Source organism: Nicotiana tabacum, chromosome 19 (genome assembly GCF_000715075.1).
Source record: "Nicotiana tabacum cultivar K326 chromosome 19, ASM71507v2, whole genome shotgun sequence".
Lineage (NCBI taxonomy): Eukaryota > Viridiplantae > Streptophyta > Magnoliopsida > Solanales > Solanaceae > Nicotiana > Nicotiana tabacum.
The window spans coordinates 51,772,477-51,844,565 of record NC_134098.1 but is presented as its reverse complement, the minus strand read 5'-3'; the positions used below and the strand labels follow the sequence as shown (position 1 = coordinate 51,844,565).

General features: G+C 39.3%; 3 protein-coding genes across 3 annotated transcripts; 1 reads left to right on the top strand and 2 right to left on the bottom strand.

Moving 5' to 3' along the window:
- Positions 1–57,688: 57,688 nt before the first annotated feature.
- Positions 57,689–60,812, top strand: LOC107779704 (inorganic phosphate transporter 1-4-like). Its single transcript, XM_075237748.1, has 2 exons — positions 57,689–57,846; positions 58,884–60,812. The coding sequence occupies exon 2, from the start codon at positions 58,930–58,932 to the stop codon at positions 60,556–60,558; it is 1,629 nt and encodes a 542-aa protein (XP_075093849.1). The 5' UTR covers positions 57,689–57,846; positions 58,884–58,929; the 3' UTR covers positions 60,559–60,812.
- Positions 60,813–61,269: 457 nt separating this feature from the next.
- Positions 61,270–64,367, bottom strand: LOC107779791 (actin-depolymerizing factor-like). The gene is made up of 3 exons (XM_016600307.2): positions 64,181–64,367; positions 63,326–63,591; positions 61,270–62,012 (listed from the first exon to the last, which is right to left on the bottom strand). Exons 1-3 carry the CDS (start codon positions 64,199–64,201, stop codon positions 61,862–61,864), a joined length of 438 nt encoding a protein of 145 aa, XP_016455793.1. The 5' UTR covers positions 64,202–64,367; the 3' UTR covers positions 61,270–61,861.
- A 698-nt stretch (positions 64,368–65,065) lies between these two features.
- Positions 65,066–69,312, bottom strand: LOC107779624 (uncharacterized). Its single transcript, XM_016600109.2, has 6 exons — positions 69,129–69,312; positions 68,941–69,035; positions 68,767–68,867; positions 66,741–66,810; positions 65,556–65,608; positions 65,066–65,412 (listed from the first exon to the last, which is right to left on the bottom strand). The coding sequence occupies exons 1-6, from the start codon at positions 69,139–69,141 to the stop codon at positions 65,310–65,312; spliced, it is 435 nt and encodes a 144-aa protein (XP_016455595.1). The 5' UTR covers positions 69,142–69,312; the 3' UTR covers positions 65,066–65,309.
- Between the last annotated feature and the right edge of the window lie 2,777 nt (positions 69,313–72,089).

The window sequence follows — 72,089 nt, the reverse complement described above, 5'->3', positions numbered from 1 at the left end:
TAGTACTATAAATTTTCGGACTAGAAAACCAGTCAAGAGGCTCTGATACCAATGAAGAAACACGATAAATCTAAACACATTAGATTAGCTCGTAAATTTTAAAATGAGAACTTACTTGTTCGCATAGCGGAAGCGGAAGGAAAGGATATACCGAGGCAAAAATCACTGGTAGGTGGTGGTTATCACGGTGTGTTGGAACAACTCATATTCCACAATCTAAGTTCTAGTCTAATTTTAGGAGAAAACTAAGCGTAGGAAAATACTGCTTATTCTATATTTTTGTTGTACACTGTATGTGTACTTATATAAGACAAACTAGGGTTACAGTACCAATAAAAGTTATTGAATTTTTATCCTAGTGGGCCTTTAGAGCACCCTTATGGGTGGACTCTATTTCCTACAAGTTCAATCACCATAAATTTGGTAACTCTTTTCTCATAACGCCAGCTGAAATTAGTTCCAGCTGCAGCTTCAGTCTTGTATATTTGGATTTTGTTTTTGGGCTAACCAATTGAGGCCTAGCAGCAAAGACTAGAAAGTTAAAAACAATCATGGATGTGGCATGAACCAGCTCATTAAAGGCTCGAGCCAAACAAAATTAGGGGGCTAGGGCTAGGTAGGCTACCCTAATGGATTGTGCCTGAGCTAGTTGGTTTTGGGTCAGATGCAGCCCGACGGATATCTCTGCCTCCTAGGCGGCCCAGCCCGTAATTAAAAAAAATAAAAAATTTTAATAAGAATTTGATCGTGATAACTGAAATTTTTATCCTTCTACTTTTAAAATTATATTTTTACCCCTCATGTATCAACTATAAGTACCATGCAACCCTAAATTTTTCACCAATCAAACTTTTAGTTCTCTTTTCTCTCTCGCTTAATAATCTATCAAAGCTCTCAATTATTTATTGTCAAATTATTTCTCAATGTTTGAAGTTAACAAAGAGCTAGCTTGAAGCTTTTAAGTTCAAGTTCACGTTCAAATTTTAATTTACAGTCTAACCCTCCCACAACTTTAATGTATCATGAGTTGTACAGTTGTACCGAGCACACTAATTTTAAAATAAATTTGCACATAACTCAACCCCTAAGCCTGACTTATACCGACAAGCCAAGGTTTAAGTGGCCAGGCTCCCGCGGGCTTCAAAAGGCTTAGGTTTTTCCAGAGGAATGAAGGAACAAATCAGTCTGTGCATTGGATTCCATTGTGATAGTGGATGAAGCTCTTGATTTATCTTTTATGTGACCACACCCTTTTTTTAAAAAAAATTATGTTGAATGGGTGTATTTAGAGCCACCGTTTAAATATTGATCCCGCTCGAAAAAAAGCCTTCGGCCAAAATTTTGAAGCACGCTCATCTAAATTTTGAAAATAAATTCCAGCAATCGCTAGAATTTTGAAGCACCAGGATTTGAGTCAAAACTGCTGAAAAGTTCTAGTGATCGGCTGAATATTTTGATCAACGGTCATGATTTGTGGCAAAATCATGACAGATCACCTAATTTTTCAGAGCTGAATCAAATAACTTGCTGAAATTTCTGGCGAGCGTACTTTAAAATAGCATGAGCTATTTTCCCAACACTTCTGTTACCAAGATACAAAAAAAAAAAAAATCAACAGTGACAAAGTATCCTATTGTTGTTATTCTCCCCTTCTTTTCCCTGATCTTAAGATTAGAAAATTATAAAGTTTTTCTTGTTTCTATCCTAGTGTATGTATGCGAGAGGTTGAGGACTAGCTCTAGATTCAAAAATTCTAGAAAGTGTTGTAGATGGACATGAATAATTAACCGAAGTCATCCGATGAACGAAGTTAACATACAACAAAGTGCTTAAGAAGAGGAAGCACTATATAAAAAATAAATTTATTTCTCATTTTAAGTTGGTAAATTTCATGTCACCCCACTTCGGTAGTGGGACTGAAACAATAAAATAGAATCAGACTCAATACTTTTGTTAGAACTTCCCATCTTCATTATTATCAGATCACTTTCGAGCATCATCAGACATACATATAAATAAATAAAAAACTTATACATAGTCAGTAGTCACTATTCACACTTAATTTTTCAACCACATAAGTTTCAGGCACTCAGATAGACGTAAACTTTCGCTTTTTATTCAAAAAATTGAAGAAAAAAGTAGAATTATTTAACCGGCTAGGCATAATAATGTTGTGCATGTTAATATCTAAAGTCATCAAATCTTTAATTGTAGATCAAGATAATATATATAAGGTTATAGTCAAATATATACTTAATTAGAATAAAACTTAAACTGAAAATGTTTCTTGGCGTATTAGTCGAACATTCTGAGGAGTAAAACATACATGGGGATGAATGCTCTAAACTTTAGACTGTCTCCTATGATCCCAGTGAATTTAGTGATTGTTTCGTCACGAACGGCTCTAAACTTTACCTTTTCAAAAAAAAGCTAAAATACTTGAAGTCAACAAAATTAGTACTAATATAAGAGTTAAATTTTTTTTAATACCTTCAATCATATTGAAAGTTAAGTTCTTTATAACAGGCAAATAGAAAAAGTATATAATAGAAATTAGAAAGGTCTAGGAAGCTCTGGACTTTAAATAAGGGCCCTTGAGAATGGAAGTGATTAGTAACTGAGTACTTGTCAAAGCACATGGACGACATTCAAATATCATATATAGTGGAAGGAATGTTGGGAGGAAGCTGATAATTATTTAAAAAGCAATTCACTAATTACACTTTAGAATGAGAGGACCTTCTTAATTTCAACATCCACTAATAATACAAACTCTACAATCCTATATATAAACCCTAATTAATAAAAATATCATCTTCCATTCACATATGAACCATGAATCACTACATCCTTTTTTCTTTTACTTGATTACCTTTTAATTTAATAATGTTTCTTTATCTTCACATTTGAAGTCAAAAAGGTCACTCACGTCGCCAACTTTGGCTAACCACCAATAATAGGACTTTGAGAAATATATTTTGAGATAACACTTTTTACTCGTGAATACATCTTTAGGAAAAAGTTGTCTCTATATATTTCTCGAAGTCCTATTACCCGTGAATACATCATTGTCTCTAGAGTTTGATAATTTTTACTGCTTTAATCACAATTTTTATAATTCTGAAGTTGTTGAACCTGATATAAGAAAAATTAAATTATGGTGGATGTCTACTCTTCTTCCATGATCTTTTCAAATGTTTAATGATATATTCAATGACATATTCAATGACATATTTCTATGCTTAATGACATATTCAATGACTTATTTTTCTTCACTTTTCATGCTTATATAAAGGCCTTGTAATAGATAGGAAAATACACACAATTGAAGAAGAAATAAGAATCTCTCATCTCTTTCTCTTTATATCTCTTAGCTTGTTTTTTCCTTGTTCTATATTGTTACTTTGAGCTATATTTTATAACACGTTATCAGCACGAAGTCTCTAACCTCAAGGTTGAATTCCACTTCTGGTAAGGTATATCTCGATAATTTATCGTCAAAATTATCTAGATTTTATTCAGAAAGGTATGTAGTGTTACAGACAGGTCTTTCTGCTATAGCAATAAGTCCGAGTTTTAAACCAGATAAGTTCGTACCACTATTTAGAATAAGCAATGGCCTAGTTATTAGAAAATTAGTATTTATATGGCAACTAAGGATGTCACCTTGTTAAATTTTCATGAACTAAATAATAGGTGGCATGCGGTATACTAAATAATCTACAAAATTAAAATTATACTTTATTATGTATGCTTATAATTTTACCTTATAATACGATTTTAGTATGCCTAGTATAATGATTATACCTTAGTTTACTGTCAAATATAATAATAATAATATTCGTAACTATTTTATTTTGATAAAATAAAATATTAGTACAAGAAGTATGTATTACACCAAATTTTTCATTGATGATAGTTCTTATCAAATTTATATACTACACCAAATTTTTCATTGATGATAGTTCTTATCAAATTAACATGTTGAATCATTTCTATATGGAAAGGATATAGTAGTAGATGGTAGACAGAGATTTGTCTACTATGTTTTTGATTCCCTGATTGACTTAAAGGTTCTGCTCTATCTTTTTATTTTTCTAGAGAGTATAATACTTAGTTTCCACAAAAGTGCATGGTAAATAGTAGTACTATTATTCTAATTGATACATAATTTTTTCTTAATGTTCTGGTCATATCACTTTCACCTTGAAGTAAGCTTATTGCAGCAAAGACCACATGTGAATTTTTAATATTATTTTATATTTTCATATATCTGTTTGACACTAATTACTTAGCTGATTTGAGTAAACGAAAGTCTATTGTTGAGAATTATATCCAAATGATATTATGAAGAGTTTAACTCAAGAGGTAAGCATTTTCTTCGTATTTGAAATTATTTTTATCCTTTGCTATTAATGATATCAACTTCAATGAGTTCAAGTCGCAATGCACCATGAGGGTAAGACATCAGGATCAAGTTCTGATACTCCATGATGATAAAAGTTGGGTTTGAATCCCAATTCATTATGGCCTAACATGCCTTTATATTGGTAAGACATTTGGTTTGAGTCTCACTATACCATATTGATAATATAGTAATAACTAAAGAAAAATAATATATTTTTCATGAAAAGGCATTAATATTGTCCCACTTGATTTGCTCCATTCTTGAAGTGAATGTGGTAGCGGCGCATAATAAGTCAAAATGAAGACAAGTGATTGAACAATGAACGTGGGCGTTCCAAAGATCAAAATAATAATAATCATCACTATGATTATAAAAGGAGAACAATAAGAGTTCTCAAAATAGTCATTCAAAATGTGAAGGCAATGTTTACCATCAAATTGGTTTGAAAAATAATAAAGTACGCCACTGATTATGATCCATTCCTTGAAGAGAATGTGACTTGTGATAAGCATTGAAAATGCAGACCCATTCCTAAAGGTGAATGTGGCAATATATGATAAAAGTAATGAATAAAGACATGAAGTGCTTGATTAGATGAATACCACACAACTCACCTCTAAGGAAGGTTTGAGTGAAATAAAGAAAATAAAAATTATTGTGTGATTACATGAATATGTCATTGATCGCGTACATGTGATACGCCAAAAAAAAATTATTGTGCCTTATAAAAGGTTATTAAAGGCAAAATTAAAGCAAGAAATAATTTTGCTTATGATAATTTTGACTATGATAATTTATTATGATATAATTTTCTCCGTGAAGGAGACATTTACCATATGAATGGTGTGACAAAAGATCTTGTAGTACAAAAGTTATTAAGAGCTCCGAAAAAATTAATTTGTTACTACCCGGATGAATAAAATTATTCACGACATTAATATTGTAAAGTTTCAAAAGAAATTTTTTGAGTTTCAAATGTATAAGTCACAGTGGTTGGCATATTGAGATTATAAATGAAAGGAATATTGAATATCTTCATATTTCTATAATCATAACGGGTAAATATGAAAGGTTACCCGATTTTTTTCTATTTGTACTACACAAATATAAGCATGATGATGGAATCATATGTCATAAGTAAACTAGAGATTTACTGAAATAAATATTAGTTGGCATGACCGGTTGACCATCCCGGTTCAATTATAATGCGAAAAATTAATTGAGAATTACATTGACGTATATTGAAGAAATAGAAGATTCTTCAAGAATTTTCTTGTGCTGCTTATTCTCATGATATACCAGTTAAGGTTGGGATTGAATCCCTTGATTTCTGAAACAAATAAAAGGTGATAAATATATGGGCCCAGTCACCTGCCATGTGGACCGTTTACTATTATATGATATTAATAGATGCATCTATTCTATGGTCACATGTGCATTTGTTATCAACTTGCAGTTTGGCTTTTGCAAGATTGATAGCTCAAATTATTAGAGCACAGTTCCAGAATATAAATTATGATGATTTATTGTCACGTCCCAATTTTACCTATAGATCGTGATGGTGCCCAACACTACAGCTAGGCAAGCCAACTAATAAATTAAACATATATCGATAAAATTTAAATCCAAGAAAAATAATAAGACAACAAATTCTACCAATGTGTGTGCCAAGACCTGGTGTCACAAGTGTATGAGCATCTAGTAGATTATGCAAAACTCCTAATACTGTCCGAAATAAAAATAGACAGAATAAAAATAATATAAGAAGAGGCACTGGTAGCTGCAGGACGGCTCAGAAAGGCAACTCACCACTACGCCCCTAGATAACGAGGATGTGCGATGATAGGTCCTCCACTAGTATAAGTCTCAGATCCTACACAAAAAGTGCAACAAGTGTAGCATGAATACGTAAACAACGTGTACCCAGTAAGTATCAAGTCTAATCTCGAAGTGGTAGAGACGAGATGGCCGACTTTGACACTCACTAAGGGTCAACAATAATAAATGGAATAAATTATAATTATTCAAGTTAGCATGATTCACTAAATTAACAATAATTTATTTAACCATCAGAAATAATTAAATTCCTTCAAATGCAACAATTCTCAATATATTAATAAAATTCTTTCAATTCAAATAATTTCCAATTTATAAATTTGTCTCATTTACAAGAATAACAAATAATTCCTTAACAAGCAGGAATAATAATTTCTTCAATATTCGAAAGATCTCCAATTTATCAATTAGTTTCGCAAGCTGAAATAAACCATCAAAGTATCGTGTAATTATTATTATTAAACATGATTTCTGCCGAGGTCGTACGACCCGATCCAGAGTTTCGTGTACACTGCCTAGGACGAGCGGCACGATCCATAGATTCATCTATCCGGCCGAGGCGTTCGGCCCGCTCCACAAGAAAGGAGAACATTTTCTTATGTACCTCCGGAATGAGGGTATATTTATTATAAGATAAATTCAGGAGGAAGAACAATTTCTCTTAACAATTAATTAATTTAAACAGAAATTCAAGCATATGAGATTTCCATCCTTTAATATTTTTATCTAACAATTCACAACATATATATAAATATATCAAATAATTTAATTAAGTAAAGACTACCATTTACACAAGTAATTCATGCTTTTGAGTCCTAAACTACCCGGACTTTAGCATTAATAGTAGCTACGCACGGACTCTCGTCACCTCGTGCGTACGTAGCCCCCACAATTAGCAACAATTATTTAATTTAATCACCTATGGGGTAATTTCCCCCTCACAAGATTAGACAAGAGACTTACCTCGTCTTGCTCCAATTTAATCCACTAGTAGGCCTTTTCACCTCAATTCGATGCCGAAAAATTCGAAACTATCCAAAAATTATATAAAATAATTAATACATGTTCAAAAATTCAAAATTTATCTATTAAATAAATTACCCTATCCAAAATGGTAAAATTTTTAAAATTTACCCCGGGCCCACGTGTCCAGATTCCGGATATTTTTCGGATGAAAGCGTTACCCATAATCTCAAAAACTCAAATATATAATTTCTATCCAATTCTATAACTATTTTCGTGGTTAAAATCTTATTTTTATAAAAATCTAGGTTTTTCATTTAAGCCTTTGATTTTTAAGATTTACTAGTTATAATCTACCCATAATATATGTATTTAACTCAAGGGGTATAGAATTAACTTACCTTCCTATTGCTAGTTGAAATCCCCCTCTCAAAAGCTTTGAAATCGCCCGGAAATGGAGGAAAAATGGGCTCAAAATGTCTGAGCCTCGATTTTAACACATTCTACCAAGCAGGGGTTTCGCACCTGCGGAAGGTGTACCGCACCTGCGGCTTTCGCACCTACGGAAAAGCCTTGCAGGTGCGAGCTTAACTTGACTGTCCAACTCCGCATCTGCGCTCTTCATCTCGCACCTGCGCGTTCGCAGGTGCGCCCGAGATTCCGCACCTGCGATGGCAGGCCTCCCCTTCCCTCTTCACTTCTGCGAATAAGCCTCGCATCTGCGAGTGTCATTCCTGCGAGCTTCTGATGCACCTGCGAATGTCGCACATGCGGCTGGCCAAGCGCAGGTGCGATTTTGACAGTAGCTGGGAGCTTCAGTTCTGGCTCCCAATTTCCAACTTGGTCCGAGCCTCGTCCGATTGATACTCGGGGTCCCTGGGACCCCTTCCGAACATACTAACAAGTTTAAAATCGTAAAACAGACTCACTCGAACTCACAGAATGTGTAAAACAACATCAAATCTATGAATCATACCCCAAACCAAATTGATTCAAACTCAAGAATTTCAAGTTCTTCAATTTACTTCCAATGCGCCGAAATATACTTAAACTACTCGGAATGACACAAAAGTTTGCGTGCAAGTCTTAAATCACCATACGGAACTATTCCCAAACTCGGAATTCCAAACTGACTTCAATTACTTAAAAACTTACTCCAAACCAAATTTAAAGAATTTTAAACCTTCAAATAGTTGATTTTTACTATTAAGCGTCAAAACGCTTCCGGGTTATCCAAAACCCGATTCGGATATACGCCCAAGTCCAAAAATCATCATACGAACCTATTGGAACCGTCAAATCCCGATTCCGGGGTCGTTTTTCTAAAATATTGACCGAAGTCAAACTTGGCCATTTAATGCCAACTTAAGGAACCAAGTGTTCCGATTTCAACCCAAACACTTTTAAATCCCGAACCAACCATCCCCATGAGTCATAAATTAATAAAAGTATATTCGGGAAGTTTAATTTTAGAGAACGGGTTTCTAAAAGTTAAAATGACCGGTTGGGGGTGATCCCAACAAAAAGGGGAGAAAATGGGCTGCTAAAAATGTAATGCATATAATGAATTATTATGAGTACATCTAGATCCTCGTACGAGAAAATGTGAATTTAAAGTTCAAGTGATAATTCATTTGCAAAATATTGCGAGGCGTATTTGCTGACCCAAAACTAAATGTCATATTCAGATGCTAATGCTCCAAATAAAATAAAGTTCATAATGAAAAGAGTCTATGGCATGCATGAAGCATAATAGACTAATCGGTTCCAAAGATAAAACTTCTTGAAGAAGGAGAGGAGCAAATGTTCAAGATGGTCATAATAAGGAGGCAAGTGCTCTAGAAGAGCACCACGACATAACACTTCATAAGACCTCATGGGAGAGGCTCAAGTACCTGAAAATAATAAGATAAAGAGATCTCAATAAGTTAACTCTTTATTGGGTAATAGTAGAACCGATATAAAATGATCGTCGACGATAAAGTTAATATAATGTAGCGCTCAATATTATTAATATTGACGAGGATCTTGAGCTCAAATCTATCATGAAATTTGGACAGATAAATGATTGACCAAATGAAAAATATGCAATGAAAATTGATTTCACCTGAAAAATATGAAGTTGGACGGATAGTCCCAATACCTAGAAGTATAAAGCCAGTGGAGGTATAAATGTGTTCTTGTGCGAAAAAAAAAGGTCAAGCCGATAGACATAAAGACGACTTGTCACAAGAAGATTTGTAAATATTCTGGCATTGATTATATAGATACATGTGGATGTCGTCATTTCAGGTTTTAATATGGCAATACAAGAAAAACGTGATATGCGTATAATGGAAATCATTGAAGGATTTAAATTGTTTTGAAGCATATTAAGATTTCCAAAAAATTTATAAAATAAAGCTTCAAAAATTCTTATACGGATTGAAATAATCAGGGCACATGTGGTATAATCGCCTGAGTGAGTACCTGTTGAAAGAAGGGTACAAGAATGATTCAATTTATCCTTGTGTCTTTATAAAAAGATATGGATCTAAATTTGTTATAATCGCCATGTATGTTGATGATTTAAATATCATTGGAACTCCTAGGGAGCTTCCTAAAGCAGTAGACTATTTAAAGAAAGAATTTGAAATGAAAGATCTTGGAAAGACAAAATTTCGTTTTGGTCTACAAATTGAGTATATGATAGATAGAATTTTTGTCCATTAATCTATATACACTAAAAAAAATTTTAAAGCGATTCTATATGGATAAAGCACATCCATTGAGTACCCCGATAGTTGTGAGATCACTCGATATAAATAAATATCAATTCCAACCCCATGAAAATAATGAAGAGCTTCTTGGTCCCAAAGTACCATATCTTAGTACAATTGGTGCACTAATGTATCTTTCTAACATTAGAAGGTCTAACATAACTTTTTCAGTTAATGTCTTAACAAGATATAGCTCTGATCCTACAAGGAGACATTAGAATGGAATCAAACACATATTATGGTATTTAAAAGGGACTACCGATATGGGATTATTTTATGAAAATGATTGCAGTCCCGATCTTGTTGGCTATGCCGATGCTGGGTATTTATCTGACCCACACAAGGCTCGATCTCAAACAGGCTATGTGTTTACATATGGAGGCACTGTCATATCTTGGCGATCGACTAAGCAATCAGTCGTGGCTATTTCATCTAATTATGCTAAGATAATTTCTATTCATGAAGCAAGTCGAGAATGTGTATGGTTGAGGTCTATAATACACCTTATTCAAGACAAATGTAGTTTGAAGTGATACACACAATTGAAGAAAAAATAAGAATTTCTCCTCTCTTTCTCTCTATATCTCTTAGCTTGTTTTTCCTTATTCTATATTGTTACTTTTAGTTATATTTTATAAGAGAAACTATTTTTTAGTGATATTGAATATTTATAGCTCAACGTTACTTAGACTTTTAACCAAAAAAAATTTTTAGAGCGCAGTTGGGTGTGATCACTCTCTCACATTAATAATTCAATGTGCTCATGATCAGCGAACGATCTCTTAATTTAATTACTATAGTGGACTAAGTACAAAATCTATACGTCATCTAGCTATGCGTTCTCTATTGCTCCATTCTCCTCTAAGGTTAGTACGATATCTGACTTTCTTCTGCTTATGTTTTCCATGATATTTCATTTGAAATAGCTTCTAAATTTTAAAGAGTATTGAATAGTAAATAAAGTTTTTTTGAACAATATATTTCGAGATGACACATTTTTGGAAAATATTTTCAGCCCAACCAACACGGCAACACCCTATGTTCCACTCAAGTATCTTGTCATGAAAATGATGGATTTAATTTGAGCATCGGGACGAGTAATATAGAAAGTGACACTTCTTGTTCCCTATAATATTGTTGTGGACAACTCTTGGATTTCCTTTTGTCACGGATGCTTGATGTCACTTGGCGTTGGATCAGCCAGTAGTCAACGAGCTTAGAGTACAGTCTATGAATTTACTAACTCCATTAATTAGCTGCTCACAAGGGCCGAGTATAAAAAATTTCATTATATATTTAAAAATATTTGACCCTAAACTAGATTATTATTATTGCATATTGACTAAAGATTATTGTAGAAACCCATAAAATTTAAATCCTAAATTCGTCTATAACAGCCGCAATGATCTTAAACTTGTAAAGTGATAGAATAGGGTGAGGGCTCCTAAGCATATTATTTGACTCAAGTTTGGAAGACAATTAGAGAAAACTCACCATTATGCCCTTTTCTTCTTTCTAGTGACATATCAAAAGAAAGGAAACAATAAACCGATTTAATTTAGTGATATCAATGGTAGTAGGATTTATTTTCAATGTTTATTTCTCCTTTTTCATTTCCAATACAATTTGCCAATGTAATAGTGTATACGATCAAAATCGAGTATGCCTTTCTTGTGATAAATCGATATTAGAACATAATAGTCCGAGGTTCATCATTGTAATATCGAGCCATGATGCGAAGTTAAGTTGTCGAGCTCAGGCCCCAGAGACCGATCAATATCGAGTTCGACCAAGATCGAACTCGAGACCAAGAGACCGATCAAGATTGAGATCGGCCAAAGATCGAGACCGAGCCGAGAAACAAAAAAACCGTTATAGCCATAAGTGGGGAGAGAATCTCGGCGAAAATCACGGCTTGAATCAAGGAAAAACTAATTAATTAATCTATCATGGGATCTTCACTATGTATTTTTAATTATATCCAAAATAGGATTCCCACACTATATTAAGAGTTGTTATCATTTGTAGACATTCATTGATTCACACATTATTCTTTCTGAGATATATAGAAAAGAGAGCAAATATTATCCTTTTTGGCTTTTGATACATAGTCATATTATTTTTTCTATCAATCGTTCTTCACTCAATTTGGATGTGCTAAAACTTGAAGGCTTAGGCCAACTAGTTCATTCGGTTTGTATTCATTTCTTTTATAACTAATTTCGATATTTATTTACATATCTTTTGCGATTTGTATCAATTTATATCACGTATCCTTAGAACTACGTATAAATTCAACTCTATCCGTTTTTCGGGTAAACAATTTGGCGCCCACTGTGGGGCTAAAGATAATAGTGGTTATTTGGTACGAATCTCTCCAAAACGCACTATTTTACACTTGCTCTTGGAAGTATCTTTGATTTCAGGTTAAAAATAATGAACCCTAAATTAATGGCCATACATATCGACAACGAAGCTAGCCATCAAGATGAGAATAACAACCTGACGCCCGGGGATGAAAGGCCACTCGTTGACCCCGTTGGAACTCGGGTCGTAGATCCAATCGACGTTAATTCACATGTGAACATTGAGGCGAACCAACATTCCGACCCCGAAAATAACATTCATGGTGGAACTCGATCTGCAGTTCGAAAAACCCAAAATGTTGGAGAAGACGGGATTAGCCTACGCATGATTTTCGAAATATTGTAAGCTTAACAGGTAGCGATAGCTCAGTTGCATTGCCAAACCCATGCACCGAGCAGGCCCGAGCCCGGTCCACCCAAGAAGTCACCCACAGAACGGGGCCAGCTATAGCAAGTTCAAATAAACAGAAATCGGGGACTAACCCCGAAATTATAAAGATGCTCGAGGAACTGACAAAACGGATAGAGTCAGGAGAAAAGAGGATTGAAGCAAACGACAAAAATGTAGAGACTTATAACTCCAGAGTTGATCAGATCCCGGGGGCACCGCCAATATTAAATGGTTTGGATTCCAAAAAGTTGGTACAAAAGTGCCCCCCTCCCCCGAGCGCAGCTCCTAAACCGATCCCCAAGAAGTTCCGCATGCCTGAAATTCCTAAATATAATGGAATGACCGACCCCAAAGAACATGTCACCTCTTACACATGTGCCATTAAAGGGAACGATCTAGAGGATGACGAGATCGAATCCGTATTGTAACCCCCCGAAAAATTTTGTAGAACTTAAGTGTAAAGCCCGGTAAAATTTGCAAAGAAAATAATGTTTCATGGTTCCGGACTAGGATTACGTGTTTGAGGATTGTAGAAATTCTTCTCGTCGTGGCTCGGACCTTTTGGGTTGAACAATGCACAGAAAAGTAAAGAAAAATATTTGGCGGAAAAGTATATTTTTGCAGTCCATTATACGACCGCAGAATCACTCTGCGGACCGCATAATGGCCGCAGAGTGAGGAAGTTAATTTTGTCTATTGGAAGCAATTATGCGATCGACTATGCGACAGCATAACTGTTATGTGGACCGCAGACTCAGACAGATTTTTGGACATTTTGGACACCAATTATGCGATCGATATGCGGTCCACATAACCATTATGCGGTCGCATATGCGACCGCAGAACCTGTTCCGGAGCTTCATTTTTGGGTTTTTAAAACCCGACCCTATTTCGTTAAATACACTCTTTAGGTCATTTTTAGGTATAATCTGATATTTTAGAGTGACAGAGAGTGCCTTAGAGTGAGAAGGTATTCCTCAATAATTGATTCTTCAATTCTTGCTCAAGTTTTGGAAGATTAAGGAGGGAAACTACTAGGTCTTCATCCTAGAGGTAAGATTCTACACCCTAACCCCTCAATTTCAAATTTTGTCTAGAAATGGGTAATAAGCAAGATAATTTCTGGGCAAGAGGGTTGTTTATTTTACATGCATGTGTTATCAAAGGATGTAGAAAGATTGTTGAGCTAAAAATGGTAAAGATTGGGTTGTGGGATGATGGAATCCTCCATAAAAGGACATTGAACCTTAATTCACGCTTAGTGTTTGATAAAATGCTCAAATGAACTGAGACCATGAATATCTTCCTAATTCTGATTCAATTTTGTTATGTCTCAAATAGATTGGGATTGCTAGAATTTCCGGAACGTTGTAGTAATTTAAGGAAAGATCAATTGAGGTATGTTGGCTAAACTTTCTCTCTTGGAATTGAATTCCATAATGTTTTCGTGAGTTTCAAAGTATGAGTTGCGTATTAAATGTGGTGGCTTGAATCGTATTTCAAATGAAAGCTAGTATGCTAAATTGTGTGAGAAAATCTCAATATTCTTAAGACTCATAATTACTCATATGTGTACCTAAAGTCTTGATTGGGAATGTCTTATTGTTGATAATCTATAAAGATGGTTGGAAGTAAAATCAGTAAATTGGGAATATAAAGTGTGGCCAACGTGCCAATAGTGAAAGTTATACTTGTGGCCAATGGTGCCAATGAAATGAAATAATGTGAGAAAGATTATGAAATGAGCTTTGACTCAACTATTCCAAAATTGACTTCGACAATATAATCGGCTAAAAGTTTATGAACTCAAGTGATGCCCATATATGGCTGCTTTAGCTAATGTTATGCTTTATAATTAATTTTCAATGTGTTTTGCGTTCTTACATATTCGTGAGTGGAAATTGTGTATAATTTTAATTTGTACTTCGATTGCCAATCATTTTACTCCATTTATTGGAAAGAAATCGATTGTGTTTAAAGCCTTCATTTCTAATGAATTTAAAGTTGTGATTTTTGGAATATTCTACTTGTTGATAATTATGATGATGATCTATGAAAGAAAAGAAATAAAAGTGTGGAATATGAAATACGGCCATTGCGCCATGAATAAAGAATCATATGTATGGCCAAGAGAGCCAATGAAATAATAATGTTGTAAGTGGTTGAAGTACGGATTAGGTGATATGTGATGTGAAAGGTTATGAGATGTACGTATTTGTACTTTTGTTTCCAATGTGTTATGAAACCCTATGGATGGTGTATGAAACGCATAGGTATATTGTGTTATGAAACCCTATGGACGGTCTATGAAACGCATAGGTATATTGTGTTATGAAACCCTACAACAGGTGGCATTGATCAGTGATAGCAGTACACTCCTTTCAGCTAATTTGGTGAGCCCCACTTCATTTTGGGGCCATGTATCTTTTGTTTCTCATGTACTTTGTGGTTGAGATATAGCCGGGGCCTTGTTGTCGGCATTTCCATATTACTCTTCAGTTGTACTTAGAGGCTCCGTAGATAGGTTGTGGGTGGTATTTGATGTTGGGAATTGGATTAGAACTGTTGGTATTTAGCAACATATTTTTCATTAAATCTATAAACTCGTACTATTTTGGAAATATTGAATGATGTTGTTAATGGGAATGAAATAGAAGCGGTTAATGAAATCTCTTCAGTATTTGATTAATGGAGTACATCTCCTCTTTATTCACGAATGAATTTGGGTAGAATTAAATCTATCAGGCTTGCTCAGTCGGGTTCACTCGGTTGAGCGCCGGTCACGCTCCTCGGTTTTGGGGCATGACACGTATTATTAAAGAAATTCGGGGAAACCTTGTCAAAGGGAGCAATGATATGGTATCATAATTTACCACTTAACTCTATCGATTCTTTTGCCATGCTTGCGGATTCTTTTGTAAAAGCACACACCAGAGCCATCAAGGTCAAGACCAGGAAGTCAGACCTTTTCAAGGTAAGGCAAAAAGATGACGAGATGCTAAGAGAGTTCGTATCTCGTTTCTAAATGGAACGAATGGATCTACCACCGGTCACAAATGATTGGGCCGTTCAAGCTTTCACCCAAGGACTGAACGAACGAAGCTCAATGGCTTCATGGCAGTTGAAGCAGAACTTGATTGAGTACCCGACTGTTACCTGGGCCGATGTACACAATCGATATCAGTCGAAGATTAGAGTCGAAGACGACCAGTTGGGTTCTGGGTCCGTTATTTAAAAAGGACATCGACTGAGAATCGAGGTCAAACAGGGACCAATACCGGTCGTATAACGAAGATCGTAGGAGTAGAGAACCAGGACACAACTCTGTACGAGGCAAAATGAGAAGTGATCGAGGCCAAGGTTCTCGAGGGCTGATGAACAAGAATGGTTGCGATAGGCATACCGGACCTGAGGAAGCACCGCGGTTATCAGAGTATAACTTCAACATTGATGCATTCGCTATCGTGTCGGCTATCGGACGCATCAAAGATACTAATTGGCCTTGACCTCTGCAGTCCGATCCATCCCAGAGAAATCCCAATCAAATGTGCAAGTATCATGGCACACATGGCCACAGAACGGAAGATTGCAGGCAGTTGAAAGAGGAGGTAGCCCGGTTATTCAATGAAGGGCACCTTCGAGAGTTTTTAAGTGACCGGGCCAAAAACCATTTCAAAAATAGAGAATTCAATAGACAAAACGAACAAGAAGAGCCACAACACATTATCCACATGATCATCGGAGGGATCGATGTCCCCCAGGGGCCAGTGCTTAAACGCACTAAGATGTCGATTATAAGAGAGAAGCGATCTCGAACTCAGGATTACATACCTAAAGGAACCTTGTCTTTTAATGACGAAGACGTAGAAGGAATCATGTAGCCTCATAACGATGCACTGGTAATATCTTTACTTATGAATAAAACTCAAGTTAAGCGTGTGCTAATTGATCCAAGTAGTTCGGCCAATATCATTCGATCGAGGGTCGTAGAGCAACTCGATCTACAGGACCAGGTCGTGCCCACAACCCTGGTACTAAACGGATTCAATATGGCATGTGAAACTACTAAGGGCGAGATAGTTCTGCCATTAAACGTGGTCGGGACCATCCAAGAAACAAAGTTTCATGTGATCGAGGGCGACATGAGGTATAACGCCCTGTTCGGGAGGTCGTGGATCCATAACATGAGAGCAGTACCCTCGACCCTTCCCCAGGTTCTAAAATTCCCAACACCAGAGGGAATCAAAACAATCTACGAAGAGCAACCAGCCGCAAAGAAAATGTTTGTCGTCGATGAAGTAATTCTGATATCAACACTCTCATCGATAAAGGGATCAAATTCGAAGGAAAAATGGGATACCAAATAGCAATCACAAACGTCGGCCTCGACCCAACTAGAGAAGCAGAAGACTGATGAAGATGGTGAATATGGGATCTCACGATCCTTTGTGGTCCCTGATGATTCCGACGCTACCAAATCAACGATCGAAGAACTGGAGCAAATCACATTAATCGAACATGTGCCCGAATGAAAGGTATACCTGGGCACGGGGTTAAGTCCCAAGCTCAGGAAAAAGCTTATTCAATTTCTTATAGCTAACATGGACTATTTCGCTTGGTCCCATCTTGACATGATAGGGGTCCCACCGGAAATCACCACTCATAGACTAAGTTTGGATCTGAAATTCAATCCGGTGAAGCAAAAAAGAAGGCCCCAGTCCGAAGTCAAATATGCCTTCATCAAGGACGAGGTAACGAAACTTCTCATAATAGGATCCATTCGAGAAGTAAAGTAACCTGAATGGTTAGCAAATGTGGTGGTAGTCTCTAAGAAGGGAAACAAACTTAGAATGTGTATAGATTATAAAGACCTGAATAAAGCGTCCCCCAAAGACTCTTTTCCTTTGCCTAATATCGATCGTATGATCGATGCCACGGCCGGCCACGAGACTCTCAGTTTTCTCGATGCTTACTCCGGGTACAACCAGATACAGATGAACCCGGATGATCAGGAAAAGACCTCGTTTATCACTAAGTACGGTACCTACTGTTATAACATAATTCTATTCGGTCTAAAAAATGCTTGTACAACTTATCAACGCCTAGTAAACCGAATGTTTGAAGAACAAATAGGAAAATCAATGGAAGTTTATATTGATGACATGTTAGTTAAGTCCCTATGAGCAGAGGACCATTTAAAGCATTTGCAGGAAACTTTTAATATACTGAGGGAGTACAATATGAAGCTCAACCCCGAAAAATGTGCATTCGGGGTTGGCTCGGGCAAGTTTCTTGGTTTCATGGTGTCAAATCGGGGAATCGAGATCAACCCCGATAAAATTAAAGCTATCGAGGATATCACAGTAGTGGATAATGTAAAGGCCGTGCAGAGGCTAACGAGACGGATAGCTGCCCTAGGACGATTCATTCCGAGATCCTCAGATAGGAGCCACCAATTTTTCTCACTACTTAAGAAGAAAGAGCAACTTTGCATGGACTCCGGAATGACAGCAGGCCTTGGAGGAAATAAAATGGTATTTATCGAGCCTGCCGCTGCTTCATACCCCGAAAGTGGACGAACAACTTTACCTGTACTTAGCTGTCTTGGAGATAGAAGTAAGTACAGTCCTGGTTCGAGAAGAACAAGGTACGGAATTCCCTATTTATTATGTCAGTAAGACCTTAGGCGAGGCCGAGACTAGATATCCACACTTAGAAAAATTAGCGCTTGCTTTAATAAGTGCCTCTAGGAAACTAAAACCATGTTTCCAATGTCATCCGATATGTGTTGTAACAACTTATCCTCTTTGAAATGTTTTACACAAACCCGAGCTTTCGGATCGATTTGCCAAATGGGCCATAGAAATTAGTGGGTACGATATTGAGTATCGACCCCGAACCGCCATCAAATCTCAAATCTTGGCGGACTTCATGGCTGACTTTATGATGGACTTCGTACCCGAGATTGAAAAAGAACTACTGATAAAATCGGGTACATCTTCAGGAGTCTTGACCCTCTTTACGGACGGTGCTTCGAACGCGAAGGGGTCCGGACTAGGCATCGTACTAAAATCACCCACATGTAATGTAGTTAGATAGTCTATCAGAACTACAAAATTGACTAACAATGAGGTTGAGTATGAGGCCGTGATTGCAGGTCTCGAACTAGCTAGAAATTTGGGAGCAGAAGTCATAGAGGCTAAGTGTGATTCCCTCCTCGTGGTAAACCAAGTTAATGGGACTTTTGAAGTCCGAGAAGATCGAATGCAGAGGTACGTGGATAAACTACAGGTGACTCTACATCGATTTAAGGAATGGACCTTGCAACATGTACCCCGAGAACAGAACATCGAGGCTGACGCTCTTGCAAACTTAGGTTTATCGATCGAAGATGACGCACTCAACTCGGGGACTGTCGTACAACTCATGAGATCGGTAATCGAAGAAGGTCACGCCGAGATAAACTCCAAAAGTTTAACCTGGGATTGGAGAAACAAATACATAGCGTACTTAAAGAACGAGAAGCTTCCATCATATCCAAAGGAATCGAGAGATCTACGCACAAAGGCAGCACAGTTCACCTTGTCCGAAGACGGAACTCTATTTAGAAGGACGTTCGATGGGCCATTGGCAATATGTTTGGGACCGGTAGATACCGACTACATCCTACGGGAAATTCATGAGGGCACTTGTGTAAATCATTCTGGTGCCGATTCGCTGGTCCACAAAGTAATCAGAGCAGGGTATTATTGGATCGATATGGGCAAGGATGCAAGGGAGTTCGTTCGAAAATACGACAAATGCCAAAAGCATGCACCCATGATTCATCAACCCGGGGAACTACTCCACTCGGTCATATCCCCATGGCCCTTCATGAAATGGGGAATGAACATCGTTGGCCCCCTTCCATCAGCCCCAAGTAAGACTCAGTTTATTTTGTTTATGACTGATTATTTCTCTAAATGGGTTGAAGCACAGGCTTTCGAAAAATTCAGAGAAAATGAAGTCATAGACTTCATTTGGGACCACATCATATGTCGATTCGGGATGCGATCCGAGATTGTATGTGATAATGGAAAACAATTCATCGGTAGAAAAGTAACTAAATTTCTCAAGGATCACAAAATCAAAAGGATGCTATTAACACCTTATCATCCTAGTGGGAACGGACAAGCCGAATCGACCAACAAAACCATCATCCAAAATCTTAAGAAGAGATCGACCGACGCCAAAGGAAAATGGAGAGAAATACTACCCGAGGTCCTATGGACATACAGCATAACATCAAAATCCAGCGAGCAACACCATTCTCGTTGGTTTATGGTGTCGAAGCTCTGATATCGGTCAAGGTCGGAGAACCTAGCATCAGGTTTCGATATGCAACAAAGGAGTCAAATAACGAGACCATGAATACGATCCTAGAATTGTTGGATGAAAGACGAGAGGCCGCTCTCGTCCGAATGGCCGCCCAAAAATAGCGGATCGAAAGGTACTACAACCGAAGAACCAATCTTTGACATTTTAACATCGGGGACTTGGTGCTAAGAAAAGTCACCCTCAACACCCGAAATCCGAATGAAGGGAAACTGGGTCCGAACTGGGAAGGACCGTATCAGGTTCTCGAAATCATCGGAAAATGATCCTACAAGCTCAGCATGATAAACGGCAAACAACTACCAAGCAATTGGAACGTATCACACCTAAAACGATACTACTTCTAGGGTACAACCGCTCCCATTCTTATTTATATTTCAAAACTAACCCTTGCAGGTGTTCGACCAGAAGCAGCGATGGATTCTTCAACACGAAGCCTTTAGGTCTGAAAGCACGCGTTGCACTCTATTTCCCTTAGACCGGTTTTGTCCCCAATGGGTTTTCCGGCAATGTGTTTAATGAGGCAACCATTGATCGTGCTAAATTAGAATAATTCAACAGTATCCGAGGCCTCTTTACAATCAACCTCGAATACTGGGGGGCATTGCCCTCGAATATCAAGTTTAATGCGAGGAAATTACTTCATGCTAGCATGGTCTCGATAGAAAATATTTGTAAGGGCCAAACGGTCAAACGAACCATGCCCCCGTAGTTTGCTCGAGACCTGGCACAAAACATGTACGCTTATATAATGATTTATAAAGAGAGAAATTTCTTCTTTACCGATATCTCATATCTTAGAAAAGCATTTTTACTTCATATTCTCGATCTATTGTACAAACAGGCTTAAGGGCCGACCATGACCGGAGTTCGGATGAATACCCCCACAATCAGGGACTACCGTCCGAAAAATCAACGAGATCGAATTATATAAACTCCGAAGATCATAAGACCTCTTAGGCAACCCTCGATTTTATAGGCTACAGCCACCCCACTCGGAGACTGACACTTCGGGCAAGCTCGAAGTAAAACGGGAAAACAAGCCCAAGAGGCAAATCTCGAACTAAAGAGGCTACGGCCGAATTAACACGGACCAGAGACGTCCGAATTTTATAACAAAACAGGCCTTCGAAATCTTTCATAAACCGGTTAAAAAGGCTACCCCCAACAAAATCATAAAAGGCTTCGATAATATCAAAGCCTCAAAAACTCGAATGAGTAAAAAATTGTTCGAACTCCCGAACAATTCCTTATTTCATGCCAAGGCATTACAAGTTTCGCAAACATGAATGATAATAAACTCTTTCAAGCCGAAAAAGGGACAAAGCCATAAACAATCTTTTTTACAAAAGCCTAAGGGCTTTTTTTTGTCTTGAGTTCGAGAGACCATCCTCGCTCAAATAAAAAACCTAAGGGTTACTTTACTTCGAGTTCGAGCAAGCACCCACTCGACCATAAAGCCTAAGGGCTATTTTTTGTATTGAGTTCGAGAGATCGTCGTTGCTCAAATAAAAAACCTAAGGGTTACTTTACTTCGAGTTCGAGCAAGCACTCACTCGACCATAAAGCCTAAGAGCTATTTTTTTGTCTTGAGTTCAGAAGATCGTCCTCGCTCAAATAAAAAACCTAAGGGTTACTTTACTTCAAGTTTGAGCAAGCACTCACTAGACCATAAAGCCTAAGGGCTATTTTTTATCTTGAGTTCGAGAGACCGTCCTCGCTCAAATAAAAAACCTAAGGGTTACTTTACTTCGAGTTCAAGAAAGCACTCACTCGACCATAAAGCTTAAGGGCTATTTTTTATCTTGAGTTCGAGAGACTGTCCCCGCTCAAATAAAAAACCTAAGAGTTACTTTACTTCGAGTTCGAGCAAGCACTCACTCGACAATAAAGTCTAAGGGCTATACTAATTAAGTTCTAATCAAATTGTCTGAACCTCGTACCTTAGAATACAACTTCATAAATTTATAAGGCAGAAAAGCAAAGGAAAAACAAAAAAAACCAAAAAGGCAAGAAAAGCCTTATGTTTATATTCAAAGGTTTTTACAAAAGGCCAAATCGGCCCCAGAATAAATACAAAAGAAAAATAAGAAACTTAATATCCTAAGTGGCTTGGTCTTCATCGAAGGCCGTGTCCTCGGGATTTTCCCCGTCTTCAGATTTGCTCGAGCTATCGGAGTCTTCCTCAGGGAAGGCCAGCCTTCGAGCCTTGGTGTCCTCTGCCTTGGCATTTTCAATTCTTCCTCAACATTGAAGCCCTGAGCACTGACCTCCTCGAGAGCTTCCCTCCGAGCCTGCCATTTAGCATGTTCGACCATGCTCTTGGCATTGGCCTGGTTAACCTCAACATCGATCCTGAACTGGGCCACTTTAGCACCAGCTCTTTTATTAGCCTTGGTCACCTCAGATCTGGCTACGGCCACTTCAGACCTGGCTACGGCCACCTCGGATCTGGCTACCTCGAGTTCATTAGCCAAGCTTGCCTTATCACAAGTGGCCAAATCTAACCGATGCTGAAGCTCCTTAACGCTCTCGATCTGCACTGAGGCGTTTTCTTTTGCAGCCCGAAGCTGGCCCTCCGCCAACTCCAATTGCGCTTGAACGACCTCCTTTTTCGAGGTGAGGATATGAAATTTTCCCCCTCGGCCATTAGCTCATCTACATACGAATTGAGTCGTCCGATCTGTTCAAGCCTCTATCGAACCTACAAAAATCGGATCGTTAGTGGTTATCTCCAACTCATCTTCACTATCGTGAAGAATTCGGAATACTTGCTCAACCATCTCTTGGTGCTCATCCCGAGCCGCTGCCAAATCTGCTAGAAGTTTCTCACTAAGAAATATGTAGGAGTCGCTCTTCTCAGTGAGGTTCCGAACCTCGGCCTCATGCTCCTCTTGGATTCGGAGAAAAGCCTCGTGATGCAACACCGAAGCCTACAAACATGGGGAAACATGTCATAATTATATACAATTCTAAGTGTAAAAAGAAACAACAGAGATGCCATCGAAGTTACCCGATTCAGAGCATGTTGGGCCTCGTTGAAAAGGTAGGCGGGTCCTACCACATTCATCACGGTTTGATCCTCTACGGTCACTAAGGACCGAAGGTAACTAGCAATCCCCACGGGGGAGAAAAAATTCGGGCATCCTCCGGGATGGAGAGTACTATTTTCCGCCTGCGGTCAGGATCAACACTCGGGGCCGGGAATCGGTCCACTAATTTTAGGCCCGATAAAGATTTAACAGCACCCGACCATGATGTTTTCTTCGGTACAGATAATCCACCGAACTCGGTAATATCCTCCGAAGCAGCGGACTCGAGACCATCCAAAACGCCATGGATATCGGTCGACTCCTGAATGTCCTCGTAAGATCAACCTTCCAACATATTGGCCTCGCGGATCATAGTATCTGAAAACTGAGGGGATAGGATAATATCAACTATCCCGAGCTCGTCCCTCGAAATATCCTCTGCTGCCCGAGAAGTCCTGCCTTTGGTCTCTCCTTCAACCATCTCAGCTCGAGACGGAATAGTCTCGGCCTTTTCTTGTTCAGGAATTATGGCCAAAGCTCCCTTATCTACCTCAACATTAGCCCGTACACAGGCTAATTCCTCTTTTCCTTCTTCGGGCTCATCCCTTAATCGGCGGATCAAATCCGGAGGCATGATACCGGAGCCCCCCTTGGGCTTGCGAGTTCTCTTCAACGATTTTTTTCTTTTCCTAGACCGGGAAACTCGGTGCATCTTTTCTCTTCTTTTCTTTAACCTACTTCGGGGCAGGGACCTCTTCATCACCAGATGAGGGCCTCATGGAAACATCCTTCCCAAGTCCTACAACGGAAAAAAAAGGGGGTAAGCAAGTGAAGAAGATCGACCGACAAACAAACTAAGAAAGAAACTTACCATGACTACGGGCCTCCCATCGACCTTTTGATAATTCCACCCAAGCACGCTCGGACTATGGCCTCTACAGCACCAGAACTTCAACCCATTGTTTAAGGTCTGGAATCGGTTCCGGCATCCGAGCCACAGCTGTAACAAGAAAGAAAAAGTGGATCAAGAAAATGAAAGGCAGTCACAAATTAAAATGCTCGAAGGAAAATAAGTACTCACGGTTCATATTTTATTTTTCAGGAAATGGCATGTCATCGGCAGGGATCAGGTCTGAGGTTTTGACTCGAACAAATCGGCCTATCCAACCTCGATCACGAGTCTCGTCTATACTCGCAAACGACGCTTTGGTTGCTCGACGAGCAAGCTTGATTAACCCTCCTCGATAGAGTCGGGGACTATAAAGGCGCATAAGGTGATTGAGGGTGAATGGACACCCCTCAATTTTGCTTGAGAAGAATCGGGGGAGAATCATTATTCTTCGAAAAGAAGGGTGGATATGGCCTAGGGTCACGTCATACCTTTTGCAAAAGGCGACGATAATAGGATCTAACGGGCCCAACGTGAATGAATAAGCATAAACGCTTAAAAACCCTTCCACGTGGGTGGTAATTGATTCCTCAGGCGATGGGACTACCACATGCTTGTCGCCCCAGTTGCATTCCTATTTTACTTTGTCGAGAATCTTCTCGGTGATTGAACACTGGTACCTTGAGATCGGCTTACTTCGCCCCGGTACCGAAGAAGATTTTTCAACCTTAAAATCGATGACAGTTGAGCACCCTACTGGAACGAACTACTCGGGGCGAGGCTCCGCCGCATCCTCGCCGCCGGCAGGTCGTGATGAAGAAGCGACCTCTTTTTAAGGTACCGTTTTGGAGGTTTTCGCCATTGATGAATAAAGAAAAAGAGAATTAGAGTTGTATGTGATGTAAAGTATATGAAGCAGAGGGATTTTCTGAAGAAGATGAAGTATATGAAGCAGAAGGATTTCCTGAAGAAGATGCAAGAATAGAGAAGAAGCTTTTGAGTGAAAAGTTTGGATGAGGATGAGAGTTTGAATATTTATAGCCTGGTGATGACGGTTCAGAACCGGTAGTGGCCGAACAACAACTGACTGACATTTAATGCCTTGGTAACTGGACCGACGGGACGTTTGTAATATACGTTATAATCGGGCTCATCGCTGACATCATCATCACTAAGTCGAATTAAAGGAAAACTATATTGTGCATAAAAAGTTAAATTAAAGGTATAAAAAGATGGTTACTTGAGAATTTCTTAATCTGTCTGAGATGCGAGTTATGTCTTGACTAAGCTCCTAAGGTAGAATCCCAATCACCAATTACTAATGTTGTATCTCAAACAAACAGAGTACGCAACTCATACAGTGGTAAAAGTTGAAAGTTATAACCAAAACGTTACGAATCCGACAGCGTCAAAGTAAATATTACTCCCTTAGGGCTCTATTGATACAATTGCTAGAATATTTCAGGATATTCCATGGGATTAGTTATCCCACATTTTGTATGTGATAGCTAATCCCACAATTTTAGGGGTCGTTTGGTTGGGAAATATGTCATCCCACGATTAATTATCTTGTGATTGTTACCCCACACTCCCATAGGGATAAAAATAATACTACAATCCAGGGATTAGTTATACCGTGGTTTTATCCCAACCAAACATGGGATAAACTCATCTCAAATTTAATCTCAGGATTAATTATCCATTATCCCTCGTATCAAACGAGTCTAATATAAAAATTATCTCTAAACCAAACATAGGATAAAGTTAATCACAAATTTTATAATCCCGAGATTATTATTCTTAGCCATGTACCAAACGACCCCTTAGGTCATTCTTATCTGTTGGTTAAATTTTTGACACGTCTATTAAAAATACCATTTATAATTTTAGCATTTGGGTTATATAAATTGTAATTGACAAGATTACTCGTATATTTTCTTTATATAAGTAATTAATCATCACGTACCTTTTTGAACTAGTAAGGGTAAAAGAAAGGAAAGAAAGGAGGAGGTCAATCAAAAAAAATGTTAATCAATCAGAGGTCCAATTGTTTCTAATTGTGACGCGTAATACTAAAAAGTAATCGTACTCAAAATACAATTGAAGACAATTAATACATTCTTGATCTTTTTAAACTGATTATAGATATTTTGGACGCTTTTTAAAACTAAAGTGTTAAACAAAAATGATAGAAACGAGTAATAACCTTTGCAATTATGATGATTTTGGGTTTGTCATCGGTATGTGCTCATTAATTAAAGACAAAATATATCAACGGCCTCTCAATATTTTTTTAAAATTCTTTAGACACCTTAAACAAGGGTCTAATCGGCCTGTTGAACTTGTTTTTAATGCTTAATGTGACTATTAGACACGCGTTGATGATGTGGCACAACGTATTTATCATATTACTTTGAGAATGTGAAAAGCCAAAAAAAAAAAAAATTCTCTTTTCTCCTCCCGCTTCTTCTCTCTTCCTTGCTAGATTACGCTCGACTTGCCATGGAATGTCAGCTGCATCTGGGAAGTCAGGGGCAATGGTGGGTGCATTCGGGTTCCTGTATTTCGCTCAGCACAAGTGTAAAGCATATGCACGATATCCTGCTGGAATTGGGGTGAGAAATTTCCTTATTGTCCTTGGCGTAATCAACCTTCTAGGAACACTTTTCACTTTCTTGGTTCTAGAATCCAAGGGGAAGTCACTAGAAGAGATCTCAAGGGAAAATGAGGACTCAACTGAGGCAGGAGCACATGTGGAGAATCATCCATTCAATAACAGGACTTTCTATTGCCAAAAAAATTACTCCCACCGTTTCAATTTAGATGAGTTAGTTTGACCTGATACAAAGTTTAAGAAGAAAAAAAAAAATTTAAAACATGTGGTGCTAAAAGCTTAAAGGGCAAAAGGTATGTAAGACCATGATATTTGTGTAACTATAAAAGCTTCTCATTAGGAGTAAAGTGGGTAAAATAAAAGGTTTAAAGTTAAATACTTTCTAAATATATAAATATGTCATTCTATTGAAAATAAACTAATAAGAAAAGTGTGTCATTTAAATTAAAACGGAGGGAGTACAATTTTTTTCTCTTCCCCTCCCGCTTCTTCTCTCTTCCCTCTTGTTTACCCTCAAAATCGGATAACAATTGAATTTGTAAATGGTTTTAAGGATACGTGGACTAACTTGACACAAAACGATAAATTAGATTGCAATTGAAATAAATAATGATAAAGTAAATGCAAACCACGTGAATTGAACAGTCTTAGCCTCGGAAGGTTAATCTCCCTCGAGCCAGATACGCTTCGATCGGTGTTAGGATATAGAGAAATAAGAGCTTAAAGAGAAATAATAATAATGTATTACTTTAGAATGCGTGTTACAATATCCTCAATGAATTATCACACCACCCTTTATATAGTAGAGGAGTACTTCTTTAGGCATAATTGTATAAAAGGTAAAAATTCCTTGATTTGCTGATTGTCGGTTCCTTACTGATACGTGCCGAGATTCCCGCCGCAACATCTGTTCGGTTACAGATATTTCGGCCTTCTGTTAGTTATGCTAACAATGTTTCTTCGAGCTCGTTCGGGGCTACGGTTGACTCCGGGGTCTCAGACTCAATATTCTCGAAGGAAGGTGTTCTGACCCCGGGTTCTATCCCAGTGTGACTTGGGGCCGATCTTCATTCTTGCATTGTCATGTTCCGAGCCTGTCCTTTCATGTCGTAGGCGAACTCGACCTCGACCGTATACTGATAGTCCCCTCATTTTTCGGAGAGTAGACAAGGAGAAACAACATGAGCTTCCAATTCTTTCTTCAACACCACACGACAGAAACGACAAACAGTCGAAACTCCTTGTCAGTCAAGTCTTAATGGCATTAAATGTTTGTCAGTTGCTGGTCGGCCATTCCTGGATGCGAACCGTCATTGAAAAACTATGAATACCCCCATCATTTGCTCATTCAAACTCTTCATCCGACAAGTGAGGATTGCTCAGTTGGTAAAAGCACTTCCACCAACGACCGTTAGGTCCTGGGTTTGAGTCATGCTGGAGGGGAAATGTGAAAACACTATAGATCCTCCTAATTTGGGAGGGGTTAAAAAAACAAAATCATCCAAACCTTCTACCCTCATACTTTAGCAATCTTAATATTTTCAGGAACTTATATTTTGGTTGTTTGAGATCTTTTTATAAGAACTTATGTTCCGTCCAAACCATCAACTGTACGCTTTTAACTTCCTTTTTTCCTTCATTTTTAAAGAAATGGCGAAAACTTCAAAAATCGTTCCCCAAAAAGAAACTCCTTCTACCTCGCGGTCGGCTACCGAAGAGACCGTTCTGCGTACTGGTGTCGAGGAACCAGTACTGGAACCTCCTCTGACAATGTTCATCCCGGGGGTGGGGGGGGGGGGGCGGTCAATGCTGATTTTGAAGTCGAAAAGCCCTCCTCCATACCAAGCCAGTGCGAGGAGGTCTCGAGGAACATCTGCTCGATCACTGAGGATATTCTCTCCGAAGTCAAAAAGGATTGTGACTGGGTTGACAAACATATGGTGGTTCCCAAACCTAACGAAGCCATCACCACCCACGTCGAGAGAATCTTAAGTGTTTATACTTATCCCTTCACGCTGGGCTCCTTGTACCCGGTTATCATCGACTTTTACAAAAGATACGAGGTAACCCTTAGTCAAATTCACCCTTCTTTCTCGAGGATCGTAATCCCCCTCCATTTCTTTGTAAGCAAGATCGAAGGGTGCCCTTTCACTATCGACCACCTCATGAATTTATACAGTCCCCGACTCTACCGGGGGGACTGATCAAGCTCGCCCGTCGGGCCAGTAAGGCCCCGTTCTCGAGTATCGATGAAGATCAGGATCGAGGTTGGTGAGGCCGTTTCGTCCGAGTGAGGACCTCGGACTTGATCTCGGCCGAGCACATGTCGTTCCCTGAGAAGTGGAACATGTCACGTAAGTATAGTTTTGCTTCCAAGATTTGATTTATCGCTTTTTTCCTTTCTTCTTATCGGTGTTCTATGGTGGTGCAGCTGTTGCCCGGATCTCGAATGCAATTCCTCGACTCAAGGAGTGGGTCGAGGGCATCTGTCACGACCCAAAATCTAACTCGTGATAGCACCTAACCCATCCCGTTAGGTAAGCCAATTACCAACTAACCAATTTCAATGATAATTATTAAAGCAATTTAAGTGAATAAAGATCCTGATCTTATACAATCCCCAAGAACTGGTAGTACAAATCATGAGCTTCTAAGAATAGAGTATACGAAGCAGAAATGAAATAAATACATAGTCTGTTTGAATAATACATAAACAAAGCATTTATAAATCTAAGGCTACCCTGAATAAGAGGCAGCTACAACAGGAACACAGGTACATCTTCAAATCCCGCAACCATCGAGTACAGCAACAACAACAGCCAACATATGCACGCAATGTGCAGAAGTATAGTATCAGTAACCCACCTCATGTACTGAGTAAGCAACAAACCTAGTCGTAGGTTGAAAGTAGTGACGAGCTTCCACAAAGGTCGGGTCCAAAACCAATAGTCCACAACAACCCATAACAACATAAAACGAATAATACCAGAAGTAACTGAGGGATAAAATACTCAGCCAAATAATGATTTCAAAAATAATAGTCCTTTCTTTCAAATACATCAGTGAAAACCCAAATCGTTTGCCGAAGTTGCCAATAATATGAATAGTTTGAAAACATTAAATGTTTCCAAAATTATTTTCAATAATAAATAATATGTTTCATTTTCCTTCCGGATAACCCGTGTAAAACAAATGCATCACTATGCCCATCTGTCAAAATGTGTGAGAAATCATGAATGATGTGATGCTGTACAGCATGAGAAAAAATACATCTCTATGCCTGTATGTCATGTGTGCATGCCAATGCGATGCAACTCAGTGATAAAATAATAAATAGCCCCTCGGGCAGAACATCACTCATATACAGCCCCTCGGGTAAACCTCACAGTCACTCGTGCCACTCGGACATACCTCACAATCACTCTTGCCACTTGGGCATACCTCACAATCACTGTTGCCACTCGGGCATACCTCACAATCACTCATGCCTCCCAGTCACTCAGCACTCGGCACTCGCACTCAGTAGGTACCTGCACTCACTGGGGGTGTGTACAAACTCTGGAGGGGCTCCTTCAGCCCAAGCGCTATAATTTGCAGTATGGAGCCAACCATTCCGGCTCGGTGTATTACACACATCTTAATTGGGCCTACCTATGGACCCCCAAATCAACTCGGGTTACCCACAAATACATACAAATCCCTCCGAAAATCCATAATGACTGAATCATAACACATTTTATCATCTGTCTAGCTCCGGCCACAACTTCACAGTCCACCACCATGAAACAATCTGCTCCTGGGAACTCCCAATCTCCAAATCCATAGAACACGTGAATCACCATATTTGATTCCATCTCCACCGCCTGAATGCCTAACACCTCTCTCAAACACGATCATCCCACGAGAAATACTTTAAAAGTTCTTCCGTGCCACTTGACAAAATTTGAAAATCAGCAGTTTATCAACCATGTGAGTACCGCAATACTAATTTATACATTCGTAAGTCAAAATACAATGCGCCTTCTGAAGTCTACCCCTTTCTCATACACCACCAAGTAGCAATAGTATTCATCTAGTTATTTGAAACCGTCCATGTTGTCCAACATTCGTTACCTTCTCTTCAAGACTGTACTGCCACCTTGTACATGAAAATCTAGCTTTCGTACAACACATAACATCTATCTTGCCATCAAGTGAAAAGCACAAGAATTTTATTATCAACTTTGAGTCACCAATAATTTACATACCATTTTAGTTAGAAACCTTTCTCTTGCTTCTTTCCAGGAGGAAATCACAATACACAACACGTTCTCCACACCGGTAGAAACCATCAAGAATACTTTGGAATCCATTTGCACATAATCAAGCCCTTAAAACTAAATTCCTCTAACTCGATCAAGCCATGCAGGTCGCCAAGTCCAAGTGTATTGCCACAAAGCACCTGTAGAAAACACCCACATCATAAGTACCCAAAGAACCGATCATATCCATTACCATATTGATCCAACCTACTACCCAGTTGTCCTATTTTCTCCAAGTCCCTTCCGAATTTGTCTTCAGATTGATACTTCTTCTTGCTAAAATACCATGATCTTTAACCACAACTCACCCTACAAACCCTAGTATAGAACCACAACGCCCTACGACCCATAAGCAACTGTATTCTTGTTAAGCACCTTCAAAAATACCACAACTATAACACTCACTCTGAGAATACCTTATATGAATTTGAAATTGTTCTTCTTACCTTCTTTATACAAAAATGTAGAATCCATAGTCATATAGAATTTCCGCAAGTACAGGCACCATCAAATACAAATCTTAGATTTTATCCATACACAAGTCTGGAAACATTCTCAATTGCTATATATATTTCTCAAACCCACTGGAATTTTCTCGGGAGTCACCCACTTTGCTCAAATCTAATTGCACCGCCCAAATGGGCCAAAAGACACGTGCCCCAATAGCACAGCAACACTCAAAGAAGTAACTCTACTTATACACCACATATAAAATTCATACTCTGTGCGCACTACATCATTCACCAATAACAACTCACTCATCCCGCGAATTTCATTTACTCATACGTACAATATAATCCTTAACCAGGAATTTTCTTATTCGAGTCATCCTTGATCTCAACTTCTACAAGTCATAGCTAACCCACAAGTATGCCTCAGACCAAAATTAAAATTTAACACCTAACCATGAAATCAAATTGTCAATAGCAGACTCCCCACTTGGCTCAAAGCCATAGATTAAAACATTCCATAACTCACAATACCAATACTCTCTTCCTGCCATAATGCCACAGCCAGTCTAACGAAACTTCTTCCCAAGTTCATACAACGCCAACCATAAAAATACCTCAATAATCCGTTAAGCTCGTATTCATCCTCTTAACACACAAGTCAACTTTCTCAACCAAATTCAGATTCAAATCTCCACCCATACATCCCGTCAGCAGAAAAGAAACTCTTTACTCATATCATAAGGAATACTCCTACGTAGATTACTCCGCAGGGGATAACCCACCTGCTTAGTCTCAATCTGGTATCTTGTTATATCCTTTGGCAGTCACAATTACTATGCAATCACTTAGTTTATCTGAGTCCAAACTCATTAACCAGACATGAGAGTTTGGTCTGTCCCAAAATTTAACAACGTGAAAGATCCTTCAAAACATTCATTACTCGAGACTATTCGTCACATCAAATCAAAAATCAAGCACCCAATGGCCTTTTCCTTTATATTTCAAGGAAACACTTCTCGTCACATTCAAATCGTCTTAACACATTCTGCAGTTACATCGTACTCATCACAAAGCCATTCCACCGCTCATCGAGCCACAAATTCCACTGTAGGGCCATTACCGAACATATGAGTCCAATTGTACAGGTTACAACTGAAGCTACCGAGCTTAAGCTGTGGTCTAAACCTGGCCTCAAGTCCTCCAGACTGGCCCATCACCAAAACATAGAATACTCATCTTGAACTTCGTTTATGGGATCACAAGCCGGCGATGTATAGCTGATACTGAGCACTCATGTGAGCATACGAATACGTGGAAGGAATTCAAAGAGTTTATGTCTCAAGCTAAATCAATCTCGCATGATAAGGAAAGAAAAATGGGAAGTATATAACCTAAATGACCTGTAGCCTATCGAAGATAAGTATGGACATCATCATACCGATCCACAAGACTCTACTAGATACTTGCTCAAGATTTGTAGAACCTATGAACCTAGAGCTCTGATACCACCTTGTCACGACCCAAAATTTAACTAGTCGTGATGGCACCTAACCCAACCCGCTAGGTAAGCCAACTTTCAACTATCCAATTCCAATAATAATTATTTAAAGTAATTTAAGTGAATAAACATCTTAATCTTATACATCCCCCAAGAACTGGTAGTACAAATCATGAGCTTCTAAGAATAGAGTATACAAAGCGGAAATGAAATAAATACATAGTCTGTTTGAATAATACATAAATAGAGCTTTTATAAATCTAAGGCTACCCTGAACAAGAGGCAGCTACAACAGGAACGCAGGTACATCTTCAAATCCCGTAACCATCGAGCACAGCAACAATAGCAGCAACATCTGCACGCAATGTACAAAAGTGTAGTATCAGTACAACCAACCCCATGTACTGAGTAAGTAACAAACTTAGCCGTAGGTTGAAAGTAGTGACGAGCTTCCACCAAGGTCGAGTCCAAAACCAATAGTCCACAATAATCCATAACAACATAAAGCAAATAATACCAGAAGTAACTCAGGGATAAAATACTCAGCCAAATAATGATTTCAAAGTAGTAGTTCTTTCTTTCAAATACATCAGTGAAAACCCAAATTATTTGCCGAAGTTGCCAATAATATGAATAGTTTGAAAACAATAAATTTCTCCAAAAATCTTTTCAATAATAAATAATATATTTCATTTTCCTTCCGGATAACCCGTGTAAAACAAATACATCACTATGCCAATCTGTCAAAATGTATGAGAAATCATGAATGATGTGATGTTGTACAACATGAGGAAAAATACATCTCTATGCATGTATGTCATGTGTGCATGCCAATGCGATGCAACTCAGTGATAAAATCATAAACAGCCCCTCGGGCAGAACATCACTCATATACAGCCCCTCGGGCAAACCTCACAGTCACTCGTACCACTCGGGCATACCTCACAATTACTCTTTCCACTCGGGGCATACCTCACAATCACTCTTGCCACTCGGTCATACCTCACAATCACTCATGCCTCCCAGTCACTCAGCACTCGGCACTCGACACTCGCACTCAGTAGGTACCTGCGCTCACTAGGGGTGTGTACAGACTCCGAAGGGGCTCTTTCAGCCCAAGCGCTATAATCTGCACAGACAACTCACGTGCTGCACGGATAATTCACGTGCTATAATAATAAAGTATGTTGCAGGCGGGCAGTCCCAATCCACACTCATCCTCACAATCAGGCCCTCGGCCGATATCAAACATGTTGTGGCGTGCAGCCCGATCCCATAAATATGCAACATGCTGCGGCGTGCAGCCCGATCCCATAAATATCCTCACAAATCAGGCCCTCGGCCTCACTCAGTCATCAATCTCTCCAGTCTCTCGAGCTCACAATGTCATGAAAAATAGCCCAAAAATGATGATATAATGTATCAATAAATAACAACAGAGACTGAGATATGATATGCAATGAAATGAATATGACTGAATATGAATTTTCAATTTAAAACAAATAATTCAAAGCAATATGACCTCTGTGGGTCCCAATAATACTGGCACATAGCCTCAATCGTGGTTTTTAATATGCTTTTCAGCTTAATTTCTCTAACTCATAAAACGCATGGAAAATGCCAAGATCATTTAACTACAAAATTCCACAGAAACAATTATATCACAATTTTTATAGTGCACGCCCACACGCTCGTCACCTAGCATGTGTGTCACCTCCCAACAATTCACGAAATACATATATTCATGGTTCATACCCTTAATTCCATGATTAGAAGAGTTACTTACCTCGAACAGGCCAAATCCAATGTCGAGCAAGCTAAGCAATGCTCCAGAAATTCCATTATGCGCGTATCAACTTCCAAATGGCTCGAATCTAGTCACAATAATTTGACTCAGTCCACACAATTTATAAGAATTAATTCCATAGCAAAACGCTAATATTTTTCATAAAATCCGAAATTACGCCCCAAAAATCACCCGTGGGGCCCATGTCTTGAAATCCAACGAAACTCACAAAATACGACAACTCATCCAATTACAAGTTCACCCATACTAATTTCACTCAAATCCGACTCCAAATCGGTATTCAAACTTGAAAACTTCATTTTGTGACATTATAGAAATTTCCTTCTATTTCTCTTGAAGATTCAATAATCTTACACCAAAAATGAAAATAAATTCATGGAATATAATCACAAGGGAGTTAAGAACACTTACCCCAAGTTGTGTGAAAAGTTTCCTCTCCAAAATCGTCCAAACCGAGCTCCAAAATGTCCAAAATGAGAAATCAAATCTCGGAACCCTCGTTTTAAACGCTGCCCAGGCATTTCCGCACCTGCGGTGCCTGGGCTCGTACCTGCGCATCCGCATTTGCGGAACAAATTGCGCGCCTGCGAACAATGACAACCTTTCAAAACCTCGCATCTGCGGCGCCCTTCTCGCATCTGCCGGCTCGCAAATGCGCAAACCCTTCACACCTGCGTTCACCCCAGGCCAGTCCCAGTCCCAGTCCGCATCTGCGCAACACCTTCGCACCTGCGGCCTCGCAGATGTGGCAAATTCCTCGCACCTGCGAGCACTGCCCAGTCCCACTCTTGGCCGCTTCTGCAGCTTATTTCACGCACATCCATCTTCGCACATGCGATCAAAATCTTCGTAGGTGCGATCACACCAGTAGGCAGCAATTCCAGCATTTCCTTAAGTCCAAATTTGATCCGTTAACCGTTCGAAACTCACCTGAGGCCCCCGGGACCTCAATCGATTGTATCAACAAGTCCCATAACATAAAACGGACCTACTCGAGGCCTCAAATCACACCTAACAACATCAAAACGACGAATTACTCCCCAATTCAAAATCAACGAGCTTTGAACTTTCAAATTCTACATCTTGTGCCGAAACACATCAAATCAATCCGAAATGACTTTAAATTTTGCGCACAAGTCAGATTTTACATTATGGACCTATTCCGATTTCCAGAATCAGATTTCGACCTCAATATCAAAATGTCAAACCCCTGGTCAAACTTCTCAAAAATTCAACTTTCGGCAATTCAAGCCAAATTCCACTACGGACATCCAAATAATTTTTCGGACACGCTCCTAAGTCCAAAATCACCATACAGAGCTATTAGAATTATCAAAATTTGAATCCGAGGTCATTTACACATAAGTCCGCATCCGATCACTATTTTGACTTAAGCTTTAAACCTTGGAACTAAGTGTTCCAATTCATTCCAAAACCTCACTGGACCCAAACCAATTAGCCCCGACAATTCACACAATAACTGTAAAGTACAATTTGAGAAGTAAATGGGAAAATGGGGTTGTCATACTCAAAACGACCGGCCGGGTCGTTACAACATCGTACTACAAAGGCCCTATTCCGAGTGCTCATGACGCAAACTTTCAAAGGGTCAATGGGAGACCCGTTTCCATGGTAAGATCCCTTTCACGGGTAAATAATACTTGAGCTCCTTTTTTATTCATTAAATTCTCACTTGTTTTACTTCTTTTTGCAGGTTTATCCAAGGATGTCACACTGAGGCCTCCATCCGGTAGCGAGAACCTCCCCGCCGAGTCCCCTGCTTAGAGACAAGCCAAAGAGAATAAAAGAAAGAGGGCTCCGAGTTCTTCGAGCTCGTAGAAATAGAAAACAAAGAGAAGGCTGGTGCGCAAGTCTAAAGAAAGCACTAGCGCTCGAGCACCATCTTCGGATTCACTCTATCGGTAGAGGGACGAATCCGAAGAAGAAGATGAAGCCTCCGGTCTGATGGCCCGCGTGTCATCGCGACTCGAAGGGCAAGGGGCCTTCGTACCAGAGAGGGGTGAGGTCGATCTACCTCAAGTTAGGGAGGCCGACGCGGAGACCGTAACCAAAGCTTCTCGAGATGTGGGCGACGCCCCAAAGGAAGCACATGGTGTGATCGATATCACCGAGTCGCCTTTGTTCACCGAGTCCATGTACAACGAGGCTCAAACGATTGTCATGACCCGAAATTTCTACCTTCGGAACCGTGATGGTGCCTAACATTTCACTTGCTAGGCAATCCAATATTAGAATAATTTAAACCATTTTTAACAATTTATTTTTAATTAAATAGTAAAGAAACCTACGACCGAAATAATATTTGAATTTAAATGTACAAACCAAAAATAATACGATGTCTAAATACCATCCCAGATTTAGAGTCACAAGTGCATGAGCTTCTAGAATAATACAAACAAGGGTCTGAACAAAATAAAGTTGTCTGAAAGGAAGCGCACAACTAAGCTAAAGTAGAAAGGGACTTTAGAACTACGAACGTCATGCAGTCATAGCTCAAGTCTCCTGTGAATAGCTGAATCCGAGCAAATCTACTTTACGCCGCTGGGACCAACTCCAATATTTGCACAAGAAGTGCAGAGTGTAGTATGAGTACAATCGACCCCATGTACTCTGTAAAAGCCGAGCCTAACCTCGACGAAGTAGTGACGAGGCTAAGGCAGGTCGCTTACATTAACTTGTACGTATTAATAATAATAACAGGAATAGAAATAAGACTGGTAAATCATATTAAAAATTGAAGCAATTCGGTAGTCATAATCCCTCAATTTATTTTCGTTGTGGCGTGCAACCCGCTCCAACAATATAAACTTAAAATAAAATCCGTTGCGGCCTACAACCCGATCCAACAATATAATCTTTCAATTAAATTCTATTGCGGCGTGCGACCCGCTCCAACAATATAATTAAACAACTCTTAAATGCAAAAGTACTCCAATAAATATCATATTTAATAAGAAATTATTAGGCAACAAAGCATACAATTATTATGATTTATTTAGGAAACAAGTAATGACAAGTAGCAATTAATTATGAAAATCAAGGAGAAAATAAGCCATTTAATATATAATATGCTAAATGTCAAGTAGCAATTACAACACATAATTCAAATAAGCATGTAGCAATTATTACATGGATTTAAGACATAATATTGAAAAGGGAATTTGAGAGAAATAATTAAGTAATAATTAATTCATAATTTAAAATAATTTATGATTTTCATATAATTATGAAAATAATCAATTTGACGACGTATAGGCATTGTTCACTTCACCTATACGTCATTACATACAAAAATTACTTAACAAATAATTTAAGGGTTCTATTCCCTCAAGTCAAGGTTAACCACGACACTTACCTCGCTTTGCAACCAAATTCAAGATTTCAATAAACCTTTGCCTCGTGAATTAGTGTCCGAAAGCTTCAAATCTAGTCACAAATAATTCAATATACTCAAATCCGAATAGTAGGGATTAATTCCATATGAAATTACTGATTTTCCGGATTAAAACCCGAAATTTATTTTAAAAATCGACAGTGGTACCTACGTCTCGAATCCCGGAAAAACTCACGAAATCCGAACACCCGTTCCGATACGAGTTCAACCATACAAAAATTATCGCATTCCGACATCAGATTGCCTTTCAAATCCTCAATTAAAGTCTTTAAAGATTTCTACCAATTTCAACCCAATATTTACCCATTTGAACTCAACAATCTTCCCACAACCTTATTGGTACAAGTATGTATAACTAATACTCTCATATCCAAGAGTCACACTCCCAATCACTCATCTTTACCCAAACTCAAAATTGAATACTAGGGGTTAGAACCTTACCTCTTGGGTGAAGATCTTGTGATATTTCCTTGTTAGGTTTCAAAGCTTGAACAAGATTTTTGATGAAGAAAGCACTTCATCCACTTCATCTCTCTAAAACACTCTCACTTCTCTCTAAAATCATCAGATAATTGCCCCAAAATAAGCCCCAAAGCCTATTTATCAAAATGGGGTCGGGTTATAAAAATAGAAAAATGGACCCTCCGAACTCAGGTATGCGGTTGTATAATGGACCACACAATGGGTATACGGGTCGCACAATGGACCGCAGAATCACATTCTTCCAGCCTTTGGCAATTTGGTCATAACTTCTTGAAGGAGTGTCCAAATGATGAACAGTTTGAAACGTTAGAAACTAGACTCGAAGGCCTTTTATTTGATAGGTTAATCAAAATAAAACTATATATATATATATATATATATATATATATATATATATATATATATATATATATATGCTTGTCCAAAGTTTGGTCTTGTGCGTACTCATTTGGAACGTTAGTTTATTATGCAATTTTCCAACTTGACTTAGACTTAGGCCTCTCTTTAGACCCCACATCACTTATAATATACCTCGTATACTTTTTATCATATCCAATTGATATCCATCATATTAATAGTCCTCAAATGAGAAGTAGAGTCCGCCCCCAAACACATAACATAACTTATCTCTTCTTTCACCCATTTTATTTTCCCGAATTTTTACTAACTCCCAAAATTTTCAAAACTTTCGCCAGAGTTTCCATTGTAACTGGGCCTATCCACCTGCCAGAGAATCCCAGAAACCAATCCTAACAACAAATACATAATCTAATCAGCGTGACACAACATGAAAACAATACTAATAGTGGCCCCATAAGCAATATATTAATTAGAAAAGGAATGCCATTAACATCAACTATTCAGGTGATGTGTAACTCATAACAGGTAAGCTGTCAACATCTTCATACAACATAGAAATGAACGTTTAAATTAAAGATCCCATTTTTGGGTCATCACATTCTCCACCTCTAAAACAAACGTTCGTCCTCGAGCGGAATTAGAGAAGTACATGAGCTGGTGAAAAGATGTAGATATTTGCTCCGTATGTCCGACTCGGACTCCTAGGTAGCTGACTCAATCGGCTGACCTCTCCATTGCACCCGAACTGAAAGATAACTCTTAGACCTCAACTGACGGACTTGCTGAGCTAGAATAGCTACCGGCTCCTTCTCATAAGTCAAATCTTTGTCCAATTGAACTGGGCTGAAGTCTAACACATGTGACGTATCACCATGATATTTTCAGAGCATAGATATATGAAATACCGGATGAACTGCTGATAAAATAGGTGGTAATGGAAGCCTGTAGGCTACTTCACCCACCCTTTCAAGAATTTCAAAGGGTTCGATATACTTAGGACTCAACTTTCCCTTCTTTTCGAATCTCATTACACCTTTCATAGGTGAAACTCGGAGCAATACTCTTTCTCCTGCCATGAATGGAATGTCACGAACCTTACGGTCGGCATAACTCTTTTTCCTAGACTGAGCTGTGCGAAGTTAATCCTGAATAATCTTGACCTTATCCAAGGCATCCTATACCAAATCGGTACCCAACAACTGAGCCTCTCCCAGTTCAAACTAGCCAACTAGCGAGCGACATCGCCTCCTGTATAATGCTTCATATGGATCCATATAAATGCTCGACTAGTAACTGTTACTATAGGCAAACTCCGCAAGTGACAAGAACTGATCTCGAACCTCCAAAGTCTATAACACAAGCGCGAAACATATCTTCCAATATCTGAATAGTGCGTTCTGACTGTCCGTTTGACTATGGATAAAATGTTGTACTCAACTCAACCCGCGTACCTAACTCACACTGTACAGCCCTCCAGAAGTGGGAGGTGAACTGTGTACCTCAATCAAAAATGATATACACGGGCACAACATGAAGGTGGACAACCTCGCGGATGTAAATCTCATCTAACCGCTCTGAAGAATAGGTAATTACCACTGGAATGAAATGTGTTGACTTGGTCAACCTGTCCACAATGACCTATACTGCATCGAACTTCCTCTGTGTTTGTGGGAGCCCAACAACAAAATCCATAGTGATACGCTCCCACTTCCATTCAGGAATTTCTAACTTCTGAAGCAGACCACCCGGTCTCTGATGCTCGTACTTGACTTGCTGACAGTTTAAACACCGTGCTACATATGCAACTATATCCTTCTTCATTTTCCTCCACTAATAATGTTGCCGCAAATCTTGATACATTTTGGCGGTACCCGAATGAATAGAATACTGAAATTGTGGGCCTCCTCAAGAATTAATTCACGAAGCCCATCCACATTAGGTACACAAATACGACCCTGCATCTACAGAACTCCATCTTCTCCCACAATAACCTGTTTGGCACCACCGTGCCACACCATGTCCTTAGGACAAGCAAATAGGAATCATCATACTGTCGCTCTCTGATGCGCTCATACAAGGAAGACCGAGCGACTGTGAAAGCTAGAATCCGATTGGACTCTGAAACATCTAACCTCAGGAACTGATTGGCCAAAGTTTGAACATCTGCAGCTAACGGCCTCTCACCAACCGGAATATACGCAAGGCTGCCCATACTCACAGCCTTTCTACTCAAAGCATCGGCCACCACATTAGCCTTTCTGGGGTGATACAAAATGGTAATATCATAGTCCTTCAACAGATCCAACCATCTTCTCTGCCTCAAATTGAGATCTTTTTGTTTGAACAGATATTATAGACTACGATGATCAGTAAATACCTCACACGAGACACCGTAAAGGTAATGCCTCCAAATTTTCAGCACATGAACAATGGCTGCCAATTCTAAGTCATGAACAGGGTAATTCTTCTCGTGGACTTTCAATTGCCACGACGCATATGCAATCACCCTGCCATCCTGCATTAATACTGCACCAAGGCCAATGCGAGATGTATCACAATACACCATATAAGATCCTGAACCTCTGGGTAATACCAACACTGGCATCGTAGTCAACGAATTCTTGAGCTTCTAAAATATCAACTCACACTCGTCTGACCATCTAAATGGGGCACCCTTTTGGGTCAGTTTGGTCAATGAAGATGCTATAGATGAAAATCCCTCGACAAACCAGCGATAATAACCTGCCAGACCCAGGAAACTCCAGATCTCTGTATCTGAAGTAGGTCTAGGCCAATTCTAAATTGCCTCAATCTTCTTAGGATCCACTTTTATGCCTTCTGCCGATACAGCTTGCCCCAAAAAAGGAAACTGAGTCTAACCAAAATTTGCATTTTGAAAATTTGCATTTTGAAAATTTGGCATATAACTGATTATTCTTCAATGTCTGAAGCACAATCCGAAGATGCTACTCATGGTCCTTTCGACTGCTGGGGTAAATCAAGATATCATCAATGAATACCACCACAAATGAATCCAAATAGGGCTTGAATACATGGTTCATCAAATCCATAAATGTCGCTGGGGCATTTGTGAACCCAAATGACATCACTAGGAATTCGTAATGCCCATACCGAGTCCGAAAAGCTGTCCTAGGGATATCAGATGCCCTAATCTTCAACTTATGGTAACCAGACCTCAAATCGATCTTTGAAAACAATTTGGCACCCTGAAGCCGATCGAATAAGTCATCAATTATTGGCAATGGATACTTGTTCTTGATAGTGGCTTTGTTCAATTACCGATAATCTATACACATCCGCATTGAACCATCTTTCTTCTTTACAAATAACACTGGTGCACCCTACGACAAGGTGCTCGGTCTAATGAATCCCTTGTCAAGCAAATCTTGTAACTGCTCCTTCAATTCATTTAATTTTGGCGGGGCCATACGATATGGTAGAATAGAAATGGGCTGGGTGCCCGGAGCCAAATCAATACAGAAGTTAATATCTCTGTCGGGTGGTATCCCCGGCAAATCTATAGGAAATACATCTGGAAACTCACGGACAACAGGAACTGAGTCTATAGAAGGAACATCCATACTGGGATCGCGAATATAAGCCAAATAGGCTAGACACCCCTTCTCGACCATACGCTGAGCCTTCATATAATAAATAACCCTGCTGCTAGAATGACCAGGAGTTCCTTTCCACTTTAATCGAGGTAACCCCGACATGGCTAAGGTCACTATTTTGGCATGACAATCCAATATAGCATGATAAGGTGACAGCCAATCCATACCCAAGATGACATCAAAATCTACCATATTAAGAAGTAGAAGATCCACGCTAGTTTCAAGACTCCCAATAGTAACCACACACGAATGATAGACATGATCTACATCGATAAATCCCCCACCGGCATGGACACGTGCACAAAAGCACTCAAAGAATCAAGAGGCACAACCAAACATGAAGCAAAATAGGAGGACAAATAGGAATAAGTAGATCCTGGATTAAATAAAATTGAAGCATCTCTATGGCAAACTGGAACAATACCTGTGATCACGACGTTGGATAACTCGGCCTCAGGCCTAGCAGGGAAAGCATAGAATATGGGCTGGGCCCCACCACTCGGAGCTACATCTCTGGGACGGCCTCTAACTGGCTGGCCTCTACCTTTAACAACCTGACCTCTACCTCTAGCTGTCTGACCCCTGCCCCTAGTTAGACGGGCGGGCGGTGAAGCAACCGGTGCCGGTATGATGGCATGAGAATCTTGCTGAGATCTGTTGCTCGACAACCTAGGGCAATACCTCCTAATGTGACCAATGTTCCCACACTCATAACACCCATCCTGTTGGTGTGGCTGCTGAAGCTGAAGCTGACCCAAACGAGCCGGATAACCGCTGTAGTGACTCTGGAGCTGTGGTGCACTGATATGAGCTGGATGTGCACTAAATGACGGCTGCCCAGAGTAAGGCATAATAGGACCATGACTCCCTGAAGCACCGTGAGATGCTTGAAGTGCTGAATAAAATGGCCTGGGATGATGGCATCTACCATAAGTAACCCTGCCTCCAAATGAGGCGCATCTGAAATTACCGGAATGATGAGGCCTCTTATCAGACCCCTGCCCTCTCTCCTGTGCAAGAACTGTCTCGATCTTCATAGCAACATTAGCAGTCGTCTTAAAGGACATCTCACTTCCGGTCTCCTTGGCCATCTGGAGCCTGATAGGGTGAGTAAGTCAATCAATAAACCTCCTCACTCTCTCTCCTTCAGTAGGAAGTAAAAAAGAGAGCATGATGGGGTAAATCCACAAAACAGGTCTCGTACTGAGTAACAGTCATACTGCCCTGATGGAGACACTCAAATTTCCTGCGGTAATCCTCTCTCAATGTGATAGGGAGGAACTTCTCTAAAAATAATCATGAGAACTTCTCCCAAGTCAGTGCAGGCGACCCAGTTGGTCTGGTCAACATATAATCTCTCCACCACCTCTTGGTGGAACCCGTCATCTGAAATACTGCAAAATTGACCCCATTGGTCTCAACTATACCCATGTTCCGCAACACCTCATGGCAGCGGTCAAAATAATCCTGTGGGTCCTCAGAAGGTGTACCACTGAAGTGAACTGGGAAGAGCTTAGTAAACTTGTCTAACCTCAGTAAAGCCTCAGAAGACATAGCATGCCTATCACCGGCCTGTACCGCAACAACTAGCTGAATTACCCCAAATGGCGGCACTGCTGGATCCTGATACTAGGGAGCCATCTGCTCCGGAGCGGGAGTAGTGGGAATCTGTGCTCCTCCCCCAGCCTGTGAGACGGCTGGTGCCACTGGAAATGTACACTTCTGAGCCACGCCCTCCATAAGACTCACCAAACAGACTAGTACGTCATAAAGCACTGGAGTAGCTATGAATCCTTCCGGAACTTGAACTGGTCCAACCGGTACAGTCTGAACTGAAACCTCTTCCTGAAGATCCTCTTGAGGTTCTACAACAGGTGTTGCTGCTCGAGCTCTAGACTGAGCTCTACACTGCCTCTGCCTCGGCCTCTAGCGCGACCTCGGCCTCGACCTCTACCCCTGGTTATAGTTGCCACTGGGGGGCTCTGGCCCTTGTCTGTCGGTACATGTATTATGCGTTCTCGCCATCTGCTAGAGAAAAAGAATAGAATGGTTCAATCATCGATGACATACTAAAATCGCATGACAGAATAAGAAAGAAGTGATATTATTCCTAAACTTCATAGCCTCTGAGAGATAAGTACAGACGTCTACGTATCGATCCTTCAGACTTTACTAAGCTTGCTCATGACTCGTGAGACCTATGTAACCTAGTGCTCTGATACCAACTTGTCACGACCCGAAATTCCCACCTTCGGGACCGTGATGACGCCTAACATTTCATTTGCTAGGCAAGCCAAAGTTAGAATAATTTAAACCATTTTTAATAAATTATTTTTAATGAAATAGTAAAGAAACCAACAACCAGAATAATATCTGAATTTAAATATGCAAACCAAAAATAACACGATATCTAAATTCTATCCCAGAACTAAGGGTGGCAAGTGGTCTGGTCCTGGACAGGGACCGGCCTAGGACCGCGGGCCAAATGGGCCAGGACCGATTTTAGTGGGCCTGAGTCGGTCTCGTGGGCCGGTCCTATAATTTGGGAACGGTAGGGACCAGGACCGTTTGGACCGCCAGGGACCAGGACCGGACCGGCCCCTTAGCGGGCCAAACGGTCCTAACGGTAATATTTTTAAAAAAATTAAAAAATTTAAAAAACGGTCGTTGGGCTGTCAAAAATAGTCATTGGATATTTACAAAATAGCCATTTAACCCTCCCCCCACCCCCCAATTTTGTTTTAACCCCAAACCTTTTATAATTACACTTTTTCCCTATTTTAAATTATAAATACCCCCTCATTCTTTCATTTTTCTTAGAAAATCAATATCAAACCTTGAAGGATTTATGAAATTTGTAAGAGATATCATGTAACTTGTATGAACAAAAATTAGTATGTATTATGTAACTTGTATTTTGGCACATCTTGATTCGTTTCTTTTTCTTCTTAATGGTGGTATTAGTACCTTGTTGTGCTCATTCGATAGGGGGAGGAAGACTAAGAAAGATATTGCCATTTTATTTTAATGCTATAATAAAATTACAAGGCATTACTTTGAATATCTCTTTATAATATTTTTGTCTTTAAATTTTGAATTAAAAGGTTTAGGTCACAATTCTATAATAAAATTTACAAGGCATTGCCTTAGATATTTTATTTATATTTTTTTATCCCGGGCCGGTTCCTAGAAAAGACAGTTTAGGCCGGGACCGTTTGGCCCGTTTAGTTAGGACCGGACCGGGGCCGTTTAGACCGGCCCACTTGGCCCATTTAGGGCCCGGACCGGCCCACATGCCACCCCTACCCAGAACGGGAGTCACAAGTGCACGAGCTTCTAGAATAATACAAATAAGAGTCTGAATAAAATAAAGCGGTCTGAAAGGAAGCACACATTTAAGATAAACTATAAGGGGACTTCAGAACTGCGAACGCCATGTAGTTATACCTCAAGTCTCTTGCGAATAGCTGAATCCGAGCAAATCTATTTTACGCCGCTGGGACCAACTCTGATATCTGCACAACAAGTGCAGAATGTAGTATGAGTACAACCGACCCCATGTACTCTGTAAGTGCCGAGCCTAACCTCGACGAAGTAGTGACGAGGCTAAGGCAGATCACTTATATTAACTTGTGCGCATTAATAATAATAACAGGAATAGAAATAAGACCGATAAATCATATAAAAAATTGAAGTCAATTCAGTAGTCATAATCCCTCAATTTATTTCCGTTGCGGCGTGCAACCCGCTCCAACAATATAAACTTAAAATAAAATCCGTTGCAGCGTATAACCCGATCCAACAATATAATCTTTCAATTAAATTCCGTTGTGGCGTGCAACTCACTCCAACAATATAATTAAACAACTCTTAAATGTAAAAGTACTCCAATAAATACCTCATTTAATAAGAAATTATTAAGCACCAAAGCATACAATTATTATGATTTATTTAGAAAACAAGTAATGACAAGTAGCAATTAATTATAAAAATTAGAGAGAAAATACACAATTTAATATATAATATGCTAAATGTCAAGTAGCAATTACGACACATAATTCAAATAAGCATGTAGAAATTATAGCATGGATTCAAGACATAATATTGAAAAAGGAATTTGAGAGAAATAATTAATGTAATAATTAATTCATGATTTAAAATAATTTATGATTTTCAGATAATTATGCAAACAATCAATTTGACGACGTATAGGCACTCGTCACCTCGCCTATACGTCATTACACACGAATTTCACTTAATAAATAATTTAAGGGTTTTATTCCCTCAAGTTAAGGTTAACCACGACACTTACCTTGCTTTGTAACCAAATTCAAGATTCCAATAAACCTTTGCCTCGCAAATTAGTGTCCGAAAGCTTCAAATTTAGTCACAAATAATTCAATATACTCAACACGAATCAGAGGGATTAACTCCATATGAAATTACTAATTTTCCAGATTAAAACTCGAAATTTATTTTAAAATTCTATAGTGGGATCCACGTCTCGAATACCGAAAAAACTCACAAAATCCAAATACACGTTCCGATACGAGTTCAACCATACAAATATTATCGAATTCCGACATCGGATTGCCTTTCAAATCCTCAATTAAAGTCTTTGAAGATTTCTACCATTTTCAACCCAATCTTTACCCATTTGAACTCAACAATCTTCCCACAACATTATTGGTACAAGCATGTATAACTAATACTCTCACATCCAAGAGTCACACTCCCAATCACCCATCTTTACCCAAACTCGAAATTGAAGACTAGGGATTAGAACCTTACCTCTTAGGTGAAGATCTTGTGATATTTCCTTGTTGGATTTCAAAGCTTGAACAAGATTTTTGATGAACAAAGCACTTCGTCCACTTTATCTCTCTAGAACACTCTCACTTCTCTCTAAAATCATCAGATAATTGCCCCAAAATAAGCCCCAAAGCCTATTTATCAAAATGGGGTCGGTTATGAAAATAGGAAAATGGACCCTCCAAACTCAGGTATGCGATCGCACAATGGACAGCACAATGGGTATGCAGGTCGCACAATGGACCGCAAAATTGATGCCCAGAACTGGGCTACATTGGTCAGATATGCGACCATTTTGGGGTCGCACAATCGGTTTTGCGGTTCGCATAATGATTCTGCGGTCGCACATCTGACCGCAGAATCACATTCTTCCAGCCTTTGGTAATTTGGTCATAACTTCTTGTAGGAGTGTCAGAATGATGAACGGTTTGAAGAGTTGGAAACTAGACTCGAAGACCTTTCATTAGATAGGTTGTCCCTCTCTCTCTCTCTATATATATATATATATATATATATATATATATATATATATATATATATATATATATATATATATATATATATTTAGATATGCTTCCAAAATTTGGTCTTATGCGTACTCATTTGGAACTTTAGTTTATTATGAAATTTTCCAACTTGACTTAGATTAGGTCTCTTCTTAGACCCCACATCACTTATAATATATCTCGTACACTTATTATCAAATCTAATTGATATCTATCATATTATTAGTCCTCAAATGATAAGTAGAGTCTGCCCTAAACACATAACATAACTTATCTCTTCTTTCACCCATTTCAATTTCCCGAATTTTTACTAACTCCCAAAATTTCCAAAAATTTCGCTAGAGTTTCCTTTATAACTGGACCTATCCACCTGCCAGAGAATCCCAGAAACCAATCCTAACAATACATACATAATCTAATCAATGTAACACAACATGAAAACAATACTAACAGTGGCCTCATAAGCAATATATTACTAGAAAAGGAATGCCATTAACATCAACTATTCAGGTGATACGTAACTCATAGCAGGTAAGCTATCAACATCTTCATAGAACACAGAAATGAACGTTCAAATTAAAGATGAAATTTTTGGGTTATCACAACGGTGAAGGAACGTCCCAATGAGGGGGGCCTGTAGAGCAGACGACCCATTTCGCGACTTTTTTGATGGCGTGGATTCTACCGCCACAAAGGACATCACCGGGTTGGGTGACTTGGAGGTGCCAAAGAAGAGCTCGTCTTCGAGAACAATCGGGCCTTCTTTAAGCCCAAAGATGGTCAACCAAATTCCAGCTCTTAGTGTGGATCCCGACCGGAAGCGGTCGATCGTCATCTCCGTTTCGGAGGATGCCCGGATCCTCTTTGCCCCCGTAGGGGTGGCCAGCTACCTTCAGTGTTTGGCGATCGAGGAAGACCAAGCTAAGATGAACGAGGTTGACGCGCCCTGCCTGTTTAATGAAGCACAACAGGCGCTAAACCTGGTAACTTCAAATATCTCTTGATGATTTCAATTCATACTTAGACTAATCTGTAGATAATCCTAACATTTTTCTTTGTGCCAGTAGGCCTCGGTGCTGCATCATGAGACCTTTCTCCGATATCGGGACGGGCTAAACCAGTTTGAGGTCGAGGTTCGAGGGCTTAACGCGAAGAGAAATTCTTACAAACTTCTCAGCAAGCAGCATGAAGAGGAGGCTAAGAGCCTCCGAGCTGAGCTGGAGATGGCTCAGAAGGAGCATGCCGACTTGGTCGAGCAGGTAAAAATATTTGAGGTTAGTGACGATGATCTAGGTTTGGTGACTAACGATCGGAATCTACAGGTCCAACAAAATATCGATCGGGTCGACCAACTTCGAGCTGAGATGGATGTTGTCAAGGCCGAGACCGACGAATAGAGAGGCAGGATCGACCGCTTGGCCTCGGAAAAGGAGACTACTCGGGAGCAGCTAGATTCGTCTGAGGCTCAGCTTCGAGCGACAAAGGAAAATCCCGAGTTATAGGACAAAAAGCTTGAGGAGCTCCAGTCTCAGTTGAGTCTAGCCGTCTCTAATCGAGGAAATCTCACCAAGGAGCAGGAAACGGCCAAGTTGGCAGTCGCTGTTATTAAAGCTGATGCCGACAAAATGTTGGCCCAATATAAAGCTGATGCTGAGGCGGCCCAGGCCCGAACGAAAGATATCGTCGAGCATGCGAAGCGGTAATCCCGAAGGGAGGCCCTCGAGGAGATTCATACTCGGGGTTTCGACTTGTCGGCCGAAATCGAGAGTGCTAAGGGGCTCAAAGCTGAGGCCAAAAGGTTGGCTTATCCCAAGGAAGACTCCGAGAGTTCGAGCAGATCCTAGGGAGAAGGAGACTCCGAAGACGCTGGCGACGAGGCTGGCTCCGGTAAAGACCAGGCCGTTTAGGTGCCTTGGATATTTTTTGTATTTTGTACTTGTGTACTTTTGTACTTTTTGTCAAGGCAATTTGGCCTTTGTAAAGACTGTATATATAATATAAGGTTTGCTTTTTCCCTTGACAATCTCTGAGTTTTGTTGTGTACTTTGCTTTATTATTTATATTTGCAAAGATCGAAATGCCTTAACATGAACTAGTTAGGTCATGTTCGGAGGTTTGAACAGGCCTTGACTTTGACATTATTTTGCCTAAGGCATCATGAGGGTTCGGTATGACCAGAACGTTTCCCCATAGTACTTATAAGTTTTAGATTATAGTTTGTCGAGGGTGGCCTTTAGAACCGATTTAGAAATTTTTCAAGGCCTTGTTTTTTATCACGGGTCACGGACGTCTCTGAGTCGTTTTAATATGGCCGTAACCCTTTTTGGTTCAGGTGTTGCCTGGTGGGCTTATCACCTCGAGTTATTTGGGATTGCCTAAGATAACAGTCCCCGGATGGGGATGGCGTAGCCTTTAAGGTTCGGGCGCTGCCTAATAGGTCTTATACCCCCGGGCTTCGATAGCCCGAGCCGCCCGAGTTTATTTTTGGATGGCAGTCCCCGATTGCGAGTGATCGTTTGAACCCGGATAAAGGAGGCCCTTGGGCTCGATACCTTTAGGGGATCGAATGTAGAAAATTCCTTAAGAGGAAAGAAAAAAGAGAAATTCTTAAGGGGCAAGATATTTATCCGCAAGGTAGAAACTTCTTTTTATTCCTGTGCATAATAGTTACACATGTGTACAAGTTTTGTGCCAGGGCTCGAGCAGTTTATGCGGGCATGGTTCATTTGACCGTTTGGTCCATACAACAAATCCTATCGATCGAGCCGAGACCATTCAATCATAAAGTTTCTTTCCTTGCTAAAGTCATTATCTGAGGGTAATGCGCCCCAGTGTTCGGGGCCAATCGTAGAGAGGCCTCGAATACTGTTCTTGTGATCTTCGATACCGGTTCATAACTGACCTTCAATTCTAGGTTAGCATGATTTACTACTTCCTCGTTGAAAACCTTGCCGGAAAACCCATTTGGGACAAAACTGGTTCAAGGGAAAAAGAGTGCAACGTATGCTTTTAGGCCTAAAATTTATTTCGCTCCTTGTTTGTTACATGCAAGTGTTAGCTCAAAATAATAGAAATGAATGAGATCATACCTTAGCAGTAATATCATTTCAAGTGAGTTATATTCCAGTTGTTCGGTAGTTTCTCATCGTTCATTGCTCCGAGTTTGTAGGACCCCTTTCCGGTGATCTCAATAATTTGATACGGACCTTCCCAGTTCGTACCCAACTTCCTTTCCATCAGGTTTCGAGTGCTTAGTGTGACCATCCTTAACACTAAGTCACCGACATTGAAGTGTCAAACTTTGGCACTTCGATTGTAATATCTCTTAATCTGCTATTTTTGGACGGCAAACCGGACAAGAGCTGTTTCACACCTTTCATCTGATAGATCTAGGCTCGTGTTCATAGTCTCGTCATTTGATTCCTTGGTTGCATATCGGAACCTGAGACTAGGCTCTCTGACTTCGACCGGTATTAGAGCTTCGACGCTATAAACCAGTGAGAACCAGTTGGCCCCAGTACAGGACTTCGAGGTCATATGGTATGCCCATAAGACTTCGGGCAGGATTTTCCTCCATTTTCCTTTGGCGTCAGTTAACCTCTTTTTGAGGTTTTGGAGTATGGTTTTGTTGGTTGATTCTGCTTATATGTTCCCACTAGGGTGATAGGGCATTGATAGGATCCTTTTGATCTTGTGGTTTTCGAGAAACTTGCTTACTTTTCCGTCGATGAATTGTTTTCCCATTGTCGCACACAATCTCAGCCGGCATTCCGAACCGGCATTTGATGTGGTCACAAATAAAGTCGATGACCTCATTCTCCTTAACTTTCTCGTATGCCCGGCCTTCCACCCACTATTAAAAATAGTCAATCATAAACAATATAAATTGAGCCTTACCGGGTGCCCATGGAAGGGGGCCGACGATGTCCATTCCCCACTTCATGAACAGTCATGGTGACAAAACTGAATACAGCAGCTCCCCGGGTTTATGAATCATCAGAGCATGTCTTTGACATTGATCACATTTTCCATATCAATCCGGTAGTACCCGGTTTTTTCGAATGAATGATTCGGCGCCTGAATGATTTCCACAGGTTCCCTCGTCGATTTTCCTCAAAATGTACTCGGTATCCCTTGATCCTAGACATATCGCGAGTGGGCCATCGAATGTTCTTCTAAAGAGGGTTTCGTCTTCGGACAGGCTAAACCAGGCTGCCATTGTACGCAGGACCCTCAATTCTTTTGTGTCCGAGGGTAGTTTTTCGGTCTTCATATATTCTATATATTTATTTCTCCAATCCCAAGTTAGGCTTGTCGAGTTAATCCAGGCATGTCCTTCTTCCACTACCGATATCATAAGTTGTACGACTGCCCCTGAGTTGAAATCGTCATCCTCGACCGATGATCCTAGGTTAGCAAGGCATCAGCCTCACTGCTTTGATCCCGAGGTACATGTTCCAAAGTCCATTCTCTAAACTGCTGTAATGTTACCTGCAACTTATCTAGGTACCTTTGCATTCGTTCTTCTCTAACCTCGAACGTCCTATTAACTTAGTTCACCATGAGGAGGGAGTCACACTTGGTTTTGATTACCTCTGCCCCCAAGCTTTTGGCTAGTTCGAGAGCTGCAATCATGGCCTTATATTCGGCCTCCTTCTTAGTCAATTTCACAGTCCTAATAGATTGTCTAACTACATTGCCTATTGGTGGCTTCAATACGATGCCAAGTCCGGACCCTTTTGCATTCAAGGCGCCATCCGTAAAGAGGGTCTAGATCCCCGAGGAGGTCCCTCAGTTGATTAATAACTCTCTTTCGACCTCGGGTATTAGGGTCGGCATAAAGTCGGCCACAAAGTATGCCAAAATTTGAGATTTAATGGCAGTCTGGGGGCGATATTCAATATCGTACCCACTGATTTCCACGGCCCATTTGGCCAACCGGCCTGAGAGCTCGGGCTTATTAATAACATTCCTCAATGGGTAAGTAGTCACGACACATATGGGGTGACACTGGAAGTATGGTTTTATATTTCTAGAGGCGCTTAGCAAAGCGGGCGCCAACTTTTCTAGGTGAGGGTACCTAGTTTCGGCCTCACCTAGGGTCCTATTAACATAGTAAATTGAAAATTGCGTACCTTGCTTATCCCGGACCAGGACTCTACTTACCGCTATCTCCAATACTGCCAAGTACAAGTATAGTTGTTCCTCTTTCTTCGACGTGTGAAACGGCGGTGGGCTCGATAGATACTGCTTGTGTTCCTCCAAGGCCCGTTGGCACTTCGGGGTCCATGAGAAGTTATTCTTCTTTTTCAATAATGAGAAGAATCAGTGGCTCTTGTCGGAGGACCTCGAGATGAAACGCCCAAGGCGGCTATGCGCCCGGTTAATCTTTGCACGGCCTTCACATTGTCCACAACCGTGATATCTTCGATGGCTTTTATTTTGTCGGGATTGATCTCGATTCCCCGATTGGATACCATGGATCCGAGGAATTTACCTGATCCAACTCTAAACGCGCATTTCTCCGGGTTCAACTTCATATTGTATTTCTTCAATATGCTGAAGGTTTCCTACAAATGTTTTAAATGGTCCTCTGCTCGCAGGGACTTAACCAGCATATCTTCAATGTAAACCTCCATTGAATTCCCTATTTGTTCCTCGAACATCGAGTTTACTAGGCGTTGGTAAGTGGCACCGGTATTTTTTAATCCGAATGGCATCACATTATAGCAGTAAGTGCCGTACTTAGTGATAAAGGAGGTTTTTTCCTGATCATCCGGGTTCATCCGTATTTGGTTTTACCTGGAGTAGGCATCTAGAAAACTGAGGATCTCATGGCCGGCCGTGGCATCGATCATGCGATCGATGTTGAGCAAAGGGAAAGAGTCCTTGGGACATGCCTTATTCAAATCCTTATAGTCTACACACATTCTTAATTTGTTCCCTTTTTTAGGGACTACCACTACATTTGCTAACCAATCTGGTATTTAACCTCCCGAATGGACCCTATTTTAAGGAGTTTAGATACCTCATCCTTGATGAAAACATGTTTGACCTCGTACTGGGGTCACCTCTTCTGCTTGACGGATGGAACTTCAGGTCCAGGCTTAGTTTGTGAGTGGTTATCTCCGGTGGGATCCCTGTCACATCAAGGTGGGACCAAGAGTTTGGCGGCCGGTTGTTCCTCATAAACTGTTTTAACCCGACTCGGTGTTGGGAATTTTAACATTTGTTGCAGAGTTCAGGGTACTGCACTCATGTTAGGGATCTATGGCCTCCCGAACAAAGCATTGTACCTCATATCTCCTTCGATCACATAAAACTTAGCTTCCTGGATGGTCCCGGTGGTGCTCCGGTAATGTTATCTCACCCTTAGTGGTTTCACAGGCCATGTTGAAACCATTTAGAACTCGGACTGCAGGCACGATTTGATCTAGTAGACCGAGTTACTCCACGACCCTCGATCGGATGATGTTGGCCGAGCTACCTAGATCAACCAACACACGCTTAACTGGAAATTTATTTGAGTACAGATATTACCAGTGCATCATTGTGGGGCAACACGATCCCTTCCACGTCCTCGTCATTGAAAGACAAGGTTCCTTCCGGTATGTAATCTCGAGTTCGTTTTTCCCTCGTGATGGACTCTTTGGTGCGCTTCAACTTCGGCCCCTGAGGGACATCGACCCCACCAATGATCATGTTAATGACGTGTTGAGGTTCTTCTTGTTTGGTTTGTTTGTTAGAATCCCTATTCCTAAAATGATTCTTGGCTCGGTCTCTCAGGAATTCTTAAAGATGCCCATCTTTAAATAGTTGGGCTACTCCCTCTCTCAACTGTCGGTAATCCTCTGTTTTGTGGCCATGAGTGCCATGATATTTACACATCTGGTTAGGATCCCTTTGGGTTGGATCGGATTGTAGAGGTTGAGGCCATTTGATATCTTTGATGCGTCTGATAGCTGATACAATGGCGGCAACATCGACGTTAAAGTTGTATTCCGATAACCTCGGTGCTTCTTTAGGCCCGATGGGCCTGTCGAAGCTGTTTTTGCTCATGAGTCCCCGGTTGCTCTGACCTCGATTGCTTCTCCCTTCATTTCTCATAGAGTTACGCCCGGGCCCACTGCTCTTTCGGTCTCTATTATACGGCATATACTTATCCCTGTTTGATCTCGATTCACGATTGATGTCTCTCTTAACTTTGTCAATGGTTCTGACAGGATATACGGACCCAGAAGGGGTCCTAAGCTGATCATCTTTGACCCTAATTTTTGATTGATATCGGTTATGTACATCGGCCTAAGTGATGGCTGGATATTCCACCAGGTTCTGTTTCAATTGTTGTGAGGCCAATGAGCTCCGAATATTGAGTCCTTGGGTGAAAGCCTAAACGGCCCAATCATCAGTGACCGATGGCAGGTCCATTCGTTCCATTTGAAACCGGGACACGAACTCTCTGAGCATTTCGTTATCCTTCTATTTTACTTTGAAAAGGTCTGATTTCCTAATCTCGACCTTGATGGCCCTGGCGTGTGCTTTCACGAAAGAATCTGCAAGCATAGCAAATGAGTCAATAGAATTAGGAGGTAAGTTGTGGTACTATGTCATAGCTCTTTTTGACAGGGTCTCTCCAAACTTCTTCAACAAGATAGACTCGATCTTATCATCCTCCAAGTCGTTCCCTTTTGATGGCACATGTGTAAGAGGTTACGTGCTCATTTGGGTCGGTCGTTCAGTTATACATAGGAATCTCGGGCATGCGGAATTTCTTAGGGATCGGCTTCGGAGACGCGCTCGGAGGAAAAGGTTTTTGCTCGAACTTCTTGGAATCGAGGCCTTTCATTATAGGTGGTGCTTCCGGTATTTGGTCTACCCTGGAATTGTAGGTTTCTACCTTTTTGTCATTAACTTCGATTTTCTTCTCCTCTGACTCTACCCGTTTTGTCAGTTCCTCGAGCATCTTTATGATCTCGGGGTTAGTCCCCGATTCGTTTTCATTTGACTTCTCTACGACCGGTTCATCCCTGCAGATGACTTCCCAGGGTGGATCGGGTTTAACTCTGCTCGGTGCGCAGCTTCGGTTCTGTAACTAAGCTATCGCCGCTTGTTGAGCCTCCAGTATTTCAAAGATCACCTTTAAACTGATCCCGTCTCCACCAACGTTTTGTGTATTTTGAGCTGCCGATCGGGCTCCACCACGGACGTTATTCTTGGGGTCGGTAGGCAGGTTTGTGTTGATATCCACATGTGAATTAGTGTCAATTGGGTCTACGACCGGAATTCCGATGGGATCAACGGGCGGTACTTCGTCACCGGGCGCTATATTGTTATTTCACCGTGATGATCGGACTCGTTGTCAACATGTATAGGTGCTGATTGAGAGTTCGACATTTTAAGTTTTAACATGAAATTAGAGACACTTTAAAAAACAAGTATAAAGTAGTGTGTGTTATGGAGATTTGCATCAAATAATCACTATTATTCTTAGCCTCCACGATGGGCGCAAACTGTTTACTCTCAAAATCGGATAACAATTGAATTTGTAAGTGGTTTTAAGGATATGTGACTAACTTGACACAAAACGATAAATTAGATTGCAATTGAAATAAATAATGATAAAGTAAATGCAAACCACGCGAATTGAACAGTCTTAGCCTCGGAAGGTTAATCACCCTCGAGCCAGATACGCTTCGATCGGTGTGAGGATACAGAAAAAAAAGAGTTTAAAGAGAAATAATAATAATAATGTATTGCATTGGGATGCGTGTTACAATGTCCTCAATGAATTATCAGACCCCCCTTTATATAATAGAGGAGTCCTACTTTAGGTATAATTTCTATAAAAGGTAAAATCCCTTGATTTGCTGATTGCCGGTTCCTCACTGATACGCGTCGAGATTCCCGCCGCAACATCTGCCCGGTTACGAATATTTCGGCCTTCTGTTAGTTATGCTAACAATGTTTCTTCGAGCTCGTTCGGGGCTAGGGTCGATTCCGAGGTCTCAGACTCAATGTTCTCAAAGGCAGGTTTTCTGACCCCGGGTTCTAGCCTGTTGTGACTTGGGGCCGATCTTTAGTCTTGCATTGTCATGTTCCGAGCATGTCCTTTCATGTCGTAGGCGAACTCGAGCTCGACCGTATACACCTCCACCACTTTCACCCTTCCCCTTCCTCCTCGTCTCTCTCTCTCTTAGAGAACTGCCATCACTATCCTCCACCCTTCACTTCCTCCTTCTCTCTTCCGCCACCACTGTTCCACTGTCACTTCCACCCTCTACCCTTCCCTCTCTCCTCTTGCCTCCCTCACACTACTGCCGCCAATAGTCTTTCTTTCTCCAGTCTTTCTTTCTCCACGATACATTGTCACTTCACCGGAGAAAAAAAATAATTTTTATGTGAGTGGGTGGGGTGGGCGTAAGCGGGTCTGGGTAGTGGGAGTTGATACGTGATTTTTCATAATTATATCTATATCTATATGTGTGTAAGCATTTATTAAAATTACACGAGATGTACATGCAACGTATGAAATGCACGTACTAGGCATAAAATGTACATACAACGCACGTGATCAGCAACTGCTATAAATTAATTATGAATACTACCTTGTATTTTAAAACAAGGTGATGTCAAAAGGGGGTATATAGGAATTTGTAAAAGCCGAATCTTCTTAATATTTGGATTTGGAAAATTCTTTATTTTCTTATGTTTACCTTTTCCTTTTGGAGAACGTGTGGTATTATCTAACGGATCCTATATTTAGGAGGAAACCAAGAAGCCTCCTAAAAGCGGGGAAGGAATATACCAGAGGAGATCCCCAGGTGGTTACAGAATCCTCGTTGTATATATACTCATCAGCCTTAGCCCTCTCTTCCACCCATCCTTTTCTCTTCTCTCGTTCTTCTGCTCTTTTCTCTTTCTCGCATCTATTTGCAGCAATAGCAGGTCTGTATATGTTTCTATCTTCTTTTTTCTTTTCCTTTTTCCAGTCGTTAATACATGTATATATGTGTATATGTATGAGTCCACGGTGTGATATTAGATATATAGTAGTATATACATGCATGTCTGTATGCATTAGAGTTTTCTGAGTGTGTGTACATCAAGATTCTTCTCTCGCATGCAAGATAAAGAAGAATGCGACATATATATTTCAACTTTTCCAAGTTGATTAACGTGCCGTGATTCTTGAAATATGCAAGATTTTATTTTACTTTCTTTGCTGCTTATTAAAAATATCACCTAATTATAGGATACACGAATTATTGTTTTATTTGTTTGGATACCTAATTTGAAATCATGTCAGTTCGCCAATTTTTGTTCATATATTAATTTTGAGGGGGAGGGGAGGGGTTAATGGGGTGTGGGCGCGTGTAACCAAAGCTACTAGTTTAACATTTAATATATATATATATATATATATATATATATATATATATATATATATATATATATATATATATATATTTATATATATATATATACTAATATGTGGCCTGTATACACCGTACTTATATTTTTTCGTGAAAAGGTGTTCAACTTGACACCCTAGAGGCTAGAGCGTATGTAGCTCTGCGCTGACGAGGTATTTGGTGATTTTGGTGGAGGAGTGGGTGCGTGGGATGGGGTTGGAGATGCAGCTTTTAAATATCAATAAAGATGTGGCTTTTCTAGGAGAATAAGGGATGATCTGCTTCTATAATTAAGACTTACACATGTTTCCTATTTTATCTGAATTCAAAGACATATATAGTTCGACCCCACTAAAATGGACTTATTGTTTGTTACCATTTTGTGCCAGATCCTATTGAATTTCTTGTCAATATGCATGATTTTCTTTTTTCCTTCTTTTATTTTGTTGTTGTTTGTGTTATAATAGCTATTAGCTGTTTTGAATGTTGAGAATGCTGCTCTTTTGGCAGAGATAAGTCTAAAAGCTCCATCAGGGTCGAAATGCTGAATATTGTTGTTTTGATATGCAGATAGATCATTGTAGAAGAGGAGAGTTAACAAAGACAAGAAGTAGAAATGGCTGGGGATATGAAGGTTCTGAATGCGCTTGATACGGCCAAAACACAATGGTATCACTTCACAGCAATCATAATAGCTGGCATGGGATTTTTCACTGATGCCTATGATCTGTTTTGCATCTCTCTAGTCACTAAGTTGCTCGGCCGCATTTACTACCATGTCGATGGCTCTCCAAAGCCTGGGAGTCTACCTCCTAACGTCTCGGCTGCTGTCAATGGCGTCGCTTTCTGTGGTACCCTTGCTGGGCAACTCTTCTTTGGCTGGCTCGGTGACAAAATGGGCAGGAAAAAAGTCTATGGCATGACCCTTATGCTCATGTGCTTATGCTCAGTTGCTTCAGGTCTTTCTTTTGGTAGGGAGCCTAAGACTGTCTTGGCCACCCTTTGCTTCTTTCGCTTCTGGCTTGGTTTTGGAATTGGTGGTGATTACCCGCTTTCTGCTACTATTATGTCTGAATATGCCAACAAGAAGACTCGGGGCGCCTTTATTGCTGCTGTTTTCGCTATGCAAGGATTTGGGATTTTAGCAGGAGGTATCTTTGCCATCATTATTTCTGCTGCATTCCAGGCAAGTTTCAAGGCGCCGGCTTATGAGGTCGATGCGCTTGGCTCAACAGTTCCTCAAGCTGACTATGTGTGGAGGATCATATTAATGGTTGGAGCAGTTCCTGCTCTTCTCACTTACTACTGGAGGATGAAGATGCCTGAAACCGCTCGTTACACTGCTCTTGTTGCCAAGAATGTTCAGCAGGCAACTGCAGATATGGAAAAGGTTATGCACGTTGACATTGGGGCGGAGCAAAAGGAGCCTGCAGTTTCTGCTACCACTGCTGTAAAGTCAAGCAATGAATTTGGTTTGTTCACAAAACAATTCGTTAGTAGACATGGACTTCACTTGCTTGGCACAACCAGCACATGGTTTCTGCTTGACATTGCATACTACAGCCAAAATCTGTTCCAGAAAGATATCTTCAGTGCCATTGGATGGATTCCTGCTGCCAAGACAATGAATGCAGTTGAAGAGGTTTACAAAATTGCAAGGGCGCAAACTCTAATCGCTCTCTGCAGTACCGTGCCTGGCTACTGGTTCACAGTGTTCCTCATTGACAGGATTGGAAGGTTTACCATTCAATTGCTTGGTTTTGCAATGATGACGGTGTTCATGTTTGCTCTGGCCATTCCTTACAACCACTGGACTCACCCTGGCAACCATATCGGATTCGTGGTTCTCTATTCACTGACCTTCTTCTTTGCCAACTTTGGACCTAATGCCACCACATTCGTCGTGCCAGCTGAGATTTTCCCTGCTAGATTGCGCTCGACTTGCCATGGAATATCAGCTGCATCTGGGAAGTTAGGAGCAATGGTGGGTGCTTTCGGGTTCCTGTATTTGGCTCAGCCACAAGACAAGACTAAGGCTGATGCAGGATATCCTGCTGGAATTGGGGTGAGAAATTCCCTTATCGTCCTTGGCGTAGTCAACCTTCTGGGAACATTTTTAACTTTCTTGGTTCCAGAATCAAAGGGGAAGTCACTAGAAGAGATGTCAAGAGAAAATGAGGACTCAACTGAGGCAGGAGCAGAGGTGGAGACTCATCCATCTAATAACAGGACTGTTCCTGTGTAAAAGTAGTTACTCTTTTCATTGCTTTTTTCTTTTTTTCCTTTTTATGTTCTGCAAAGGTCCTGCAAGGATGGATAAGGTCTATGTTCTTTCGACTAGTACTATAGTTTCTTAAGTTCAAGCTATTACCTCCAAGTGTAGAGATAGTTTCATGTATCTGTGTAATTGTCAGCAATTATGGAGTTCTATCGTACAATGTATTAATGGCATATCGTCCTGGTAATATATTTTTATGCAGTCATAAAGAGTTCCAAATATTAGTTTAGTACATCATAGAAGTCCCCAACAGTTTATGCTCCTGAAAAACAAAATCTGAAAAAGAAATGTAGTTTTTAGAGGTTTGAAGGACATCTATCTTAACAAATTAGTTTCCCTGCAATTTCTCTAACTCTTGCTTCGATTTCACCATATGGTGAGACGAGTTTTCTTTAGCTTTATGTCAAAAAATTCAATTCTACTTCAACATAGTTTGGATTGAACTAGAGCACTTCAAACATTTTTAACTATATCCATGATTCAATGGGTGTAAAGAATGTTGTAACTTGTGAGTTCATAGTTTTAAGAGGGAAACTTGGCAGTTCCTATTAAGAAAATGCGTTTTCATTTTGCCAGTTTGCAACATGACATCTTAACCAAGTAGCAGAGTTCCTCAACATGCAAATTTCAACCAGTTTGCCGACCACAAGTACAACAAAAAGAAAGAAAAATTAATAATATTGCAAATTCTAACTTTTCATCCTTGTCTACAGCAATATACTTTATTACACAAGCTATCATGTTACAAATCTTTATTAACATAACAGTAGGCATGTTAACTCACTTTCCTAGAAGACAATTTTACTTCAAATGCTTGTCGATTTCTACTCTTAGTTAAAAAAAAAACTGAACAATTTGATAAGGAAATCCAATACCTGATAGTGCTACTAACTTGACGTGACTCCAGCATGTAAGACTTAAACCATAATCCTTAATTTGAAGAGAAGTGGAGAATAAGGATTAGAGAGGATCCAGCCCCTTGCAGCCCATGAATACTATACTTGCTTGAGAACCACTGATATTATTATGCACTTCCTAATTGTTCAAACATCTGAGAAAAAGCAAAACAATAGCAACACCATATACACTAACAAGCTAAAATGTGTAACTGGAAATCAGCTTTCCCAAATTCCCTATTATTTAAGAAGAATTTTTGCTGTGTAAGAAACGGGGCCAACGATAAGCTATAAGCACTAATCATTATGATGGTATGGCCCTGCTAATGCTCTTCCTTTATTCTGAGGAAGATAGCTTTTGATGCAAGAGGTGCTCAGTGAGCACGGTCTTTCAGCACTTCAAGATCAACTTCTGTGGGATCAGTAGCCTGAATCTCATAATGAAAACCATCCAGCTCTCTTCTAAATGCGTCTTTGGAAGTGGCGTAAAGCATTTTTGCACGGATACGAGATGTTGCAGGAGACCTAAGGAAACAAAAGGAATGCACTGAGAATGTTAGGCTGTTACTTTTAGTTCTTTGAAGATGCTGAATTTGCACCTCAATTCAAATGTACTAGCAATGAAGTAGCTTCCATGTCATGAAATGATCAAATACCGTAATCCATAGAAAAACAAACAAACATAGAGGCAGACCAGTCGGCCACATATTTAAAATTTCTCAAATATGCTCCCAAACCTTAGTTTATCTTTATTTCATTTGCTCTTATAAAGAGAGCACCCAAAAGATTTTCAAAACTACTTTGCTAGTGAGGCCTGATCATAACTGATGCTCGTAAAATGAGAGTAAGACATGATCTAAATCTTCCAGCACATACAACCGAACTCATTTTGTATTGGCATTTAGTGGTAAAAATGAGACAAACATATTGGCATTCAAAAGAAATTTCACTGAAATATTAAATACTAACAAGTAACTTGTCCATGAGACAAGATATACCTTAAAAGGTGAAGAAAACTTAACGAATCGCATTATAAGGAATGGAGCCCATGCCATCCAGATAAAAACAACTCATGCAGATAATTTCAGGTTGAAGGCAACATCACATTGCAGAGATCCATTAAATCAACCATTTGAGTGCATTGAGTTCCGCTGTACTCTTTTGCTGTTTGTCAAATTTGTAGTTTAACAATTAGGTTTTGTTAGGACTTGATTGAAAAAAAAAACATCAGATTTACTTGGTCATAAAAGGAGGGGTTAGAGGAGTGAAATTGGAGGAGAAGAGTCAAACGTTGCTTCCCCTCTTTGTCAGAAGTATAAGAGGAAAAGTAAAAGTAGAAATAAAGCTTAAGAATTTGGACAAAAGTGACAGTTCCAATCCCAGAAAGAACGAACTGCTTTGAAATACAAGGATCAAAGTATCTAATTTTCTATGTGAATTCGAACAGAAGTTTATGTCACTAAATATTACATAACAAGTACCACTAAATCACATTACAAAATGCTTAAAATTTGTGATTCAAGAAAAAAATATAGTTCAGTCCTTATATGTTATTATTAGTCATATATAATATAATAGGATAGAAAGATTAAAATATCTCTCTATCACATTTATACCTTTCAACGGACGAAGTTCTACCACGAATTTCTACCTCCTTTATCCTTCACTTCCCCATCTTAGAAGGAAACATACAGGAAAACCAAGCTGGTGTACAACTTGTTTTTGTTTCCAAGACATGAGTTCAAGAAATGTATGGTGCACAGGTAAAATCAGTAAAAGATCAAGCCTAGTGGCAATCATATGCAGATGAAAATAGGCAGAAGGAGCTGGGAACTAACCAATGAACAAAGAAAATCTTGCTCTTTTGGCAATTCTCGGAGGTCACAAAATCAAAGTCATACACCGCATATCGGCAATCATTTTCTGGCAAAGATGCAGTAAAATCATCAAAGTTTTCAGCAGGGCTGCCAGTTTTCTCAACAATAACCTCCTTTTTCTTTTCATCAATCTTGAAAATCACATATCTGTGGACTTTCTTCCTCTTTAGCTCCAAGAATGCATTTTTGCCGTGATCAGCCACACCCATTCCAAAAGAAGCATTTGGCTGAAAATCAAGGAAAAATCCAGCTTAGGTTCAACATGTAACATGGAAAGAGATAGAGAATTTGAGGATTTAACATACCAAAGAAGCAAATAGATTTTAGTTCTTCACTGAAAAACTAAATTTAACTATTCAAAATTTGGCCTTTATCTTTTTTTCCCTGGAATAATGGTGGTACGAGGCCAACTTGCAGGCACCTTGACTATTTCTTTTGTACCTATTATTTTACACCAGCAGAAGTATTAAGTAACTCTCTAAACGTTTGCATATTTCTTGTTCAATTATAATGAATATATTAAGAATAGTGTTACATCCTAGTTGGGTGGTGTAACTTTATAACTTCAGAAGTTGTGCTCTACAGAACCTCATATGGATCAGGGCGTCACTGATTACTAAGGGGCTGCGTTTTCTACAACATAAAGTAGATGCTACCATGGTGCTTAAATCAAAATTATCAACAGAAAATCAAAACCTAAAAACATTTAGCTAATCGAAGTAATTGTTGATAACGTGGAAGTACAAAAATCTCTATAAGCCTTGTGAACATACAAATTCATCAAATACATGGATACACTTAGAGATAGAGACGTACCCCTCTGAATCTGAAAGACATGATTAATGTCTAAAAAAACTGGAGAGCAAAGAAATTGGAGTACCCTTGAGAGAAGATGGGGAATATTGTAAAAGGTGGTGTTGAATGGAGAGGTTATTAAGATAAGAGGAGAAAAAGAAGATACTGCCAAAATGAAGAAAGTAACGTAATAGCAGTATTATTCTCTGTTCTTTTCCCACACTTGTACTTTTTTTTTATAGAGTTGGTCCATTGTTTCTATCCAAAACGCCACCTTCTCAACTCAGGGGCGGTGCGTTGATCGAACGCTTCCCTTACTTTTTGCGATGCCAAACGCCATTTGACCATATTCAAATTGCCTTTTCCTCTAAGCTTTCCGCTGTTTTTTTTTAAAAAAAAATTTTGCATAAGATAAATCCTCTGATACCAAAAGAAATAGGCGGCATAACCCTTGAAATTGATTTTCATCGTATCTTTTTCTAGAGAGAAATTTAGATGGAATACCTCTTGTTAATAGGAGACGATATGTTTGAAGAATTAGAATCCCGCGCTTACGTAATAACAGAGGAAGACATAACTAGTCTATTAGTATTATGTTTATGCTACTACTCCTCTATGTTCTGTTTATAATACAGCTAAATTCACCCGCACTGGAACAAATAAGGCCTCCGAGACATTTAGTGTTATTACTATACTTGTTGAATAATAAAAGGACATCAATTCAAATTAACAGCTACAAAAATTGTAGCTAAATGAAAACAATTCAAATCAATCTTATTTCCAAAGTGTACTCTGGTCAAATTCATCTCCTAAATGATCTCGTTTGTACGATTTTAAGCTAAGATTTTGACACTTGATCATAATAGCACATACCATTTCATTGACAAGTTCGCTGAAAATTTCAAGTTTGGCAGGCTAAAAACCAAAAAAATAAAAGAATTACAAAGTTGGCTCATTTTTCAGCAACAAAGAAAAGAAAGAGCAAAATATTCCCTAGGATACAATCTGTTTATATCAGATGTCCAGAAGGGACTCATCAATACTAAACAAATACAATTCAAGGCAGCCAAATATATTTGTACATGTCAAATTGACCAATGTCATTGTTCCAAATTGATCAAACCTACTCCATTTTTAATCAGAGTCTAAATTACATCAGATCTGGATCATCTTCATAATCGTAGTCCGGTTCACTTGAATGCCTCATTCTCTTTGCATCTCTTGGACCTCCCCTTCCTTTCCTTGGTCTACCTCTGCAGAAATAGCCAAAAATAAGACTACCCTATCATATCCAGAACTTGAAAAATATATTATTGAGTATAAGAGAACAAGCAGTGAAAACTATCTATTTCACTCCTCCAACAACAGTGGTTATAGGATAAAATTCACTACTTACAGTCCATTGGTAGATATCCCTCCAACATCCCGACCAAGAGCTTGTTCCTCAGCCTGAAAATGTGCAATGATGCAACTTTCATATTCTTTGAAATATGGAATCAGCGTATCATGTTGGGTAAAATATGCATTTTGGTGTCATTCCACGACCATCGTGCTCCACTTTGAAGTAGAAGGGGACATGATAGCTCATGGACAGTTTCTCATTTATCTTTTCTACTTTTGGGTCTCTCTCGGACAGAGACAAACAAGGGGTTACAAGGAAAGGTTCCATCAATTGTAATTAAAGGATAGAAGATAGGAAACAGTATGAATTAAAATCCAATAACTCGTGTCAAAACGTCTTCGGAATGCTATTGAGCTGTTAACAAGCTCTGAGACCACTCAAAAAGGTAGGGGTTCCTGCATGGATGGGAGCGTCTAGTTTGTTGCTTGGTATACTCCTATCTCTTTCTTTTTCCACTCTCCTTATATTAACCCAGTCCTTTTCAGCCAAAGACAAGTTCAACTGCCTTTTTTCCCTACTGCTGCTTCTCGCTTAAATGGTTGATAGCATCTACTTCTCTGCTGATTCATTTGAAAATTGATAACTTTTCTGTTCTCATTTGTTCCTTCTTCCATTTATGTTATCCTCTCATTTCTTCCCTATCCTTTTTCAGGGTTCTAAAAGGAGAATTTCACATGGAAGTTCAACAGAATGCACTAAGATCCCTAACTTAACAACAGGAATATAAACCAAGAAGGTGTCAAAGTCGAGGTGCTGATCAAAAGAACACCTTGCTACTGTTGCAAATTTACATTAGAAACTCTATCAAGAATTTCTACTTTTATTCAGCTTCAGTAAATCTTTTCGACATTCATATGAGGTGCCCTAATTTGCCTCAGAACTTCTAGACTTTTAAAAGATAGAGACAGGACAGTCAATGGGTTATAATCAATAGCCAACGTACTATATCAAGTTTAAATCTGTACAAGAAACAAAGAGCAACAATTATTTTGTAAAACAGGGAAAAAAGAATATGTTCTTGCAACATGACAGACATAAACTTAGAGACAAACTAAATTTGGATATCACTCACAGAATCTCTGATATGATTCATAATGTATAAGATCGTAATGAAAAGATATAAATCCATCAACAGCATTCCAATGTTCCCATTGCTGAGAAATACAGAAAAATACATACTGCTGGTGAGGTGACAGACGATAAAGAAAAGAGTCTATCTTCAGGTTGAAACTTCCTGGATCGTTTCAAGCTGCAAAGCAGTTAAACAGAAAAAGGGTAAATTCAACAAGAAACATATAGGTGAACCTTAAACTATATCCAGAAGATTGGAAATCTAAAGACACAAAGGGAGATTCAGTAGACTTGTTTTTATAACCGAGAAATCCCTGAGATTTAATCTATTTGTAACATCATCATCATCATATTACCATATGATTACAGTGCAATAAGCTAAAGATGATGCCTTCTATTTCCTGGGAATGCCGGTCTCAATAACAATTCCAAAAACGCTAAAGTAAATGTATATCCTACATGTTCCTCCAACAACCACTAAACAGCTCCCTTTTTCAACTCTTCTCATATTAGTCGTACGAGTCAAGTAAAACAATGAAAATAGGATGGAGGAAAATATTCTTAGTATTGTAGAAATCTCAGTACGATTATATGGGAGGTCCCTCAGGATAGCCTTGTTTAGCTTCTAGAGTCTATTTACTAACTAGAGTCAAGGAATTAGTAGATCTGCTTTGCCCAAAATGGGAACGGGCTAGGGTTAAGAACTCATAATCTAAAGACCTATGATGAATTAGATAGGTTTTACACTTTTCTCAAAGAAAGAGGAAAGGTTGGCAGTTCAGGCTTCAGATGGATTAAAGGATATATTCAACAAGACAGAGCTTCCTCTGAAATAAACATACTTATTTGATTGACGTTATCGGTGGTGTACGGGCTAGCTTGCACGCATTTTCACTGATCCACTGGACAAACTATCCAACCCACAAGCACAGTTTACCAAGGTACTCCCGCCAAAAAAAAGGAGCATATAGGCACACATCAAGTGCTGTAGCTGGAATTCAAACCTGGACCTCCAGGTTCTTATTCTTGTGTTTCAACCACTAGGCCATCATCACGTGGATCTTTTCAGCACAATTAGCCGAATTAAAATGTCAATAACATTGGGTTTATAACAGTGTCTAAGAAGTTCTTTTGTTACTATCATCTTCTAGAATTTATCTCTGATTGCAACTATTGTTATTCTTTTCTTCTAGACCTTTTCACACACTGACTACAAGATTAACTTTCTCCATTACGTCTTCCCTGGGAAAGAAAAGAGAAACTGAAAAGATAGAGGGGGGACAGCAGAACTAAGCCTTTCGACAACGAGTCTCGCAATGGGACAGAACAAAATGTAACTAGCTTAATTACATCATTGATGAGCTTTTCTGCTTTTGCGTGAATATATAAAATCACAATTTACTAAGACAATTCGAAATGCCAAAAGTAAATTGGATTGCACCAGCCTTCTTTGTCCATATCCATCACACTGGCTATCAAAACTTTATCCTATTACTCTGACTTTTGCTCTTCTATTCCATCATCAATCAGTTGTGTAAGTAAATTAAGCATTTGTAAACACGAAAATTGTTCATAGTATCATCAATATAAATGGCAGTATAACTTGTTTTATATAACAGCAAATATATGGAAATACACTATTCTCTTGACAATAGAACTTTTCTTAGGATGGAAATGAAAGGAAAGGAAAGGGGAGAGGAAACAAGATTGTATCATAAATGCGAAAGTAGTCCAATTCTTAGTCTCCATTCGTTCCCCTAACTCTTCCAAATCCTTCCTTCCAAGCATACCACGCTCAAGGAAAGCAATTCACACAAGAAGTGCTAGAGTACTGCAACACCTATATCCAAATGCCTTAAACTAAGTCATTAATGATATATCTAAAAAAACACTATATGAATCAACTAGGTTTTAAATCCAAGCTAGTTGGGCAGGCTATATAAATTATCTGTATCTATTGCTCTAATTATATACTCTATCAATTCTCTCTATTCATACCCAATTCGTCGTAATATTAGACTAAATTCTTTGGCCTCACCCATCCTCAAGGTGAAGCCCTGGTAATACTCCCTCACACACGTGATGCCTAGGACAGGACAGTTTACCTGAAGGATTTAAACAAATAAAAACTTACAAGCTGGTGCTTTTGGACGAAGATAAAAACCCTTCAAAACCTTTGAGTACATTTCCACATTGGCTAGGATCTTGTAGGTAAATAGTCTCCATGTCGTAAACCTACAAAGTCATTTAAGGCATCATTTTGAATCTATCTATACATAAAATAATAAAACCCAGAAATTTCTTTGACCTGTTTTTCGAGGTTTCGGAGATCTTCATGAAGTTTGGCTCTTTTGGACAAAAGAGCAGCGAGCACTGCCGATGGATTGGAGGATGTTCGTTGCCCTAAAATGGATTATGGGACAAACATATTTTTTGAAGATACTGTAAAAACAAAATTAAGAGAAAGAAGATAAAAGGGTAGAGCCGAGGGTTTACCTTCGGCTTCCATTGAAATGAAATTTTGAGGGAGATCAAGAAACTGTTTATATATAGGTTTCTGGTAGCAGCGCTGGCACCTTCTGAACACTCCTCCGATCTTGGACAAAAAGGAGTCTCTTTTCTTCGACGTTGACGTTTCGGTCGTCCGGGTGGGTTCAGTTTTTTCCGTATAATGTAAAATATTTTTTGATGTTTAATTGTTGAGATAAAATATTTTAAAAAAAAATTATATCTATATATATTTATATAATTGAGGGCCTAGAAAAAGTGACTTGGCCTTCTCATGTGCTAGAAAAAAGATTTATCTATTATCTCCTCTTTTTTTAAAAATTTCCTCTCATTTTAATACAATACATAATTATTTATTTAATAAAAAAGGCACCGTTTCAGAATATTCAATTACTTGTCCTTTCGTTAAGAACAATAAAAGAGGAATAAAGGCGTCATTTCAAAATCGACAAGCCATAACTTCGTCTTTTTAATTTCCCCAATTTTAGAGGTAAAGTTGGTATAAAAAGAGCATCGGTAAAGCCATATCTCTCAGCCGCCATTAGCATTTCATACTCTTATGGAACTATCACATATATTCAGATGGATCTTCCGCAGCTTTGTCATCCCCGGTAAACTTGAACTTTCGTACCTCCAAGAAGATACTGTAACAATTTATTTTTATATTGTTGTTTTTTTGGTATATTTTATAGTGATTTGGGGTAATATTACTTACAATAAATTCTTCATTCTCCCTTGTGTCTCATGAGTTGGATATGACTCACTCTAATTTCCTTCAGAAATAGATTGTGTGGATTCAAAGGGTTCATATATGAAGTTTAACACCATTCTGACTTTGTGACTAACTTCCAGTTATATGAGTTTACAAGGAAAGTATGAAATGATTTATTTTGGGGTTACACAGCAATGAAGTAATTTTTTTCTTATATCTTTTATACTGCACTTTGTAAGGATAAGAATCCCTCCATGTTGATTTGGAGTTATTTCACTATATGATTTAAATGTGAATTCTTTGTTAGTGTGCTTTGTAGTGTGTTTGAAAAATTAGTCGGATTAGATTACTCCTCCAATTATCTCTTGTACTTTGAATGCTCACATTGTAGGATGTCCACTAATTGGATAAAACATGGAGTTAACATCTAACGATCCAATTCCCATTATAGGTTGTGATGACGTCCAACGTCGTCGTTAGGCATCTCAACGGTGAACTAATCCATTTAATTATTTATTTTATCACTTTTAAAATTTAAAATTTACTTAACAAAGAAACCAAGTATAGAAAGCTATGGTGATGTAAAACATAAATAAAACATAAAAGTGAAATGGTGATATTAATAGGCAAAAATCCATAATCGTTTATTAGTAACTTCCAAAATCCGGTGTCACAAATGCACGAGCAAATTAGTAGAATACAACCCCCAATAACTATTGTCGAAATATAATACAATAAGAAGAAGACTCTAGGTACTACAAATAAGAGGATGGGAAGCAGCTCACCACTAGGTCACCGGAAAATACGGATGCGCACCCGAATGAATACCAGATATACCTGCCTCAATACCTGCACAATTTATGTAGAAGTGTATCATGAGTACGTAAATCAACGTATACCTAGTAAGTATCTAGTCTAACCTCGAAGAAGTAGTGACGAGGGGTCAACATTGACACTTATTAGTGGTCAATAAATAAAGCGCATAAATTATAATTAGGCATGGAATACAACAATAACAATGGAATGAGAAACAATAAATAAATGATTCTTTAACTAAATATCAATTTAAAATACCCAATTATCACAGGCCAATTTCAACAAATAAGAGCCATCAAGCAGTTGTAAATTTTCAAGTCATGAAGGAAATATCAAGTATAATCGGACTCCTAGCGACATTACGCACGAGTTATGCCGAGGTCGTACGACCCGATCCATAATAATCGTGTATATACACTACCGAGGTCGTACGGCCCGATCCATGGATGCATCTCATTATATATGAATATTGCCGAGGCGTTCAGCCAGATCCATAGGAATAGGAAAACTCTTCGGACTACGGGACATACGTTTACAACACCAAGATAAGTACATAAAGCAACATAATTTTCTATCAACAACCGAATATTCCTCCAAACTCAAAGTAATGAAGCTCGATCTTACTTAATCTCTAATCAAATTGAATTGTTAATACGAGTAATTAAACTAACAAGTTAGGTTCAAATAATACAAATATTGCATAATAAAGTCCAATGTCTACCCGGACATAACATGATTTTAGCTATGTACGGACTCTCATCACTTTGTGTGTACGTAGCACCCACAATTATTAATAAATAATAATTTAAATACATATGAGGTTAATTCCCTATTACAAGGTTAGGATGGAGACTTACCTCGCTTCCAAGGTTAGACAACTGTCGTGCAAACTAATCAATATAAGCTCAAAATTTCATAATTTAACTATTACGGTAATTACCCAACCCAATTTGAAAAATTCTGATAAGTCACCCCCGAGGCCACGTGCCTGGATTCCGAAATGTTTTTAGATAAATGTTACCCATAACTTTACGAACTCAAATATATAACTTATACTAAATTTCATAATCAATTTCGTGATCTAATCCCATTTTTACCAAAACTTAGATTTTTCAATATAATCCCATTATTTCTACAACTTCTATGTTAAAATCTACCCATAATCTGTGTATTAAACTCATATTGGGTTGAAATCACTTACCTTAAAATGCGAGATAAAAAATCCCCCTCCAACATCTCCAAAATCGGCCAAGAGAAGTGAAAAATGAAAAAGAATGGCCTAAGTCCCAATTTTTATTAAATGTTTTGCGCAGTGGCCCTTCTTCACGATTACGAAAAAGGCCTCGCGATCGTGAAAACGGCCTCGCGCTCGCGAAGGCATAATTGCCAAGGCTCAGAAAAATCCCTTCGTGAATGCAACC

What these genes read in the sequence shown, in the direction of transcription:
- LOC107779791 (XM_016600307.2), bottom strand. Translation starts at nt 64,201, where the DNA reads ATGTCTTTCAGATTCAGAGGG. An exon ending in TGTCTTTCAGATTCAGAGGG is followed by an intron (nt 63,592 to 64,180) that starts GTACGTCTCTAT and finishes CTTGATTTTCAG; the next exon opens with CCAAATGCTTCTTTTGGAAT. An exon ending in AAGATTTTCTTTGTTCATTG is followed by an intron (nt 62,013 to 63,325) that starts GTTAGTTCCCAG and finishes TTGTTTCCTTAG; the next exon opens with GTCTCCTGCAACATCTCGTA.
- LOC107779704 (XM_075237748.1), top strand. Translation starts at nt 58,930, where the DNA reads ATGGCTGGGGATATGAAGGTTCTGAATGCGCTTGATACGGCCAAAACA.
- LOC107779624 (XM_016600109.2), bottom strand. An exon ending in TCGTCCAAAAGCACCAGCTT is followed by an intron (nt 66,811 to 68,766) that starts GTAAGTTTTTAT and finishes ACTGCTTTGCAG; the next exon opens with CTTGAAACGATCCAGGAAGT. An exon ending in GGGATATCTACCAATGGACT is followed by an intron (nt 65,413 to 65,555) that starts GTAAGTAGTGAA and finishes CTATTTCTGCAG; the next exon opens with AGGTAGACCAAGGAAAGGAA.